The following is a 72,089-nucleotide window of genomic DNA, read 5'->3' as shown; positions in this document are numbered from 1 at the left end:
ATTGCTCTTAAACAGGAAACAAAGCAAGCTTCAGCCCATCAGAAGGTGGGGAGAAGTTGAATTATGAACTGCTACTTCCTTCCAAACTGTTAATTCCCACACCATTAAGTGACCAGAATGCCTAATATACCAACCCTGAATTGCAAGTTTATTGCAGAAAATGGAATATGCCTGCAGACTTCCAGTTGGTTCGTTTTGCTGGCACTAGCATTGTGAAGCTCACCTTTGTATCCTGACGGGGGCTAATATTGCTCAGAATGTATGTGGTGCAATCCCAGACTACTTCTGAAATTTAGGTACCATACAGGTGACTGGCAACTAGTCTAATTAGTGGTAGCAGTAAGCAGAAGGCTGGGAGAAGATATTCTGACTTTAGTGAGCTTATAATACATGGAAAGCACCCTTTATTTGTTGGGATTTTATTTGCAATACATGACTAAAACAGAAACAAGCCTTAATGTATTTATTATGCAAATGCTTATAGAAATTGTATCATTGTGGAGAAAAACTCTGCTTTAATACTGCAGTTTCAGTGCCCCGAAGTGAAAGCAGAATGTGAATAAAATCTTAAGTGTTTAATGCAAGTCATTTTGTCTAAATAATGAAGATATACTACACAGTAATTGTGATCAGGCCAGTCACAGGGGGTGATAGTTATTTCAGGTAGGAGCAGTAGGCAAACGTAAGTATTAATCAAGCTTTATATCTGACTAAAATATTTCTGAGAAATAATATTCAACTCCAGTGCTGACTATCAAAATTAGAACACACAAATCTGAATTTTTAATGAGCTCTTGCAGAAGAAAAATTTAAGTGATGAGACTGGGAGATAGTAATTCAACATGCCTATTGTAGCAAGAACCACTATCTCTATATATGTGTGTATATACATATAAGACCTTTTTATGAGATACAGCAGCATGAAGATATTCACATGAGATAAAATGTGCTGTCTCTCTAGTCTCATATTGCTTTTTAGAAGCAGGCAGAACAAGATATGGATGCCAAAAAGAAAAATAAGTGTGTGTAGTTACATGAAAATCCCTAAGTAAAAAGTTCCATAGCTTTAATGACTTTCATAGGCATGTCCTGAAGAATAAAGATTTTATTAGTTAAAATAAGTACAGACCATGTTGTTCTACATACCCATTTCATAAGTCAAAGCTTGCCTTTTACTTCATGGTTTTAATAATCGTTGTGGCAAACTCCACAGTGTTAGTTTACGCTTTAACCTTTAGTAAGGGAGTTTTGCCTTACTTGTGATGTCTGTATTTGATCTTTATTAAATGACTAAAACTGATCTTAAAAAAACAAATTTGAGCTGTAAAATACACTTAAGAATGAGACCTCAGGCACAGACTCATGACAATGTCACAAAGAATGTGGAACCAAGCTGAGTGAAGTCAGCTCATGAGAACTCTTTCAAACCACAGAAATGTAATGTTTGAAAGGTTGATTGACTCCTGCCCTCACTCAGCCGTTACACACTTCTCATGTCTTCCCAGCACTTTGCGGAATTTGACAAAATGGTCCTGACAGACATCTCCACACATGCACACACTTCTGCTGGAGAGAGAGGGAGATACTGACTTTTTCCCAGAAAAAAAGTCATTTGCTGAAGTTGTCCCTCAAGCTGAGAATTGAATAGAAATCCCTTTGTGTCTCTTCATCCAGCTTCTCTTATCCTGGATGCTATGCATTCAGTAGGACTCAGCTCCTCCTTTTTTGTAAGTCAAGGTATTTTCTCCTCCTTCAACATAGTTATAATTTCACAGAAGTTCTGCTCTGTTGTGACTACTGCTGTTTTTATTTATTCTGAGTCCTGTTCTATACAGCTGCTTCACATTCAGAGTCAAAACTGCCAAGACAGTGCTCTCATATCAGCCTTACACCTTTTCCTGACTCGCACAGCTATACATTGAACTCCTTATTATTCTACTAATCTGCTTACTATTAACAGTATGTCACATTCAAGACAGCTGATAGGAAAGATTTAAAGATGGTACATGGTGGCAATGACATAGACTTGTCTTAATGTCTTGGTAAAATTTTTTTTTTATGCAAGTCAGCCAAAATCAAGTGAAAAGATACATGAAGAATCGTCAGGAGCCCGTAAACAAAAAGGTGATGAGATGGTATTGAATGGGGATTAATGAGTCCAGATTCCTTGGGAAAGACTTGCCTTGCGGAATAATAAAACAGATTTTTTTATTGTTCATTTTTGTTCTAGAGATGAATAATTCACTTGCTGAAGTACTGCACAAAATATAACTGAAGATATGTCAACACAATGCAATTCACTGCTTTGCAGAGATATGCTGATTTAGCTCTCAGTGTGTTATCTAGTTCCTGGCAGCAGGAATTACACAGTTACAATTATAGTAAAGCCCCTGCCCAGTAGCCAAGGTGGAATATCACTCTGCAGTTACATCAACTAAGAAAAAAACTATAGTGTGTTCAAACTGGTTTGAGAGTATTTGCTTGGCACTGCAGATTTTACTTGAAGGAATTTGCAGAACTTTTGTTTGAAGAAAACAAGATAAACAGGTGAGGTATGAAGGGAGCACAAACATATTTATTGAGTAAAAGCAAATGATCAGGTATTTAGACACCTACCCTGTGTAGGCATTTTGACAGAGTGGAAGTGGAAGGAGGTGTTCAAGGAAGATAGATATTAAGACTAGTTTGGGGCGTTATATGGGGGTAAGGAAATGTAATGCATAAGGGAAACATGGAAGAAACCATAAGATCCATCTTGGAGGGGAAAAAAAACAGGAAAGCATTTTCACAGCAAAGATGAGCTGTTTTCATTATAAAAAGGTAGACAATACACTGTGTAAATGAAATAACTGAGGAGTGAAGGCAGCAGGCAGACGTTTGAATCAACAAGCTGAAACTTTTAGAAAAAATTGATCTTTGGAACAGTGATATGAAAGAGTCTCTTGACATATGGGGCAAAAATGGAGTAAAATTCCAACAACATGAGAGATGGTACTTGGAATCTGATAAATCATTATTACTACTGAATATGACTCATAAATTGTGCTAGCCAGCTGCTCTGTTTATTATTTTTAGGTAATGCCATATAGGCGTTCTCGATATGATTAGAATAGCAAAAGGAAATTTATAAAATTAAACTTGAAAAAATATGTTTTGGTTGGTTAGTGGCTTTGACAGAAAGTCAGTGGAGAAGGAATATTTTTTGCTGGCTCAAGACCCACTTTAGATTTAAGCAGAAAAATTCCACAGTGAATGGGGGGGAAGGAAAAACCCTTGATACAAATCAATATTTTGTCTGCATTTAGGAATTTGTAATGTTGAAATTTTTGTGGATTAGATAATGCTTGGTTTTCTATGATAGAACATCATTTTCTGCAATAAAAGGAATAGGCAAGTATAATATGTTGCCATTGTTAAATAATGTTTTGACAAATATTTTTTGTTTGTTCTAACAGCTGAAAGTTTAGTAAGTAAAGCCTTAATTTAGAGTAAGAAGAGTAAATAGATTCTTGTTAACAACCTGCTTGGAGAAAAAATAATTTCTTTTTGCAAACTGGACTGTATATTCATCCAGGCAAGGAGAAGGCTGAAAAATCTTCATATAAATCTTTGGGGAAAAAAAAAAGTTAAAGTTTAAAAAAATTCTGTGTAAGCTACATTGAATTTTTTGCAATAGCTAGAAAGATCATTGGAGTTTTTTTTCAGTAACTTTGGGACATGAATGGCTTTTTTGTTAAAAACAAACAATGATATTTTTATTACAGAGAAGCAGGCAGTTGGTGCAAGTGCAAAACACTGACATTGGATCAGAAATTTTGTCTTTCATCTTTCATTTTTTGCTCCAAAACTGCTTCTGATATTTTCTCAGTATTAGACTGTAGTCTGGGAATCTGCAGGTAGCAGATTCTTCTAAGATCACTAGTGATTCTTATGTTCATGGAATCATAGAATTCTAATGCAGATGTTAACTGATTTTCATGTGGAAAGAGATCCCAAGTGCATTTGTTGCCAGCTGTTAGGTCAGCATATATGGGAAAGCCTGAAGGCTGGATATAACGGACAGTTTCCTTCTGTGATACATAGCACACGTTTTTAGTGTTCTTCCGGAGTGGTATGAAGGTATGTGTGACTTGGCAGAAGTGTCTGTGCTTCAGCGAGGAGGAGTTTTCTTAGCTTCACTGCGGGAGCAAATACAGAAGACACATGCTTATAAGAGTGAGATTCCTTACCTGTACAATTTTTCTTCCATTTATAGTATGTCTGACTGAAGCCTTCCTGAAGTGTCATTATCATCTGTGAAGTGAGCTAGTTTGTTTTTTTTTTGCAAGAGCGAATTGGCTAAGTAGTTGAATAGTAGTTAGAATTGGCTCCTGTATCTACTGGAGATCTGACCTACTGTCCTCTTACAGATATATTTATTGTGACTTTAATTGGTCTTTCTATTCAGATTCAGTTCCTGCTCTCCTTCACATATACACACCTTGAATTCAGTTGAAAGGAAGAAATGTCTTGTTACACTTAATCGCTTTTCTTGTGTCTTCGGTTCACATTAAACAAAAGTGCATGCTGATCAAAGCATTAAAGAGACAATACGTTGTATTAGTTTCATCCTTTGACAATCTTAGTGTAATTACATAAGTAGGTTAAAATTGGTACAACTTATAGCTCTAACGGAAAACTCCAGACTGACAGGCCTTTAGAAATCTGCTTGAGAAAAACAGTTGCCTTCTGTACACACCAACCCTTCCTATCTCCCATAGACTGTTTCTGTCAGCTAGTTCAATTAGTCTTCCTCTTTCCTCTTGGGCTTTTGCTCTTCTCATATGCCTAGCTAGGCTTGATAAGTGACACGCAAACACTCTCAAAATGTGTAAGATTAACAAACTTGAAGTGTATAATGCTCTTTCTCTCTTAAGTATGAAAGGTAGGCAACAAATCTTAACTATGTTTTCCCCACTTCAAATATTTAAGTTCCCACAGGAAGAAGTGGAATTCTTCTTGATGTGGTTTTAATGGAAGTTGTTGTACACATGCCACTTTATACGTAGCTCAGTTACCATGTAAGCTTTCTGTCTGTGGCTTTTTATGATACTCAGGTGTGAGTGTGGGGTAGTCTTCAGTAATGCAGATAGTGGAAGCTTCTTTAAAGAAGTGAGCGTGTGATCACCATCAGTGAGAACCAGATGAGATAATTTCTGGGATCTTCTGAATAGCCTTTGGGCACCAAATGGCTTTCACTAACTAGCTAATAATGAAGAGAAGTTCAGTCTCTCTTTATCAAGTGTCTGGAGAGTGTCACTCTACTGACTAGATGAAAAGCAAGTACTGCTGGCAAAAATGTGAATACATACTGGGAAGATACAGTTCTTACTTTGTGCATCTCTAATAGACATTGAGACAGTATAAAATTTTCTTGGAGGTGGTCAACGATCTTCCATTAAGTAATGCCACATTAGGTCACCAAACTCCTATTAGCATCTGAAAGAAAAAGTAGTAAGGAAATAGAAGCAGTGGCCCAAGTAGTGCTCTTGGTTAAGCCAGTAAAACTGGATGATGATTGTGGCTTGCTGTTTGTCAAAGCCAGATCATAAGGGAAACCCCAGACCAACTATTTCATCCTGTGTTTCCAGCCAAAAGCGTAGACCACTAGACCGTTTTCTCTGGACAAGGAAAGACGTCTCTTCAATTTCACAATGCAAATTATTTTGTCAGAGCTATTTAACCTGAAGGTCAAAACGTTTGTGACATGAGTTCTTCCCTTGGCTACTAGAGTACTATGTTATCACAGGAGCCTCACTATTATGTGCACTGGAAATGTGACATGGGCATTGTTCCCATTTTCTTTTAGAATCTTTATGGTGTACAGCTTTACTTCACGCTCTGCCTGATACAGTAGGACCTCTGCATTGCACAGTGTGGTCCAACAGCTGATTTATTTCAAATTTCTTTATCACAACAGAATGACAATACTGGACACTGATATTTTAGTTACTGCTTTTTACAATAGTAGCTTCTGTCTATGAATTAGTAAGATTAGGGACTCAAGCAAAGATTCCAGTTGCTGCAAGTTATGTTAAACTGATGGTAAGTTAAATATGTAAAAATAGAATCTTTCCTGAGGTTGTACTCATTGAACAGCAGGACTCACTTTGAAGTTCAGTGCCTGATGCTGATTTCTGAAGGATGATATTTTAGCAACCATCAATGACAGCTTGAAAACTATCACGTTAACAATTAAAGACATCTCAGTGAGTAAACCACTGTCAAATATACTGTTTGGTTCACGTGTCACAAAATAATGAGGACAGTTTGATGACATACCTAATCATCTGTGACATGTTTGATTACAAAAAAACCTCATTACTGTGAACACATTTTTATTTCTCCATTTGCAGAGGCATCATTCTTGACTTTTTAGAAAATAACCAATTACATGGGTATGCGTTTTTTGTCGGAATTAAAATTAAACCTAGAGATTTGTTAGAAACAGAAATAAATAATGGGTATAATATGTTTGCAAGACATCCCAACTTATGTTATATTCCGCCAAAGTTCTTAAACATTTAAGGACAAGAGACCGCTTCATTTCCCTCAAAAGAATCTGTAGACCAACAGACTTCCCTATCATGAGACTACATTGACAATGCTGTAAAACTGAATGCACCGCAAATTGTGGACACTAAAGGATGAGGAGGGGGCATCAGTGTTTGGCTTATTGTCTTAGGAATACTACTCTAAGTTGTTGCAATGTTTTTTGTCACCTTTTCCTGTCCATTTTAGAGACTGTGCTATGAGTAGTGCTCTAGCAGAGGGTCATGCCCCAGAAGAGCACTGCATAGAATTCTTCATGCTCCATTACTGTTTTCCTCTCTTTAACTTGCTAGAGACAAGCAAACTTAAACACAGTGATTTACTGTTGGGCAAAGAAACTAGAGAGAGTAAGGACCTTTACAAATATATGAGGAGAAAAGTGAAATTAAACAAGAAGAAAACTGAAAGTTAGTTGTTCATTAATGAAGGAGAAAATAACTCTCTTTAAAATCTGAATTTCTTATTTTAGTAAGACCTGCTGTGGTAAAACCCTGTGAATGTCTATATAAACATGAAGTGTAATGAAATAGACCAACTGCAGAAGCTGAGGAAGATCTGTGCTTTCCTTGGAAGTGTCGTATGATAGAACAAAGAAATAACTGTCTTTTCTTCCTGTGCAAACTTCACCTTGGCTTACAACCACATGTTTAATTCCAGACATCTCCTAAGTGGAGCTAGAAAGCGATGCTAGAAGTAGGCAGGAGAAAACTCAACAGTACTAAGTTTAAGAAGAAATAAAACACAGAAATGTGGTAGAACTTATTTCAGGAGGTAAATACATATTGGAGTAGGGTTAGCCACTGAAAGGTCTTATGTATATGGAACAGAATGGGTTATAACTAAGATTAATTTTATTCAGTTCAAGAAAAGGCAACTTTTTGACTAACAGAAAAGATCTGAGAAGCAGATTCACTGGGCATGGAAGATTTCCAAAGGTAAATGCAGGAAACTGTGTTGATTCTGATTTTTTTAAAGGATGGTATGAAAAATAATATAAAATAAGTTGTAAGAAATAATTTTTTTTTCTGGCAAAGCTATCAGCTGGGAGACTTAGTGGCTCCATGATTAATATATATTAATAAATCAATGACTGTTCATGATAATATTAATTCTGCTTTTTCTTGTTTTGATATGGTGTGTATGAAAAGTCCTCATTACCTTTTGATTTTGTTTATACCTTACACATCAAAAAAAGAAACAAGTAGTGAACCAATCCAACTAGGTTGGATAGAACTGAATCTAATAAGAAATTATTAAGGATTTATTTATTTTTGTGACTCAGACACGTTTCTGTACTAGAAAACCAGCAGTGGTCATATTTAATGCACTGCAGATAAAGCTACAATACCTGTTATTGCTAGGGAGCCTGCCAGTGTGCTCTTTCCCATGGTGTATGACTGTTAATTTGGCAGGGGGACAAGTGGCTGAGAAAAGTGGTATAGGGCACTCCACCTCACCTACAAGCTTTGTATTTCCTATTGCTCTGCAAGTCAGTGTGTGTCAGATGTTTTGTTCTTTCATCTTGTATGCTTAAACTTAGATGTCTGTGAAAGTAAGGCATACTTCAGAAGAACTCTCTGAGCCCTGATGTTTCCTGTACTACTTTAATCAAAGCAAGTAATTTACTTGCTACAACAAAACTTTTAATAAACCTTTTAGTGGGTGCCACTGAAGTTTCTGGTTCAAAGTTTATGAAACTTTAGCATTTGCCCGAGATTGGTAATTTTAATTAAAAACATTAGTTTAAAGATGTAATATGTTGCACGAGCTCCTAAGGAAAAGGGATCAACTTTTATAAATTGTTCTTTTGTCTCCAATTTACTGAGGCCAAAAAATTTTAGTTGCAATGGGAAGAAGGAAGATGTTGTTCTAGTTAGGTATCTAGCTGCTTGGTTGTGTCTCGGAGCACCTAGCTATGTGCCCAAATACCTATGCAGATACATGCGTTTAGCTGGTAGATGAATTGAAGCTTTCTTAAAAACATGGAAAAGTCTCAGTCTCTGATTCCCTGAGGATATTTTGTGCTTCTCTAAGCTGGTTTGTGATTTGATCCTTATGTTTTTTTGTGTTCTTTTAGTTGCATTGTAATTGTAAGATGTTCTGCTACATAATATTCTGTAATGATCACTTTGGCTTTTGTTTAGTTGTGAAATGATGCCCTGGCCTAAATGGTGGACACTAGCAATCGCAAGGGAATAGCTGAAGCTGAATAATTCTCTGATGCTCATTACACAGAGGAGTATGTCCCAGACATACAGATGTTAACTAATAACTCTTGGTACATAAGTGAAGTAAATGATTGCTGTACTACTTGTTCTTGTAATGGTGGTCTGTGTGCATTTTGTAAGATACGTGCCCAAGAATAATTTTTGGTGATCCTTTTGTTAGAGAGCTTTTTTCTTTTGTGCCTGTGATTCATCCATTTCAGTACCAGAGCTACTCAGAGAATGTGCATTATACTGTTAAGCTTCCCTAAGTTTCACATTTAGATTAACAGCTTTCTGCCTTGTCTTGTGTGATATAATAGTTTCCATTACATGTACTTAAAAGTTTCTGATTTTTAAAGGTGGTATTGTTTGGTGAGCTGCTTAAACACCTTTAGGTGCAGACATAGGTATGAGACATCTTGTTTTACTCTTTTCTACCTGTGGTCTTGTGAGGGAAAGGTGGGATGAAATCCCAGCTATATAGTTTGCCTTATAAAAATATTGTGAAATATAGAGGGACATGGCAAATGAAATACATGCATGACATTCATAGAAGTGTGAGTGGATAAAAAAAGAACATTTTTCTGTTAATGAAAAATATAGTAAATGTATCTCAGGTTTTATTTAGTACCTTGTCATGCAAAAAAAAATAATGTGATTTTTTCAGGTTTCCCCACCGTTAAAATTATTGATTTTCTTCAAGGCCCAAAACTGTTGCTTTGAAAATAATAATCCTGTGTTTCAGAAGCTCATCCTTTCCTTCCCAGAAAAGCTCACAATGTTAGTCTTAATGGATAACCTGAGCATTGGGTTTCAATGGGTATTTGATTATTTTCTTCCTCTGAAACGGAATGTTCCAGTTATATGATGGTCATTCAGGCAAGCCATTATTTAGGCTTTAATACTTAAAGAAAACCTCTCAGTCCCCTTTCTATCTAGATACTTTTGCAGAGGGACAATTGTGTGGATAAGAATAAAGAGCAAATGGTTCCCTGAATAGATTTTCTGACACATGCATCTGAAACCTGTTTCACAGAGGTTAAAGCAACAATGTTACAACCTTCCAGTCTATAGCCATGTCATGGAGGCAATAGCTTGCTTTCTGCGCAGTTGCCTCGTATTTCTAAAGCATCTTCACGGGCGAAAAGCAGATTGATCTGAAATGTTTTCCTTTTCATCTCTATTTCATAATTTCACAACTTATACCACTTTAACGTCTAGGATGTTTAGTGTTGAACAAGTTGCTGAACTACTTTACAAGAATCTCCCTTGATTTTGTGAGGAATTGGAGCTTCTCAGCACTTCAGAGAACAAAGCTCTTCTGTAGTATGAAAAGAACTTCCCTGGTGTGAATTAAATGACTCAAATACAGGAGAGAAAGAGCGTGTGATGGTTTAGACCCTTTGTTTCAGCCCTTGGTTTCTCAGTTGAGGAGGGGCTAGTGAGTTCCAACTGTAACGGTGAGGATTTCTGTTGAAGTTCAACTGTAGTAAGTCCGCATCACTCAACCCACTAAACTACCCTTCCATGTCAGCTGTGGTATCAGAGGTACTCTGAGAAGCTTTGTATCTTCTTAATAATATCGATGACCATCCCGAACTGAAAACACTGTAGACCAGTTGCAGAATAATGCTTATTAATAGCTTTCAGAGCATGTAGAAAAGCAGATCTCCTGCTTGTTAATACATTCAACTTTTTGAATTATTTTGTCTTATTTAAGTGATTTTGCCTATTACAAGTTCTTGCTTTTATGCAGCTAGGAAGCAGGGTTTGTGTTTTTGAAATATTAGGACTGTGTCTGTGTTGCCTCACAATCAAGATTACTGTGTGTGATGCTAGCATTAGTATGTACTGAAGGATAAATATCAGATAGTTGTAGACCAAAAGTCACTTGAGAAAGGTCATAAAGCCTCTGTCAATAAAGAAAACAAGTGCATTAAAAGCTAGTAGTTTCAAGGCACTTAGGCAGGATGAAACAAAGACAAAACTGTTCTAGCAGAAGCCAAAGACTGCTGTGCAAACGGCTGCCTCTCTTGGCTGTGCTCTGTGTCCACACCTAAGGATTCGGTTCCACCCTTAATACACATCGTGCTTTCAAAATGTTACTGTTGAGAACAGACCCTGGCTGTTACCTTTCTGATAATTCTAAGATTTCTTTATGAACACCCACTGTTGCACCTCAGGAAAAACCTTTCCTCTAACATTCAGTAAATTAAATAATTTGACTAGCTTAGAGGAAATGCCTAAACTCTCTTTAATGATTAGATGCTAGAGGTGCTTCTTTCTTTCATCTCTCTCAAAAAAACCTTGTTATTTATAACTCTATAGTTGTAACAAATCCTCCATTTCTGTGTAAATCATAGAATTATGAATCATAGAATCTTTGGGTTGGAAAGGATCTTCAAAGGCCATCTAGTCCAACCCCCCTGCAGTGAACAGGGACATCTTCAACTAGACCAGGTTGCTCAGAGCCCTGTCCAACCTGACCTTGAATGATTCCAGGGATTTGGCATCTACCACCTCTCTGGGCAACCTGTGCCAGTGTTTCATGACTCTCATTTTCAAAAATTTCTTATTTCTTTTTAAATCAATGCCTTAGGAGCAAAACTAAGAAAAATAATGCTTTATGTTTTCTTCTTTCTACCTGAATGAATACAAATAAAACTCTATAATGAAAATATCTGAGTGGATTTTGCTCAGTTATATCAGAGTGTACCCTGTGTAATTTAATGAACTTTGTTGCATGCAGTTGAAAGGAATATGGTATTTGGTCCCAGATATTGTTTCACAGATCATCTTGTGAATTCAAAGTTAACCTTGCAAGGGGAAGAGAGGCATTGTACTTTTCCACTGAGAGAACCAGAAGACATTGTGAAAACCTTTTCTAATCAAGGTGACTAGTATTATTAGCAAACGTTTTTTCATCTGCCAGTCATTTCTTGTGTAATGTTTAAATTGTAAGCTTATTGAAGCAGCGGTTTTTGTTTTCTGTTGTGTGAGGTATGCAGCACAGTGGGTCTTGCTCCATGGCAAGTATTATGTTACTAATGTAAGAGAAATAAGTACAATGCTTATATATTATGATTATAAAATAGTAATTATTTATTTTATCATACTACCATCTACGAGATGAAGCACATCAATTCCCTATCACAGTTTTCAGTGTCATGCTTACCCTTCTGCACCATGTGCCTTCTGCAGGTACAGAGTTCGATACATTAAAAAAAGTATCTGTGTTAACCATTTTTGTGGTTCCTATTGCTTTTCTATATTAGAAGGATACAGACACATTTGTACTTTCATAGTATATGGCCATAGATGACCTGGAGGTGGGGTAAAAAAACCAACCAACAAAACCACAGCTTTATTGGCATTTGTGGGAAAACAAGTTAAAAGAAATTACCTTTGGTCCTGATATATGCCTGCCTTTTGTTTTTTATTCTGTCTATATTCAGTAAAAGCTTTTCTGGTGTGTTCATTGAGGAAAATTCTGAGCTTTAACAATGTGCATTTAATGATTTCTATAGCTTAGAGACTGACTGCTTTCTCTGAGTAAGCAAGGTTAATACCCTTTTTTCTACTCTTTTCTATTCCTTTCCCATGTTTTCTTTTTTTTTGAAGGTCTTTGAAATAAAATGAATAATCAGATATTTCATACAGTCATATTTAAAAGCATGTATATTTATCATTTAAGGGCACAATGCACTTTGGGAGAAACATAATACAGGTACATAACTATAATCATCAGCTGCTGTTTGCTGCTTGGAATCTGTGTTAATGTGTTTTTTCTTGTTGAATACCAAAGCATCTTCTGCAATTCTCATCTTTAAGATTATGAACAAACTGAGTTATCCTTTTCCCATCTAGAGTTTGAGAAAAGTCTTTGCATAAAAGAGGAGGAAGAGCTGTAAACCAATGTTTCTCAGCTATAGTACCCTAAATGTAACACACTCTTTGTATGGATGTCACAGTAATTCAGTAGGACCACTTTCAGGCTGCCTTAAAAATACAGTCTACACGTAATAGTCAACTAGAAAAGCAAAGATAAGAGGTGGAATTTACATATATGGGCAGAAACATGAAACTGATGGCTCTAACAATTTATCTATTGGCGAAAGACAAGAAATCAGATATTTGCAAGGGATTGCATTTCATTAGTTGCTTACACTGCAGTAGTATGATTTTGTGAAGCACTCAGCCAAGCTGTGGAGGAAGAAAAGAGCAAAGTACACTTTTGATTATTCATATCATGGTAAAGTCCACCCTGTGCATCAATAACTTGTGATAACATCTTAATTACATAGGCTAATTTAATTTGTGTGCACAGTCCTGAGTTTTTAAAAGCATTCAACTGATGCTCAGCTGCTCTCAGGATAGTTATGGTGCTTGTTTGGGGGTCGGCTGGCTCATAAGAGCTGATCCCAGCATAGACAACAAAATTCTGTGCCGCCTTCTTCAGTCTGATTAAATATCCCCCATGAAGAGATAGCAGATGAAATTTTCTGTTTATTTGGGGATTATCTATATTGCATTAAAAAAAAGAGAAAAGTACAGACTGGAAAATGGCTTGAGAATTGGTAGCACTGAGTGCATCAGCTAGTGTGATTGCTGGGTCTGTGCCAGGGAGATACAAGTAGCTCCAGCTGAGGTTCAGCCATGGTGCAGAATCTGACTCCTCACCTCATGATTTAGCGCTCTGCAGCAAATCAGTGTGCAGGCTCATTGTTCTGTGGCCTGAGCGGTATGTTAGAATTGCTACCTTTGGTGTTCCCCAGCACCAGTGTGCATCTCTCCAGAGGTAACGCTTTTCAAAATTTCAGATTCACAGCTGGCAGGCAAAAGATAGGTTCTTATTTCAATCTGTTCCATTTTTCTCTACCCTCACCTTCAGGCAGGAGCTGTGGGCCTTACATACTTAACAGCCCTGATATGTACTCTGCCTCCTCAGCAAAGTTAATTTAGTGTTTTGACCTTAGCTCCTTATAGCTCTGTCAGTGGTTGGAAAGACAGAAGTAATGTTAAAAGTGCTTTGTCAATTAAAACATCTTGGCCTGTCCTAATATATCCAGAAACACATAGTGGCCCGTGTAGGAGGGTTTTAATATTGTTTCAGTTTTCAATTGACCCTAAAGTCAAGGTCTTCTGGGTATTTCGGTATATGACCTGCAAGTACGTTTGTCACCTCCTCAGAGGTGTCAAAAGAATTAAGGCCCTTCTGCAATTATTAATCCCCAAGCCAAATTTATTCAGTAGAACAGGAACATGCATTTTGGACTGAAGATCATTTGCGTTGATTAGGAAGATGGTGACCTAGATCCCTTCAAAGCTGTACATCAAAATTATATGATTAGCACACTTTATCATATCAGCCTCTGACACATTCCCATGGGTTTCTGTTGAAATACTCACCTGCCAGTGTGTGTGTGATTATTAGCATCCAACTCTGGTTGTCCCAACATCTTATTTCTGAACTCCTTTTGGGTGTTTATTACATCACTTGAAAATTCTTGCAAGGATCTGAGCTCTGTGAAGGGGCCCCAGAGCCACCACTGAGAGGCCAAAGTGCACTGGGAAATTACCTGTTTCTTTTCCGTGGATGAAACTCATAGATTTTATTCAAGGTCTTTCTCCTTCCCTGGAACTCGTGTGTGTATGCGTGCATCAATTGTTCTATTTAAAAGAATTTCTGTGTAACACCTACTTTGGTATGTCACTGTGGCAAGCAACGTAAATGGAATAGCTTGGTAGAAACTGATTAGAATTAGGAACTATTGATCCTGCCTCATTCAGGTCTCTAGGTCTACATCACCATGGGTTGTAGAGCTCTCTGTATCGGAGCTTGCAGAGGTGCAGCCGTGTAAGGTTGCATCGCAGCTCCCTCATGGCCTCAGGGTCAGGCTTCTTTTAAGTTGAAACAAGGAGAGGTTGCCCAAAAATCTTGTTATGGCAGGAAGATGGGAGGTGGGTAGGGTGTGTGAAGAGTTTTGCTATCTCCTTTGGAATAGGCAGAGTCAATGGGTTCTAAAATATGTTAGATGTAAATATAATAGTTTAATACTAACTTATGTTGTCATGGACCTGTTGTGTTAAGAGGCAGAGCAATCTGGCAGAAACTAAACCCCCTTGCGTTCCAGTCGATCCTCAGATATCAGAGGGACTGGAGGCCGCTGAGCTTAGGTTCTGAGTGATGCCCGAAGTCAGCATTAGTAGTCCTGTTGTGCCTAACACCTCCGTTGGACTATTGCGGGTCTGAATGTACTACTAACATCACACTACCTGCTCAGCCGGACACCTCCTGAATTAGCACAGCCACACTCAAAAGTATGGTCACATTCAGGGACAACACACTCGGCTGAGTCAATCAATAGTGTGATTTATTGAAGCAACAGATGCACAAATTCTTTTAGATTGCTGATGATAAATTCACTGTCTGCAAAGCACGTGCAATAAATTAAATATGGCTGGGTTACACACACGTGGGATAATAAAGTAACTCTACAGAGATTCTTAAAGTTCCCAGGGATTCACTCGGGACAGCCGAATGTTCAAATCTTACCCAAAGGTGTCCCAATGCGGGGGAAGAGAGGGTCAGCCCATTGGCGGATCCTAAAGGTCAGGAGCGATGGTATCTTCCCTGATATCCACCCCTTCTCAAACTATTTTATAGTGTTTTACTTTGCAGGTGGAGCTTGAGTGACTCCAGTCATACATACCTTTATCAAGATTGGTCCAAAATTCTCTCGCTTTGCATTTAAAGGCACAGACTAGGAAAAATTCAGTGCGCAAGCTCATTGAGGGGTGGTTGCACCTTGGGAGGTGGGTAACTTTTGAGATGGGTGTGCGTTTTGGTATTATAATGATATTATAATAAGCAAAATTTACTCCAAGTACAGCATTTCATCAAAAGTTGACAGACCGCTGACCCAGGGCATCGAATTATACCATGTACCTTTAGGTTCACTTGTAATCACAGAGCGTGGCCGCGATGTCTCCACTCCGCTCCACCCTCCACGCAATTTCTCCCAGAGTCAGCACACCAAGTTCCCCTGATGGTGCCAACATCTAGGGTTGCCTAGGGAATTGCCATGGTACAGACTCATTGTACATTGGCTGCGTTCTACCCTCTTTCAATGCTGTTCTTAGAGCGTGAATATAAGTTTAATTTCTAAGTTGCCCCCCAGCGATTATTCCACAGGACCGTAACTGCCCTTTCATTTGCTGGCTTCCATTGTGTTGTCATTCACAACTCTGCCTTTCCATTCACTCCTATGGGCATATCCTCAGAACGTGAATATTTTGGTATTTCCACTAGCTCCAATATAGCATCTAATAGTAGGGTAATTGATACTGTAATGCTCATCATTTTTGGAATGTACTTATACCAAGATTTTAAAAGGAAAACAATAAATAACTGAGCATATATAGTCAGGTTACGTAGAAAATTGGTTAAATCCTCCTAAGCTGATGCATTGTAGAGAGCTATAATAAGCAGGCTTCCAGTTGAACCCACTGTTGTACTGGGTGACAGAGTGTCATTTGGGAGTGGGAGCTGGCCAGGTGCAAAGTTAGCCACATCTCTTCCTTGCATGCTGCTGTGTACAGAAACTGGCATAACTTAATCATATTAGCCTAGTAGGACAGACAGCCTTGCTACAGACACTTAATTAAAGATAATTTCCTAATCAGCTGGCCTGATACTTGGGCACTGGTGCTTAGACTGTTTGGAAAGGAGATACATTCAGAGATAAATAACAGAAATATATTAGAAGCTTTTTAGACTGTTGGATATGTTTGGTAATAATTTTCTATTTTTTTCCATTCATGCTATTTTTTTTAAAAAGCATTTATTTTAAAATGTTTCCTGTATGGTAATACACTTGCAGACTGTTGTTTTTGAGCTGATTCAGCAATTCAGTGTTTGATGTTCATCATGGGTGGTTTGTTGCACAGTGTAGGCATGGAAACATTCTTCTGATATGATCTTTCAGACATATAATAGTTTGTGCCAAAATTCAGAGCATTCTGTGGTTTGTGAATTCAGCATTCAAATAGCAAATAATGCAAATCATAGGAGCTGGGATAATTATTTTTCCAGATTTGCAAAAATATTAACGGAACACTGACAAATTCTGTTTATCAGTCTAATTCACTTACAACTGCTAAATCTGGACTCTTAAGCAGGACAATTTTGTTAGATATTTGGCATGTTCAAGAAGGGTTTTTTTTTCAGGAAATTAATTTCTTTTCAGCTGCTTTCTTTCCACAGATATTTTCAAGGGTGAGATATAGTTCAACTAAAAAAATCACTTCACTTGGTACTCTGCGATTAGTTTTTATGCTGTTTACTTAAACACTATTGAAAAAGTGTTACTGTCAACCTTTTCTACTGGAAGGGATAATTATTGATCTCGGGTTATTGCATTTTAACTCATTTTTGGCTACTCTGAGTGACAGAGACATTGTTTTCCAAAGACAAAATGCATTATGGTGGGTTTCTACTCAATCGTTTTTTAGCCTTTCAGGGCCAAAGAGTCAAACTTCACATACATATACCTTCGCTGTTTGATAATGTTTTCAAATTTCTGTACAAGGTATATAAGGTGCTAGTACAATTAGTCTGAAATATTGCAGATTAGATCAGTAAGCTGCAAAACTAAACTTGCAAATGATGTCTGTTAAAAACCATTTACCTGAAGAGCTGTTTCTGAACTTACATTTGCAGTCCCTGTGGGGGATACTACTCTTTCTTCTTTGGGATGTAAAGCAGTTAGATCTCTCTCTTGGACAATGTTATGCAGCTGTAAAGTGCCACTGCAACCTATAGCCAAACTGATCATGGGTATTGCCACCAGTTATACATTTTTAGGTGCAGTTTGATAAGCTGCCATGATGACTGAGAAGTCAAATGCACAACATCCTCTGAATCTGGTCTGTAGTTTCTTTGGTGAAAGCTTAACCTATCTTTCTATGATGTCTCATCAGTGCTTGTGAGGAAGTGCTAAGAGGATGTTTGAACAGTGGCACCAGAGTATTTTGTGGGCTGATCTCTTCTGCAATGAGGGAACATCTCCAGTCTCCTGAAACTATCCAACATTGCCAGAAGGCAGAGCGCTCTGATGACACTGTGAGAGATACTGACATAGAGCAAGCTGGACTATATTTTGTGCTAAACCTCAAACAAGAGTCCCCTCAGTGGCTCCTGTGTTTTGCCTTGGGATCAGACCAGAAGGTAGGGATTAGGAGCCAGGATCTTAGGTTAATATGGGAAAAATATTGAGTCTTTAAATCCTATTAGTTTTAGGGGGATTACATGCCCAACAATCTATGAGAAGTAGTTTTGGACTTGGAGACAAACTGTTTGGCTTGCTCTCTTTCCTCTGCGAGTACTGGTCCTGCTGCCTCATACATATTAGCTAGTTAGGTGACAGCAATGGCATTGGTCAGTAGCCCTGATGGTGCTGGGGTGCAGGGCATAAGGCACTTCCTTTCTGCCTCTGTGAAGTCACCAAGCCACAGGAGAGCTGTTCCAGGAGAGTGGACTCCCCTCACTCATTACTTCTCGGTGGTATGCTTGCCTAAATGTTTTCAAGGTTCCAAGCTTGAATAAAATGAATGAACACTGTGAACATATCAGAACACACTTCTGAATACAAAGCTTCCTTTCTCTAATGTAAGGCCCTACTGAGTAGAGCTTCAGGCCAAGGAAAAGCAGTGCCTTTGATCTTAGGAGGTGTTGCTGGCTGCCTTAATGTACTGGGTTTCCATGGCAAGGTTTTGGTTGCCGTGGAGTTTGCAGGGGTGGCTTCTGCAAGAAGTTGCTAGTTTTCCCTGTGTCCAATAGAGCCAGTGCCAGCCGACTCCAAGACGTATCTGCTGCTGGCCAAGGCCAAGCCCATCAGTGACAGTGGTAGTGCCTCTGTGATAATGTATTTAAGAAGGGGGAAAAAAACCTGGCACGCAGCGTTTGCAGCTGGAGACAGGAGTAAGAATATGTGAAAACAACTCTGCAGGCACCAAGGTCAGTGCAGAAGGAAGGGGAGGAGGTGATTTTCGCAGAGATTCCTGTGAAAACTGTGGTGAGGCAGGCTGTCCCCCTGCAGCCCATGGAGCTCCATGCTGGAGCAGATCTCCACCTGCAGCCCGGGGAGGACCTCATGCCGGAGCAGGTGGATGCCTGAAGGAAGCTGTGACCCTGTGGGAGGCCTGCACTGGAGCAGGCTCCTGACAGGTCCTGTGGGCCCATGGAGAGAGAAGCCCATGCTGGAGCTGGTTTGCTGTTAGGACTTGTGACCCTGTGGGGGACCCACACTGGAGCAGCCTGTTCCTGAAGGACTGCACCCTGTGGAAGGGACCCCAGGCTGAAGCAGTTAGTGAAGAACTAATGTGGGAAGGACTCATATTGGAGAAGTTGGTGGAGGACTGTCTCCTGTGGGAGGGACTCCACAGTGGAGCAGGGGAAGAGTGTGAGTCCTCCCCCTGAGGAGGAAGGAGCAGCAGAAACAACATGTGATGAACTGACCACAGCCCCCCTTCCCCATCGCCTGTGCTGCTTGGGGCGGGGGTGGTAGAGAAATGGGAAGCAAAGTTGAGCCCAGGAAGAAGGGAGGGGTGGGGGGAAGGTGTTTTGAGATTTGGATTTATTTCCCCTTACACTACTCAGATTTTGATTGGCTATAAACTAAATAAATTCCCCAAGTTGAGTCTGCTTGGTCCAGGATGGTAACTGCAGAATGATCTCTCCCTGTCCTTATCTCGACCCACAAGCTTCTTTTATATTTTTCCCTCCCCTTCCAGCTGAGGAGGGGAGTGATCGAGTGGCTTTGGTGGGCACCTGGAGTCCATCCAAGGTCAACCCACCACACAAGTTTCTCAGTTAACATCAAAGAGGTAGGTCTCAGTATTGCAGGCAGGAAAGAGCTGCTGGCTGGGCTGCTCTGTGAAGTCCTTTGATGCTGGAACCCTTCCCTGTCTGGCTTGTCAGACCTCATCTGACAGAACCTCAGCCAATCTGGAGACACTCTGCAGGCATTTTTCCCTCGCATTCAGGGATGAGCTTGCCTGGAATCTTGATGTGTATAGTATCTACAGACTTGATCTGTTGTTACTCTCATTTGCATATGAATTTGTGAGCAATGTTATAGAAGAGCTGCTGAGTATTTCAAGTATTAACAGATTTGCAGCGTTCAGTTGGTGAATACCTATTGATCAAATGATTGGCTTTTTTAATAATGTAAAGCATGCAAATCCAAGCAGGCTGGGCAACATGAATTTTCAAAGTGAGTATGCTTTGGAAATACAATTCACATGACTGATGTTGGTGTCCCTTTTTGTTTGCATCACAAACATTGCAGTGAAAAACTTATTGCAGGGAAACTTGGAAATAGTGATTGCAGGGGCTATGTCACAGAGTACTCATAACAGGCAAGTTTGGTATTTGTCAATGTAACCATTTGCTTTGGGAAATTATTCCAGTTGTAATCCAATATGTGTGTTTCAGTCTTATGGATAGGAGAGAGGCAATCCAATTAGCCAATAACAGTATACCGTGTGATATATGAACCCATCTGAAACAATTTGAATTTAAATACCCACAGCAACTGCTCATGGACTGATAAAGAATTATCTTTGACTGCACTCAACAAATCATTTTGAATTATGAATGTAGAACCACTTGAATCTGCTCATGAACAGGAAGACTTAAATTGAACTGAATGCATTATTTAATACAAGGAACTCACACAACATTTGTAAACAGCAGTATGTCCTAAGCAGTATATTCTGCATCTTTTGTAGCAATATGTGGAGGTATTCATTAACAAACAGCACATAGTAACAGGACTCTAAATTTACAGCTCGTCTTGGCCTAGAGGAAGTAGTACAGCAGATTTAAATTTCTACCTGATCTGGGGCAACTTCAAAAGTCTTGAAATAAATGCAACAGGAACAAGTGTTTCTATAAACTCTACAGTTCCTGGAGAGAACAGCCTGAAAGGTTTTGAAATTTATATCTGTGAAATAGGAGGTTCTTGTTTACTGCTGTGAAAGAAATTCACCAGTATTAAAGGAGAAACAGCCACATCCAAAGCACCTGAATGTTTTTACCTAGGTTAAAAAAAGGCAACTTCTAAAACTTGTGTTTTGTTCTCCTTTTCTATACTAGTTCCTTCTGTATGTTATTTTTGAAAAGGTATTTTAGTCTTAGGCAATGACCTTCCTCAATGGACTCAGTTACCAGGCATAAACATGCTGCAAATAGCTCATGCCTTGCAGTTCTGCAAATGCCTCCTAACCTTGACGATACGATAAGACTTAAGTGGACTTGAAACAGAGGCTGTCAAGGGGTTTCTGCCAAACAGCTACAGGCTGCAATCTACTGAATGCATCTTCTATGAGTACCCTGAGCACATGGGGAGTTCAGTTTTTCCTCTCAACATCATGCTTTTATATGGAAGGCTCGAGACAAAGATATTACAAATCTCTATGCGTTTTGAAGATCTGTGTTTAAATGTAGTCACGTTTAGCTTTTTGTGACTCTGGCTTTTTTTTTTTTTTTTTTTTTCCCCCTACAAGTTTAGCCAACGTCAAAGGAATGACAGAGATAACTGATGCTGAACATACTGTCTCTGGAGATGTGAAAGTTAAACCTGTCCTATAGCAAGGGAACCTCACTGCAAAATGACGGTTCAGGGAGCAATGAAGTCTTTTCATCAGATAAATATTTTAGAGGCAGACTCCAGTAGGAGCCTGTGCTGAAGCAGTATGAACCCTATACATGAGAAGGACTCATGTCTCAGATCATCTTCAAGATCAAAAGATCTTTTGTGATGCTGTTGAACTGTAGCTGTTTTAGAATATTATTATGCCCCTCTCGGTAGGAAGCTAGCTCTGTATCTGTCTTTTTTCCTTAACTCACCTCTCAGCAAAAGTAAAGAATGTGGATTGAAGGTTTGCTGCTATCTTGAATCTTCTCAGCACAGTTGTTAGACACCTGTGAAGATTTTAAATTCTTAAAGCAGAGTATTTCAGGGGAAAAATATAGAAAAATATTTTCATAGGCATTGCATAACACTTGCTGGATTACTATACACTTTTTTTTAGAGGAAAATCGAGGGCACAACTATGGCACAATGTAAAATAGAGCTGTTTTTTCAGAAATGCAGACTGTTGAAAAGCGTGAACTGGCATTTAAAAGGAAAGCCATCAATGAACAGAGCTCTTTGCTTCAATGGTTTTGAGATCAGGCCTTGGATAGGAAAAGTGTGAGTCTGGAATTGTGACACATACTCTGTGACCAGGTTCTTCAGTTATTCCACATGTGGAAGTTTTAATGTTAAATACCAGATTTACTTACTTGAGGATATTTGACCTTACACCGGATTTTGATTTAGCAGAGTGATACAGTAATGCACTGAAATCACAATACAAATACAAATTACATTTAGCAGAATATAGCAGTCGAATATACAGATGAATCACAATACAAACATGATTCTTGTTACTAGTCTCTTACAATATGCTCGCCATCACAATGCTGGGCATCCTCAATCGCTGAGAAGGAATGTGGGCTAAAGCCAGCTCAAGCCTTTCTCTCTTCAAACTTCTCTTTGTTAATTGCAAAGCTTTGGTTTGTTGGGTTGAGCCACATATACACATAGGTTTCAATTTACTGTTTTAGAACAAACATTCACACAACCAGTTGATGCATGCAACTGATGTAGCCATTTATCTAAAACAAATGCTGCCCTCTGGTCCCTTTTGTATTAAGTTCAGCTTTATTTGCAACAGTGATGGTCAGTGGATTTTTTGGCTAAATTGGGTGGGAAAGTGTAATAATGCCTAACATGTTTTCAGACACAGACAGAGGAGTGTTTTTAGATGCATCTAGCTGTGGAAAATTTGGGAAAACGGCCCAAATATTTTTTTCCTGGTGAAGGTGTTTCATAGTGACATATGTTACCGTATCTTCTGCAGAGAAGGGTTCATTGCCATCTTGAGTTTAAAATCTTTTGTCCTTTCTAAAGTCAATCACAAAGCTCCTGTTAGGTTCACTGGAGGAAGATCTTATCTTCAGCACTAAGACACAAAGCTATTGGACATTCAACTAAGCAATACCTCCTCCTGGAAGTACACATTCCACTGGAGTCTAATGTTCACTAATATAGACACTTCGGGAGAATTTAACTTAGTCTATTAGAGATTTTATCCTTTTACAAGAAAAACATTTTTCATATATTTGAAAAATTGTACTGTTGCAGACAGAGCTAAACTTTGTTTTGTCTGTTTGCCTGGGAATAGGTATAAATTGTAAAACAATTGAATAGACATGGGGCTCATTAGGTTTTCATTATAAAGAAATTTTTTTATCAGATTGTATGTAATTTTGTTATTGTAGAATTAATACACTCATAATAGAAAATGTTTTACATTTCAGCTTCAATAACTAAAGGAGCCTGTTACATTTCAGTAAGTGAAACATAAATGCCACAGGTCAAATACAGCTGAAACACTGTTTTTCATGCTATTGGTTTATTTTAGATAATCCCTACAAACATTGCTGTGTATAAGGTGCGACTGTGCTTTCGGACTGATGCATACATATGTCTTCAAATTCCTCTTTCTCTGAAGCAGAAAAGTGATGGCTAAAAGTCTCACAATACTCATAGCTGGGATTTGTCAGTGGAATAATGTTTGCTTTCCTGTGGTATGAATATCTAGTCCCAAAGTTAGGAGAGCGTTGTCCAGTGCTGCCCTTCTAGGAACTGTCACCATGAAATGCTTAGGAGTAATCACCCACTGATGTGTGCAGTGAACTGATGAGACTTGAGGCTGTGGAGATGGTCTTGGAATTCCGCCGTGAACAGACATTGAAACTTGCGTCCCTCAGAGCTGCTCTTTTCTTACGGCTGGCGTGGGTATTGTCTCCATCATTAGTGTCGAACACCACTGTCATGCTGGACTCCATTCTGGACACAGTGTATAGGCTACTTTGCCGGGTAGGATGAAACCTGGCTGCCTTGAGCTCTAGCTCATCATAGCTGGACACCTCAATGAAGGGGCACCAGCGGAAAGCTCGCTTGAAGCCAGCTCGGAACCTGGGAGGAAGGATGCTTGGTGAAAGCCTGTACTTGCAAGAGCCAGCCACAGACCTTCACCTGAAAACATATACCATGCTGACAGGACACTGACTTGGCTAATTATCTTGCCCCTAATCCTGTTTGTGGTGAAGTTAGTGGGAGTTTGCTTGACTAAAGTCTGAGAAGGTTAAAAAAAAAAAACAGTGGTAACAGCTACTTTCTGTTTCTGATTTGCTATATACTTTCCCTGCATTTTGACATTGATATTTTCCTTCCTTTGCTTGTGCCTAAGTAAACAAAAACCAGCTTTCACAGCACTGTCTTCACAGAAATTGTTTTGATTTGACCTATGATGAAATCTGCACCTATATTTTCATCTTCTGTCAGCAAGAAACTTTGTAGCATTCTTTTCTCTAAAATATCATCCCAGATTCCAATATCCCTTCTATATTTCTGTCTTTAACAGAGATGCTTAAATGGGAATGATGTAGTGACTAGTAATTGTTCATATAAAATATTTGGAAAATCTTTTGTAACAGTTAAAGAAGATACTGGAAAGTTAAATGCTGAATGTGAACAATGTATAAACAGGAATTTTGAGGCTTTAACAGGTTAGTGCTTGCAATATTCATACAGGGTTACTTTTTATTTCAATTCAGAGGCAGATGTACTATAAAGACTATTATTACTTTTTGTGTGTATGCATTTTCAGAATAGAAGTTAAATATATTAGAAAAGGAATTCACTGTATATTTATGTGCAACCTGAAAAAGAACACCTTTTCACCTAGACCTAAGACTTATCAGACTTCCTCACTTGTCTTGCTTCTCTTGCTGTCTTGTTTATTGTGTCTGAAAGCTTTTTGGAGCAATGGTTCAGCTGCCACGGTGATGATTACAGATAAAAATTCAGATTAAGTTTTCAGTGAAAGTTGACTGATCTCACAGGAATAACTTTCTTTCCTCCTCAATTTTTAAGTTTGCCACAGAGCTGTCACATAATGACAAATGAGCAGGTAGCTTGCTATTCAGCATTCCTCTGTTTAGATGCAGGCACATTACGAAAAATACAGAAACAACCTCTTATGGAAATGGATTTAGCGAAAGAAACTGTAAAACCTAAATATCTTTAGCCTGTATTATTTTTTGTCTCACCTTCTGTCCTCTTCCTCATCAGGGCATGTTTTTTCTTCATCTTAAAATAATGCTCTTTTTATCTAGATAAGTAAGTAATATCCTAATTAGCCTGGAAGATGAGGCTGGGGATAGGTGGTGTAACTCTGATACGCGATCCAGCAGAGATAAAAATACTGAATGAATTGATCTGACTCCCAGCAACAGGCTGTATTTTCCTACGGCATGAAAAGGAAGCAGACGTTCAGGCTTCTTGATTTCAATATGGAACTTAATGATAAGAAAACTTTCACCAATATTTCATTCTTGCATTAAATTCTGAACAATGTGACCTTTAGTATGTCTCAAAATTATGAAATTTTTGTTGATTTGTATTCTTTAATCCAGATGTTCAATTTTGCAGTGCATGAGTGTCAACATAAGCCGCATCAGAGATACTAATTTTTTATGAATAATGTCCTTTTTCACTCTGCTGTAAAAAGTTTTTGGAGAATGCACTGTTTTAGAGGGTTTATGGTAGTAATTGCAAAAATATGAGGCCTGGTTCTTTTGCAGACATTGGATGCCCAGTGTCTGGATGCCCTGGTTTCTGTTGATATTAATGGGAAATTTGCCATTTGAATTAGTTTTTTTTTCTGGCATACTAAAACTTTACCTCTTCTTTAAACAGTTATAAATGTTCAAAAGGGTCAGAAGGCTGTATGAAATCAGGCATTCCCTTGACATTTTAAAAGACTGTGAATGTTAAGCATCATAAGCTATCGTCAACAAGGAGGCAGACTCCAGTGTTTTTACACCAATAAAAACTTGGTAAGATTTGGTCACTTCATTTTCCTTTAGACTCCTTTTGACAGGTATTGCATGATCTTCACTGGGGTTTTATAAATATTTAACAAAATTGGTATAAAGCTTGTCAGCAATTAAACATGACACTGGCTGCCCATCCAAAAGAGATTTCAAATAATATTTAAGATTACTTATTCAATACTGATTCATACTGACTGAATTTGTGAACTACTGCATTGTTCTTGGTGGTCTTTATGCAGTAATACTAGAAGAAATACTGAAAAATAGGATGGCCAGGATGATGTTTGTTTAAATCCTGGTCCTACATGCTGAAATGAAAAACATGAGTTCATTCTGCAATCCAGTAGTCTCAAACTGCCAAATATCTGTAAACTCTCACCAGACTCAACAAGTGCAGTGCCTTTGAAATTCAGAGCATAGTGTGTTGCTATCAAACGATACTGTAATTTACTATTAAATAATGAGAATATAAATATTTGTTTTATTAGCCTGTTTCAGAGCTCGGTAGAAATCTAATGGTAAGGTGTATAATACACAGTAAACCACATTTTATATTATATCCTTCCAGCACTGCAAAACAAATTTGTGGCTACAATTAGTGAACATACAGATTGCACTGTATATCACTAATGAGTGTGTTTACTCCTTTATTTTAATGTCTTGCAAGCCAAAAAAATACTAAACTGCTCTAGATCTTAAGTGCTGCATATGGAAATGGGAAGGGTTAGTTTCTGAATACTGGATTTTGCTCTGAAATTTCAAGTAGACCAAAATATTTACTAGAAGTGCGCATTTGGTTTTTGGGGATTAATTTCAAGTACAAACCTAAAGGAAGTTTTTTTGTTTTGTTTTATTTTCTTTCCCACTGACTGAAAATTATTTAAGTGGAAATTCTTTGTCTTTTATCCCATTTAAACCATTTATATTCTCATTGAAGTTATGCATACCATTTCATAACCAGCTCTTACCTCTTATTAAGACAGCAGTAGATAATTGGATTGTACATTGTAGAGCTCATGGCAAGCCAAAAGCTGGCCAAATAGATTTGCTGAATGTATTTCCACCGATTTAATTGTTGATAGATCCCAGTAACTATGAAGTAAATGTGGTAGGGCAGCCAGCAGATGGCAAATGTCAGCACAACCACAATCATCATTTTTACGACCTGAAAGAAGGAAGTAATAATGCTATTTTATAATATACATTAGCCTTTTTTATTTGGAATATCATTTCAGCATCCATTAATAATTTTCTTGCATTTGATTATTAAAGTTAGTCAAAGGAAAGATGATTATGCCTTTATTTAAATTTGCTTTTAATCTGACTTTCCTAAATTTCTGATTTTTTTTTTTTTTCTTGGCTGGAGGTTCTTCTTTTCCTAAGGAAAATAACATAAAAATCTTCTCTAACTTTATTTGCATTGATTCTTCCAAGGAATGTGCTTTTTTACTTGTATTTGGCTATCTAAAATATTACTTTTTTCTGTACACCTAATCATGGAATAAGGTTCCAGAGTGTTTTATTTGGACACCTCATTTTGACCTTTATTGACCCTGGTGTCTTTTTCTGTTGTGGTCTGCAAGTATATTCCTTGTCTCCAATTATTAGATGTGATTTGAGTAAACACTAGCTTGTAGGAAATGAGCAACTGCAGTATCCTGTTTAATTTCAGAGGCTAACAATTTCCTTGGCTGGTGATCATTATTTGTTGTTTTCTGCAGGCATTGTAACATCTGTTAGCTTCCATAGTTTCCATTAAGCACAAAGAAGAGGAGCTCTGTTTTGTGCTTGAAATGCAAGAAGTTGCAAGTCATGTAAAATTTTAACTCCTGTCTCCCTCTTCAGCTATGTTAATACTAGCCCCGCTACCATTTTCAGCACAATATGTCATGCATTTACACAACAGATTTTTACCTTTTCTAGGTAAAATGAAACCAGAGATGATAGGTCTGTACTGGGAGGTCTTTTGTTAATTTGTACTGTGAATACCAGGGAATAATAGGGATTGCTATCAACAATTCCTTTCATTTCTCTGTATAAGATGCCATTTCCTACTGTTTGTAGTTTTGCCAGGAAAAAAAAAAAGAGCTGAAATTTCCCATAGCTACATGTATTAGGTTGATATTTTTATAAAATTTTGGTTAATGTAATTAAATCATTTTACATATAAATGTCACTCTCATATAAATGTCACTCTCCTTGACTGGTATTACATCTTCCCATGGGAAACATAAAGCCATTTTTCACTTAGTGTCTGACACCAGTTTACAAGCTTTCCTGCTGGCGTGGACTGTACTGTACAACATTTTGCATATGAGAATGCTTATTATTACTGATACATATACCAATCATTACTTAAAAATACAAAAGGGGCATCTGTCCACACATACCACAACATAATGAATATTTGCTTTTTCTAAAGCACTTTTCATCAGTTAACTGTAAATCATCGCAGAAGAAAGATCAGTATTATGGAAGGTAACACACCAAAACACATCACTTTCACCTTGGGTGAGTGTACATCTGTATGTCTATATATAGGCCTGTATATATATATCTCGGACTGTTTATGAGATATTTTTGGGGGCAGGGAAGAGGTTGTGACTATATGAATAGACATTTCTGGACTTAATTATATATCTGAAATGATGCCATAAAAATACGTTGTCAAATCACTGTCTATCATTAAATGGCGTGTCTTTTCTACTGCTTTGAACATAACTTCCACTATTCTGCTGGGGATTTACACCTGTGCCTTGCACACGTTGTGCAGGTAGAGGACTTAACTCCATAGTTTCACCACAGTACTTAAGCTCTCTGTCTGGTTTACAGGTGCACTTTGCTTGTTGATATGCTTTTATACCTGCCAGGAATAATGAGTATTACTTCAACACTGTTCAGGATTTCTGTAATTTCAGAACACTTCAGAGTCTAATTACTTGCCTCAATATTTAATTAGCAAGTCTTGCAGTACAAGCTGTGCATGTGAAATTATTCCTCGAATTATTTATCATTGGAATATCATAGGTACTAAATAGAAGGATTTGAGGCCTGAGTTTTGTGTCTGAATTTTCAAAGTGTAAGCAGGCAAGTCCATATTTATACTGAACGTTGCACCTTAACAGTGCTTAAGAACTGAAACAGTGGAGCTTTCCAGCAATAAATGTAGTTCAATTCGGTTGAACACTGTGTCACTCATGCGCCAGAGCTGCTAGAAATCACAGTAAGTGTGCAAGTTGCCACATTGGCATACTAAATTGTGTTAACATTTTCAAAAAAAAGTTGTCTTTTTTCTGACATCCAAATTCTTATTGGCCAATTTTCTGTATTGTATCGAAGGGCAAGGCAAGAAGTGCTTCAAGAATTTACCTAAAGATCTCCCAAAGCTATTAAACTTTCACAGGCTGTACAAATAATAGCTCTTTGATTTCAACTGCTACATTAAAAAATTAACAGAGAATGAATTAAGTTTTAGTTTAACTCAAATGTAGTATTTCAGGTTTTCTTCAGGGAAACAGAAATCCCAAAATAATTATTTACAGTATGACCCAAAGAAAATCCTCAACTAAACATCTTTTGTCACAATTTCAAGACATTTGATTCTTATTTTAAACACTTTAACTTTTTTTTTTTACAAGTTTTTAAATGAAAAATGCCAAATCACCCCCCAAAAATCGCATATTTTCCTGCAAGGTTACTGTTTTGTTTAAAACAAAACAACATCTTTAAAAGCAGTGAAATCAGCATAAAATTTTCTTCTTGCTGTTTCTGTCTAGGAAACCATTATTAAATATTAAGGCATCGACATTGTGAAAGCATAAATTTCTGAAGCAAGTAGTTAAACTAGACAAGCAAAAGATGATTTTAGATGGCCATTAGTTTTTGATTTAATTTGTGAAGTAACAAGGCACTGGAATGAGAGACGTTCTTGATCATTCAGGTTTGCAGCTGTTTTTCATAAATAGCAAAAATTACCTAAAAATTTTCCTGTCAGATAGGGCTGTATCAGTCTGAGTTTCACTGAAGTGAATGGTAACATACTGATATATGCATGTTTAGGGGGAGACATGGAATGGGTTTTTCATACTAATGTGTAAAGTATGTTTTCCCGGAACAAAAAAGTGCCAATTTTTTCAGGGGGAAAAAAAAAAAGGGACGTTTAAGAAAAGTCAAGGTTGAGTTGTCATTCTTTTGAGTACTTATACAGGACAATGCACTCATTGACATATTACCTAAGGAGAAGATAAGTGAGATGTTGCAAGTCCGTGTGGCATAAAATTGTTTGAAACACAGGGCAGTTACAGTTGCATTTGAAGTCAATCACAGAAGTTATGAGAGGAATCAAAAATCATTATTCTGCCCTTTCATCAGCTAAGAATGAGTATGTGTTGGCAGAAATGGAGAAAAAGAAGAGTAAGAGGAAGCTGAAAAGGAGGGAAATTATTCCCAATTTCCTATCCTCTTTCAGAGACAGGCAGGCACAGTGTGCAAGGCCATACCTTATAGTTTATGGCTGCGGTTCTTGCCCATCCCCTTGGTCTTTCCAATGCTAAGTTCCATTTCTCGATGATATCAATAACTATGAACAGAAACTGCCTTTAAGGTCTATAAACCCAGGGCACCTTGATTTTACTTGGTATAAATCCTGACGAATGATTGCCAGTAAACTGTTAAGCTTAATTAGGGCACAGGGAAAATAAGTGAAGCAGGACAAGTATGAATTTGCTGCAAAAGCCTGATTGTCTTTCCCCAGTATACTGCGATGCTTCACTAAAAAATCTCCAATGACACTTTGCAGGTTCAACTGCAGAATACAAAAGAGAGCCTCGATGTGTTGGTTTGTTGGGGTTTTTTTTGAGTACTTAGACTGCGGCTCTGACAATACAAAGTTAGTTATTTTGTTTCTTTTTCATATCCCTTTTCTGTTTTTTTTTTTGTGGGGGTTTTTTTTCCACATATTACCATTTTTCAATTGCATTCTCCTCTGTTCTGTGTTGCATAGAATTCATTAATAAGGGTTTGCTCTTGTGCATTAGGAAACTTTTCTAAAGCAAGCAAACCAGAAAGTTACTGAATTTAATTGCGCTCAATGTCTAGCTCTGTTCCTGCCACCATTTCACCGAAATGTGTGATTGCATGAACATCACCAACCTGTGCCCAGGTGGCACCATTTTCCCCTGGTGTTCTGCCCAGTCTTCCTTTGTGTATTGTGGGCAGCATGGCCAGAGGAAAGGGATGTATTTCTGTTCCAGGACTTTTGTTAAAATTAGTTGTAGTGAGTTGTGCAACCTTTAGGCAAGTCTTGAGGCTACAGTTGGAATGTGATGGAAAATCAAAGTATTTTATATTTTGATTTTCATCAACAAGTTCTGCTGATATTGATGTATTTCTGCCTATGCCTAAGAAAACTATGTCTATAAAAACAGTTAATTTATGTGCTTTGTAGTCTTGCCCATTCCTTTAAATCCTAAGAAACATTCTTTCATTAATGAATGGTAAATAATGAGAAAAAAATGTATTTAAAAGAACAAAACAGACATAAGTTCATTGGAATTGGTGTTAGCAGGTTTGGTTTTGTTGTGAAACATTTGAAGCAGTAAAAATGAAAAGGAGCTAACAGATTCTGCTACACTTGCATAGAGCAGCAAATACTTTTTTTTTCCTTCTGTTTTTATTTTGCATGAAAAATAGCTAGGAAAATTAGTCTGATTTAGATGTAGGATTGAGAACATCTCTTGAAAGATTAGGAATAAAATACACTTTTCTGAGAGACTCAGTTGATGCTGGGGGCTATACCAATTCACATTGCAAGGCATTGACTTGCCATCAATACCTAAGACTTAGGCTGGGGAATCATTTCCTTTTCAACCTGCTCTGTAGCTCCTTATTGCCCCTCTAACTCATCTTTGATATTGCTACTTCTACAAGGTCAGGAATTTGGCTTCTGATTTCATTTGCACCAATATCACACTCTGTAACTTCATTAGTTTCAGAACTTTTACTCCTAGGCATTATGCAGATGTAAATGAGAAGCAGTGTAAGAATGTCTTACTTTAGCCACTCATGGATATAATTTGTCTATGTGGAGACAACTTAAACACAGTTCACAGATAATCTCTGGGAGTCATGTGTTTCTCTTTCTACTGTGTGCTCTTTTGGAAGAAGTAAAAAACCAAACTAACATTGAACAAAGTATTTCTCCCATGTTAGGATGCAATCAATAAATCCACTTCCCAATTCTGGGAACATACACACTAAGTATCAGAGAGAAGGGAACACCATTATGTCTTTTGCTTCTCTACAATGCTTAGTTGGAGTAATTTATCTATCTGTTGCAAGAAAATTAAGATTCAAAGGTAACTCTACTAGTATTAGTACAAAGAGAGGACTGTTTTCTGAGATAGCAAGTGCTGCGGGTTTTCATATAACTTTGACAAGCTCAGGGATTTTCTGTGCTCTTTTAGCCCATAGAAAGGATAGACTCTTAACAGCTGAAGGAGATGCATATTTAGAAGGGGAGAGAATCAAAGAGCTTGGAAGTCTTTCAGCCAGGTGAGGTACTTGTCAATTCCAGTGCTCAACAAATCATCTTACTCTTCTGACATATTTTCTATCCATTTTTTCTCAGATGCTTGAAATAAAGAAACTAATTTTAATTTCAGTTTGCATAATCCCTTGCTGCAGACAGGATTCACAATCACTTTGTTATTTAAGCTGTAAAGTTGAAGAAGATACTCTGTTCTAGTATGAAGTAGCTTTGAATCAGATTGCTGTCTTACAAATGCTAAAATGTGGGGTCTCCCCACCAAATCAAAGCAATTCTGACATTTTTCATGAATGGCCTTAGCTACTGCCATTTTTAAATGATGCTTTTCTAATGTTGCATGGAACACAACTTTGACAGTGATTTTAAGATTCTCTCAACATGTCAAGTAATATCTCTTCCATTGAAGAAAAGAGGTAAATCTTTTGCTCAGGCTTTTTCGTTGAGGAGACATGATTTGACAAGCATCTGGTTGGGGATTGTGAGGAAATGTTGTCACAAGTCTTATGTTACTTTATCTAAAAGAGTTGTCTCAGTTTCTCACAAGAGATTGTTAGGTACTAGGCAATATGCTGATGTCGGCCGCTTGAACTAGAAGAGTTTGTTTCAGTAACCTAGATGACAAGTAAAGTGACCTTGTGGCACTGCCTTGGTCTTCAGCATGGAGTAGCATATGAAGTTTATGTTCTTTAGAAAATTACTCTGAGTGGCTATTGTGGCATTACTGGATACAGTTATCCACCTGAGAGCTAGTACTGAAAAAGTGAAAAAGCTGATCTAGTGCTTTTGTACTTAAAATTCACACCATCACTTATTTTACAATAGATCCTATCTATAGATATGACCTGGAATGAGTGATGGGGCACACTTAACTTCCCTGCTTCCAAGCAGAGATGAGATTTGGTGTGGGGGAAACCATATAATCATATATTCTTTTGTTTTCCCAATAGGAGTAGTTGGTTCTTAAGTCCACTTTCTGCCACAATTCTGAAAATGTTCTGGGACCTTTAATGCTCATTGAAGGTTCTCCCAGACCCTTGCCAATATTTTAAGACTCACTTGAATTTGCCATGTAAGACTTCAGAAGGACTGACATGTGAATTTTTCTCTCGGAAACTAGGCCTTATATTGAACAGTGCAATAAACAAATAAGGCTATGCTGAATTATGCCAATGAATTATGCAAAAGTATCCCTACATGTGCTCTGCTTTATAGAATCATAGAACAGTTTGGGTTGGAAGGGACCTTCAAAGGCCATCTAGTCCAAACCCCCTGCAGTGAGCAGGGACATTTTCCACTGGACCAGATTGCTCAGAGCCCCGTCCAACCTGACCTTGAATGTTTCCAGGGATGGGGCATCTACCACCTCTCTGGGCAACCTGTGCCAGTGTTTCACCACCCTCACTGTGAAAAATTTCTTCCTTATATCTAGTCTAAATCTACCCTCTTTTAGTTTAAAACCATTACCCCTTGTCCTATTGCAACAAGCTCTGCTAAAATATCTATCCCCATTTATGCGGGCTCCTATCAATGGAAATTGCCCTCTTGAACCTAAAATGAGATGGGTACCCTTGGTTATCTTCAAAATAGGAGCACAGGCTCTTGTTTTGTACAGAAAGCCTACAGTCTTTTGGATTGTTTTATTTTCAGTTTATTCACTTGGGGGAATTAAGTAAGTGATTTATATAATTAGAAACCGTTTTAATGTTTACCATATTTCTCTATAATTTTGGCACAGGAACATCATGGGGAAGAATGCAGGTTATTTAATGTATAGTTCGAAAAACCTCTTTCTTCTTTTTTCTGTTGATAGGAATAAAATTGTGTTGCTTGAAGATGAAATGAATTATTCCTGGACTGTACTTGTTTAAAATGCATGTCAAAATTTTGTTCAGAAAAAAATCCACAGTTAAAGCTATGCTTTTATTGCCATCATAATTATGCATTTGCAATGGTATTAGTATCTTTCCTTTCAGAGGTCGAAGCAAAAGTGTTTGTTACCACCTAAGAAAAAACAAAAAAATTAATGATGTCCCCCAGTCCCGTTTTAATATAAAACGGTTGAAAGGAAAGTGTTAATGTCAGTGATGCCTGAGGTTTATATTTTGCATTTGATGCACTTAGTTTATTTTTGTTATTCCACAAATGACTCTACACGGTTATGAATCTATTAGGAGAAGTAGACTTGTAACTCTCAGAATATTTTGGAAATGTTTGGTGAGTAAAAAGGCGGTATATTCTCTGGTCAGTTATCTTGATGAAAAGTATCAGGAGTGTCATTGTCCTGACAGCATCTGTTATTTCTGCTTTTGTACAGACATTTTAGCATTCCTTCAAGTATTAAAGTATCCACACTACTTGGCCATAATGGTCAACACACTGTTACTGCACTGGTTTGATACTCCTGTGGAATAAGGTATAAACTGACCCATGCCACAATGGTTGAAACTGTTTCCTAGGAAACCTGCTCCAAAGCCTGTAGAAATCAAAGAAACTCTTTCTATCTGCTCCAGAAAATGAGTAATGTCATAAAGGTGCTTTGAATAGGTTGTTTACAATGTTGCAGTACAGAAACTTTTAAAGGATGAAGTACTTGAGTTAAAGGATTAAATTTGTTAGGTGAAGGTATCAATAGATGTAACACACACACCCCTCTGTGTGTAGGTGATAATTTTCACCTGCTTCTAAAAAGCACATTTGGAATATTGTAGGTTCTCTGCAGTTCAGCTCGTGCCACCATTTGCGATGTCTCTGGGCTGTTTCATCTGGTTTCCTCTTAGCAGGAGTTTAGTGAGTTCTCTCATGCTAAGTCCTAAGGAAGTAGTAAAATAGCCTTCTGCTTTAACTCAGAAAAATACATGCTGAAATTATGTTTTGTTTTTACATGAATAGCAACATCTAATGAATGTAAAAATGTAGAAGTGCAATACTGGAACTGCAGTTCTGCTCTTCTGGATATACAACTTTTGGCGGCACTGTTGTCCTCCAGAACAACTGATCTGTATCAGGTTTCCTGGACTTTTCACCACACAAGTGCGGGGCACTATTCCAGAAAGCTCAAGAGACTCAAAACTCATGCTAAAATTAATTTGTTCATGACTTTCCTACAGGGACTCAATGAGGAAGGGGTTTCCTATGAGGTCTCTCTTATCTATGTATATATATAGAGAGCTATATTCACAGCTGCATTTTAGTATATGTAATGGGATAACTTTGCAGATTAGATGAGACACATTCAGAGATCATAAAAGACCTTTTGAGGTTTTCAAGGTTTTTTTTATATGGTAATGAAAGAATTTGCTTAGAACTTAAAGAACATCCTTTGTCCTGAAGGTGGGATGTTAGCGTTATCTGTCTGGAGAGTCAGATCCCAAACTTGAACTTGGGAGGAACTAGACAGAGGAAAGGAGGGTTGTCTTCAAACAAACAAACAATAAACCTCCGTGGTTTTAACCATGGGAATCACCATCTCCATGCCTAAATTTTAAACTGTGAAAGAGAGGCAGGTTTGGTTTTAACTTCTTTCCAGTAGCTGTCTTGATTTTATTACTAAGGACTGTGTATGCTTCACTTCAGCAATGCATTTAAAAGCACACTGAGTTCACTAACATTGAAGTGGTTTGTTGAAATATTTGGTCTGTTTAATCTAGTGTAATTCCATTCTTAAAAACATGAGGCATTACTAAACAGAAATTTTTGCCCTAGGACTGTGACTAGACTTAACATTTCAGGTGAATTTTCTGCAACAAGCAATCTGATATATAGAAATACAGAGGAGAAGGATCACAAAAATGTTATGTGCACAATCCTAAGCCTACTCACTGACCATTCAGAATCACTCTGCTAACTCTGCCCCTGTCCTGGAGTTACTGCCAGCTGTTGTATGAGAAAGTTTTAACCAGAAAACTTGCCTCAGTCTGTCAGTAAATACTTATGCTATGCAAGGTTTATGCACAGTAGAAAGACATTTTTAGAGTTTACTGTTCTTTTACTCTGCCTTGGTTGCTGCTTCAAGCATGGAGGATGAGTGTGGAGTGATGCATTCACAGTTCATAGCTGAGTTTTAGGAAACCTTGAGACAATGAGTAGAAGCTAGTACTGCTGCTGGGTGTGGTGTAGCTGTTTGGTAGACAGACAGCAGACCAGGGCAGCTTCCAGAATCATCAATCAATAATTTCATTATATTTCACTGTTTTAATGCTGTTCAGAAAATGATCAGGAGGTCTGATTTTTTTTTACCACAATAGGAAAACTTGTTCAAAATGTGAGCAAATTATTAAAAGAAGAATCCTGGAAAAAAAATTCCTGAAAAGGAGAAAGGATAAGAAAGTTCTAAGTGCATAAAATAGCTCTGTAAAAAACATTTTGGTTATGGGTAGTTAATTTTGGTCTCTTTTAACATGGAATGAAAACAGTTCCCCAGTAGCTCATGTCTCAGTCTTTCCCTAGGCAACAGCTAAGCATGTGAAGAGTGAGACTATAAAACAAAAATTATGATACACAACATTAAGAATTACTTTGCTAATTTCTTGCATTTTCAGTAGATGTTTAGTCCATAGACTCATAATGTAAAGGGTTTAACATTTTAAAACTTAAAAAAAAAAGTTTTCTTAAAGTATTGGCAATGCTGCCTGGTAGTGCTAGGAAAAAAGTCTCTCTCTGTGAATGTATTTAGGCATATATTGTCATCATATGTGTTGATTGTGCAAGAATTTAAGAATTTAATTAAAGGTAAATGAAATGCCCAATCAAGTTTTTCTGTCAATACTCTGTTTGTATTCTTGTTGAGATTTTTAATATGGGGATGTATTACTGATCAAGATAGGAGAAGATATCTTCTGCTAGTATTTTCACCAGACAGATATTCATATGATATTCTAGCCCTTATTACCCTTTAGAAGCTTTTGTTAAGTTTATGAGAAAATAAGGTAAAAAATCCATATTCTGCAAGCTTTTAACTATAATAGCAATCGCCTGCAAATAGTGACTTTTACTATTGTGTTAATAGCAACCTGGTGAGTCTGGCAGGGTATCTCTCTTTACGGGTATGGGACAACTCCTCAAGACGTTAGTGGAACACTAACATTTGCAGTCTGGTCCAATAACCTACTTCATGGCCAGTGAAGGCTCACCCATGCAGAGCCATAGAGAACAACAGACAGAATTACCATCAGTGCTTCGTAGGAAACACGCTGAGCAGCAGGCTATCCATCCCCTTGTGCAACTTCTTCTGTGGTGTTACAAAACCGGTTTTTAGGCATGTTTGTGAAGTCAGGCTCTAGCTTTATTAGGATTGGCTTGCATTTACCATGTTAACACGTGTGTTTCATACTTCCCTTAAATTGACAGAGTTAAAGATACCATAGTAAGAGGTGCTCTAAAGAGAAAACCTCTCTTTAGTTACTAATTTCTACAAGTAAATTTTACGTGTTGCATTTCACTACTGAACATAATTTGGGAAACACTTTCCACTGGGAAGGTAGTGGAGAGAAACATCTTGTGTTGGAAAGTATTTAATACTAACCTCCCTCCAAACCAGGATATATTCTGTAAATGTCAGTCTTGAGATCGGCCTCATTTAATGTATTTACTAAGGTGTTTGGTACAGATGAATAAGAGCATGCCAAATGTTTGGTAAAAACACATTTTTGTGCAGCTTTGCTGCTACAGAGGCATAGCAGAGGAAGAACTTGGATGTTGAAGAACTGCAGGAGCAGAAATGCAACTTCAAAGTGCTAATCATGTACTTAGGGTGGTGCCTGTAGTGATTGTGTCTCTAAGTGGGGTAGTGGCGGTGACAGATATCACAGAGCAGATAGAAACTTCTGGATCAGTACTGTGCTAGTTTTGGAGATTGTTTTACACTGTTCTTCCATAGGTAGGATCATACTCAGAAAAATTCTGGGATTTGCTGAATTAAGGACTAATACAATTTTCTGCTCTGAGTTGTGGAATGAACTGTTGTGAATAAACAAGGAGGAGACATGTATTGATTCACTACAGCACGACCGGATCATCAGTATAATGAAAGGAAGAATTTCATCCTAGTACCATTAGGATGTACTAGGTATGCTGAGACTATAAAACAAAAATTATGGTACTAGGTACTAGGATGCTGCAGATGAGGCATTTTCAGTGGAGACAAGAAAGTGTTATTACCACTATGCAAGACCATGGTGAGACTTCATCTCTGACATTTCTTGTCTGGTTTTGGTCACTTGTGGCATATAGATGATGTTTTTATAAAAGAAGACCAGAAGTGCTTGTGTCATCTATGTAATGAACGTAAATAAATGCTGGGAGACAATATGGCTATAAAACACTTCTGTAGAGGTGGCACCAGTGAGGGATAATAAGTAATTAATTAAGTTAACAAAAAATAATGGCATAAATAGAACTGTCCATAAATAAATTTAGCCTGGAAACTGGAAATCTGGGAGTAGTGAGATTTTAAGAACACTTTCCATCAGGTGTAGCAGTCCAGAAGGCAGAATGCTTTTAAGATGCAGATTTAAGATGGTATCAGAGGAATTCTGTTAGAGATGCCTGTGATGACAGGTCTTGGGCCCTGAGGCTGGTTCCTGTCCTGTTTTCATTTAAGATTTTAATATTGAAAGAGACAAACTGACGTTCAAGGAATAAGTGGTGAAAGCTCTGGACACAGTTCAACATCTTCCGGTGTCTGGCAAACAAATTTACTTTTGGAGGAGCCTTAAAAGCAAGTGCTTGTCTAGTCCCCTTTCTCTTCAGATCTGAGGCAACATTTCCAAAGGAGTTTTGAAAACCTTTTAATTATCTAATGACTCTACAGGATGCATTTTGCTTTACTGAATTGTTTCACTTTTCTGAAGCTTATGTGGTTCTTCCTTTCTCTTTCTCAGTCAAAATTTAGGAATGTTTACACATACATTTTTATATTAATAAGGCTGACATTTGTCAAGACTTCTGTAGTGTTTTAATTGCTCTGAGTAACACATAAGTTTATTGTATTTTTTAAATGAACTATCCATGTAGAATATTTTGTCTTTTCCTTTCCTAAATAAATAGAGCAATAGCCTTCTCACCAGAGGCAGGCTGAGTGATAGCTTTATTTGGATTCCAGTCTATTAGTTCATCTCTATGAATGACCAATTATGATTCATCTTTCCAAATACCAGTTATTTCATAAATCCTGCCAGAGAGCACAGCAGTGGAACTGAAGAGCTGTCATGGAGCTCCGCCAATAAAGTCACTCGTGCAGTTACAATATATCTGCACCTAATTTAATTGCCTTGTTACATGTGTTGAAGGCATGCATTCCAGTATTCTCACATTTAAAATTCTTTAGTTAAGGATGCTACTCCTTGTCTCTTGCATATATTTACAATTCTAAAGAAGTGCTGTTTTTAAAGTATTCAAGGGATTTAACTGAGCCCTTCATAGTGTATAGTAAATGCTTTTCTCTTCAGAGACCTTTAGTTTTTATGACGTTAAGATGTTTATTTTTACTTAGTCATTATGATAACAGGTGCTGAAGTTCTGGGATCTCCTGGTTCTCCAAGTTAGCTTTTAATCATTTTCTTCCTACGCTTGCTTTTGCAAACTGTAACAGAAAGTGATTCCTCAGTTTATCTTTATAATCGGATGCTGGGCACCCTCCGCTGCATATTTGCTTCCTTTTCTTCACTGGCTGAAAGGGCAGCATTGGTAATAGCACAGTTAATTGACCAGTGAAATCTTTTTCTGCTTATGCTCTGTAGGAAAGGTAATTTTGTGACTTTGAAAATACACTTTTGGGTAAGTGACAACATGCATGGCAAAGACTGTAATGGTAATGTTGGACTTTTATTGGTAATGTTAAAGGGTGAAATGCTAATCTTTTGAAATGCTTTCAGCATTTCTGGAAATTAGTCCAATAATTTCACTTCGGGGCAAATATGCAAAGCATTATGGTTAGTTTTCCATTATGATTTTTCATTATTTTCTCTCTGTTCACATTGCAAATAATCTTTGAACTGTTACAAGGCAACAGTAGTGATAATACTAGTCAAATTGCATTGTGATTCCTTAAGAGAGGCTAGCATTTTGCCCCCTTAAAAAGCTGTGTAAAAATGAAAACAAATAATGCCTCTGGTTTCATAGGAGGCATTGCACATCATAGCATAAAGCTGTCTAGGCTTTGGATCCATGTCTGGGTACCATTTTTTCAAATATGAAACGTTAAATGCATTTTAGTAAAAAAAAAATTCAGAAATAAAAAGCAGAAGGTCTGCCTTATTAAAAAAGAAAAGTTAGGTTAAGAAAAAGAATGTTATAAGAAACCTTCATGGCACTGCAACATCATGAAAACTGAACTGGAAATAGTCAAATAATCAGTTCATAAGCAATCCACAGTCTTGTTAGATTAGCAATACTTACAGTGAAAAAGACTGAAAGAAAATAACGGAAAAAATAGTTTGTATTTCTCACCAAAACTTATTGAGTTAAAACCTAAATTTTTGAGTATGAACAGGCAGATCAACATTCATCTCAAAGATGTGTGGGTCTTAATCTACTGAAAATTACAGCAAGACTCGTTTTTCTTTCAGTAGGATGAAAATCTGACCTAAGAGGAGCTCATGGTTTGGTAGCCCATTGTTCAAAACGCAATATTGTAGCTCTGTAAAGACTAAACATTTGGATTTAGTTTCTACATATCAGACACAGTGTATGCCGCTACATGTGGAGTAAGAAGTTAAAATCCAAATGTTACCTTTATTTAATGACAAACAGTAAAGTTACAAAAAGAACAGCTAGTGAACGTAGAAGACAACTTGTCAGACTCAATCAAGTTTTTATTGAAGTAGATCTCTCATTACTGTTATTTCAAGTGACTTGGTGTTTCTGAAGGAATATACTGCAATACTTTGCAACACAATTGCATATGTTATCAGGATTCACTTAGTGAGATTTAATGGAACAGTACCTTTCTCTTAGCTTTGAGCTGCTCGTGATATTTGTTGGATGTGTCGCCTGGTATTTCTCCTCCCCACAGGGTAATTCCCACTATGGAATAAGTGATGCCCATGACAAGCAGTGGAAAGCAGTAGACCAGCACAATCACAATGACATGATACCTGCAATGAAAAAGCGTTAAGCTGATAAGTGCTTTCAGAGGAGCTATACCAATGGAACAGGCTGCTAGAGGTCATGAGTGCTACTGTAAGCATATTTTATATTGACTGGCTAGCCCTTGGTGTTTTCACTGTCTTTTTGAAAGTCTTGAAATTGCAGTGCAAATGTATTTACATTTTAATGCATGTGTTTTATGGGGTTTCTAGTTCTGATTCTGAGCTTGCACTAGCATAAATTTAGAATGACTCTATAGTTGTCATGATTAGTGACTGCACAATAAAGTGTGTTTGTCCATAACTAGCTGAATTGATTTAATTATTGCACAGCCAAATATCCTAAGGGTAAGCTGGATGTTTTGAGCTGTAGTCTGGACCATAAAATGAAAGAGGAAAATAAGTATTTAAATGGTATTTTTATACAAAGGCCCTGATAAGTGTCCTCTGTTACCCAGTGTACTTCATATGGCAAATCTGTTGTATATAGGCAACACAATCATCACTGCTGATGTAAGCACTGGGAAAAAAAAGATAACTTCTTTTGACTCCTGTTAGTTCTGGTTAAATGCCATTCTCATATAAAATCCCAGTGAATGATCAGTGAAGAATCCCCAGCTGTCACTGAGAGTGACCTTACTGTCCTAAAGAGAAATATCTGTGCATGGCTCCTAAAGTGATAAAAATTATATATGACGAGGGCCTCTTTCACCTGCCTGAAAGAGAGCAAAAGGTCAAATTTGATGCTTGGATGATTACACAGGCTTTCAGCCTTGAACAGAGGGTTCATCTTAAATGCCAATAAGGACATGAAAGGGCAGATAATGTTTCTATGGCTAGGTAACCACTTATTCCTAATTCTGCCAGAGGGACAAATAGGATATATTGAATTTAACTGACAGTTATTCTACACTTTCAGAAACTGGAAGCAATTATAGGTTTTAGAGTTTTCTTATTTGGACTGATATCTGAGATAAGTAATTGTGATAGTCTAACAGAATGAAATGTGAAAATCCAACCCTCTCATGAAGAGATCCAGAGGAAAAAAATCTGATTAAGATGAAAGGCTGGAAATACTTGTTTTCCTGGTTAGGATGAAAAGGAAGCTTGCTTTGAATTGCGTGTTCTCTCCCTATTTCTGACCATCTCTGTCTGTATAGAAGTCACCATCTTAAGTGAAGCAATGATAGTAAACATGCAGTATGGGATGGAGAACACTTGTAGAAGTGGAAGAGAATAAGTGTGTTCCACTTATCACTTAAAATGTTCTATCTTCCTAGATTAGAAAACTTCCATTACATTCTTCAATGATCAATGCTGTTAGTTATTCTGCATGTAGAGTATCTGCACAGTATTCTACAGCTTGTGCCCAGTCTGTTGCAAGCATAGACACCACCATGCACAAGTTTAAGAGAACAAAGGCTTACGTAAAATGCTGCTTTGGACCACCTGGCCATGCTACATAGCAAAGAGTTCTCCCAGGCATCACCTTGGTTATGGAGTATAGGCACTGGGGAAAGGCCAACAGAAAAGCCAAAATCCATATGCTCCCAATGACCACCTTGGTAGCAGTTGCAGAGAGCCTAGGTTTCAAGGGATCAATAATGGCCATGTATCTGTAAAAGAAAGCAAAAACCTGTGCATAAGTAACCTCCAGAGGTTATGATGTATCTAGAACCAACCAAAGCTTAGGGTTGGGAGAAGGATAAAAGCAGAGAGATTTGTCTTCCCGGAGTTCTGATGGCATTGTGCTCTTTAGGTGGTTCAGCCCCCATGAAGGCAGTGCTGGAAGAAAAAGAAGGTTCACTGAATGTTTTTTTAAAGCTGTGGGACACCCAGTTAACCATACGTATTATCAGTAGAGCAACTATTTCTCAAAGAGTTAGTTAATCCTGCTACCACACAACCTGATTGAAAAGCAACAATACAGCTGGATCCTCTGTTACTCTGCTACATAATAAAATGTTTCTCTCTAATTAAAAAATTAACAGCCAAGCTGTCAGCATTATTAGTCATCTATCCAAAAGCTACAGGAACCTGGTAAGTCTGCACGTCTTTATTTCCATAGACATAGATTGACTTTGGATTGTCTGCCAAAGAGCCCCAGACTGCAACTGATTCATGCCAAGGTTGAGAGAGTATCCATGTAAGTGTTTCCTTGGGCAGCGTAGAAGTGATAAAAGCACCAAGAGAAATAGATGCATAAAGCATGAAAACATCTCATTTGCTTTCTCAGTTCTTGTGTTCTCATGTAGGATAGCATTCTTCTTGCTGCCCTATAATTGCATTGGCAATCCATGTATACTGATAACTGCAGAAGAACATGCAAAAATCATTAAAACATTTACTGTAAGTAATTACAATTTAAAAGTTTAGGAAAAAAGAGCAACAGGAAGGCATCAGGACAGTAAAAGAAAAACAAGTCTTGTTTTCTGTCTTTTGTTCTCTGTTATAGATGCAAGGAACAAGGGAGACAGAAATTTTATATTTTATATACTCCATATCATGTATTTCATGTGTTTTTCATGTTTTTCTTAGCATGACTACTGCTTTGATTTCTGGGCTTAATCCTGAATTAAGGTATTTTCCACCAACTTCCCTGATCACACTATTTTGTTTCATTTAACAATGACCAAATAATCACTTGCAAAATGATTAATCATATTAATTTAATAGAAATACTATTCAACATTTCTTCCGCTATAAGGGGGATGCTGATAAGTATCAGCCAGAATCACATTTAAAGAAATTTTTGTACTTATATAAATATACTGTCCATATTGTGTTACTGATACAGCATACTGAATAACTAACTACATGTTCTTTAATCCGACATCCTAATGTTTTCCAATATTTCCAACAAAAACATTTCCTTCCTTCCAACAGAAGGAAATGGTTTTTACATTAATATTTTGCTTCAGATCCAGAGGGTTCCCAAAGTGCATTCAAAAATCCTTTTATTCATGATTGAAAGACAATGCTGTTTGTGAGTTAATGTAGGAGTTGACAGATCAGCAATTTAAATCAAGAAATTTCCATGGAAGTATTCAGTCTATCTGTACCTGTTCAGGAAACTGAAGGTCTGCCCTTTTGCAGTCATCGGTAGCATTGACATTTTACACTGTGTTTCCCAAACCACTGCTTTTCTGAAATCAGAATTAGGATAGCAATGATTTAGAAGCTCCTCAGGAATAACCAGGGCAAGTCAAAAGGAAACTAACAAAATTAAAATATTCTTTTATGTGTTTCCTTGTGGTTGTTTTTTTTTTTAATTTTCATATTATATGAAAACACCTGAAGCAGATAGAAAACTGAGATAAATGTGAAAACCAGCTTGAATGTTTTACTAATGAGTTTTCCAAATTTCTAGCAGAATGTCTGGATCAGTTTCAACAGTTTGTCATCAGTCACAGGGATGAGTACTAATTCTGGAAGAAGCAATCTCATTGCCAAAGAATAATTATAGCCCATGTACTTTCACTCTCTTTCACAGTACACATGTCCAGTTATCTGATGGTCTTTGACAAGATTGTTGGAGTAAGTGGTATCCTAAAGGTCCTCTCTCTTTCCATCGTAGGTGTCCAGTCTTCATGCCTGGTAAATGCCCTTGTTCCTGTCTGTTTCAGGTTTTAAATAGAGTTAGAAAGTCAAACCACACCTATTCCAGCCTACATGTGTAGAGAAAATATTTTTAGAACTTTACAGTGTTGCTTCCCTCGTGTGTAATTTATACCTTCTAAAAGAATTGCAATAAGTATAAGACGTACTATGGTTCTTCATCTACTCTTTCTCTACATTTCTGCCTCATATAAAGATGGATTGGAACAGATTCAGTGACTATTTTCTGTATGGAAAACTGCATAGGCAATAATAGACATTGTATGGTAGGACCATAGAAAAAATAATCACTTTGTCTCATTAGCATTTGTAGATTTTGTGCTATTGTTGAGACTTTAGGTGTTGCTGTGGGGCTTAGAAGTTATAAAATTAGTTTATACTCACTGAGAATGAATTATTTTGTAGGTAAGGAAGCATAACTTAGTAGATCCTATTCCAAAGTGACGCTAATATGCGATTATTTTTCTTGTCTATGTTGGTCCTTTCAACATTCATTGATAAAAAAATTTCAAAGCCATTTATGATGTTTAATTTTGTGTTCTCATCTTCTGCCTTGGCTTTAGAACATATCTTTTCTTATACTGTTAGGTGACTGTTTGGGTCTGTGCTTGCAAATCGAGGCAGGACTTGAATTGAAATCCATTGGAATCAATGGATAAGCTGCCATTGATTTTAATCAACCCTTTTTTGATGAATAAGTTCTGTTCTGCTGCAATTATAAGAGTAGCAATCATTTAAAATGAAGGAAGGTGCTACATGTCCTAATTGCTACAGTACACACCTAGGTTGTAGGCAGAGTTGCCCAAGATTATTAGGTGCAGACATTAGCTACAAGACAATAATAATAATATTCATAAGATAATGTTCCTGATAAGAATTTGTGCAAGGATTTTCTGCATCTATATTTACCTACTATGGCAAACAAATTTCATTCAAGTTATTCCTACTTTTTGGAAATGTCATACTTGAGAGGTGGGTAATTATAGAATAGAATATTGTTTTAGCAAAAGTAACTCTGTTTATAGTTAACCATCAAATATGTGATAAATCCAACATTTGCCATCATAGTGGTACTCAGCTTCTAGTAGACATGATAACTGTACTAACACCTTAATGCTTCTAAATGCTGACAGAGAGTGATCTAAAACAACTTCAGTTCTGAATCATCAATTTCTGTATCTAGAATTACAAGCCTATTCATTTTGCATTGTTTTTACGGCACTTACATATTTTTTTCCCACACGGTATTTATTTCCCCTCTCCTTTACCTGCTTTTTGGCTTTTTTCAGCTAAACTGGTGCTTTTGGTATCACATACTAACTATGAAATAGCTTTATTCTAGTGGTGGGTGTCTTGTCCTGAGTGAGCAGCAGATCTCATGAAAATATACAACAGTTGCCCTCTACCTCCTAGTTCGCTTCTCCTCCAAAGTGTAAGCACAACTTGATAATGAAAATAAGTTTGTAGTCATGAGTCCTGTCTTTCAAATTGAGCTAACTTGAGCGTGGGCTGCCAGATACTGTCCAAAATGCTTGATGATCTTTACCTGCAGTAGGTGATAACCCATAAACAAGTAATCATTTTCACATGCTTGTGGGACTCTTAAGGCATCTCCTCCTAGGCTTGAATAATTCCTTTCAATTGCTAGTTTTCTTCAGATTGCACATTGACATTATTTTATGTGCTATTGTCAGATTTCTATTACATTCACATTATTCTTATTCCCAGTTATATTATTCTTATTCCCAATAGGTACCAGCAGTAATTCTCCTTGGCTAAGATAAAATTCTGTTGTTATATCTCCCTGTCTGGTGACTGCCCTTTAAAGATGTGGATTGTTTGTGTGAAATGACTCATACAGCTGTACTGATGGAAATTTTAACTATTGGCTGTCTGAGTGAGGTAAGTCAAAGGACAAAGATCAGATGAAAAGCCGGCTACTTGTCTTTCTTGTTGAACTTTGAGTGATAAGCCAACAGCCTAGCTTTTGCAAAAGATACATTACAAAAATGTAGCCTGCAGTCATTCTAACAAACAAGGTGGGGAGGAGGTGGAGGAGCCTTGACCATTCCCTCAATAATGCCTTTGTGCAGGAAGGACTTAGCTGACCAGAGAGTATTGACAGCTCTGTACTACTGAGCCTTTGATAGCAAATCTCATTTATTCTAATTTGCCAGTACGTTAACAATTACAAAGAAGTATCTAACGTGTTCCCTGAGTGGCTTTTCTTAGAAACAAAATTGCTTAATTAACATAATGAGATATTGCTTTATAGCTGCAATTGTTACACTCACTCAATTTGTCATGTAAGTTTGGTAGCATTTTCCTAGAGGAGCCATCATTGCCATAATTGAGGATAGTGGAAAATGTGGAATGACTCTCAGTTGTCGGTTAAAAAACACCTCCGTAGGTGAGCTGTCACTTGATGTTAATATCTGTAGCCAAAAGAAGCCCGGAAGAGAATTGAGTCCTTCCTTTGCAAATGACAGCTAACAGTACAGGAGGCTTAGCTACTCCTGCCTAGAATTTTGTTTGCAAAAGACAACATTTTGCAAGAGTGTTGTCTTGCCACTACTGGTACCTAAGGGTGGTAAGTTGTTTGTCTATCTCTTTAGCCTCAAGCTGAAGGAGCAGTAGCTAATTTTTCAGTTGGCCCTTGCCTTTGATCTCTGTCCATTTTGGCCAGGGTGTTTCCACCAGGAATGAAAGCTCCTGCTAGAACAGGCTAGAGGTTCCAAGCTTAGGTGTTGCTCAGAAAATTAGGGAGGTGAGGAGGCTAAGTATGGGATAATGTGTATCTATGTTGCAGGATATTGCCCCTGTATATTCCAACTACCCACAGCTGACAACTGTCTGTCATTTTTCATGGTGTAGCTCTGTCATCAGGGCTCATTTCCTTACTTTGTTTGACATCCTTACATATATTTTGCATGGCAAAATGCCAGTTACAAGGGGGAGCAGCAGACATGCTGTCTGAATTGTGCACTGAATGGTGCTGAACATGGTGTAGAAAAAAAGAGGATTGTGTAAATGAGGACAGGAATGAAAGAGAGAATGATGAGATACAGGTTCTGGAGCAAAAGCAAAAGAACTGAGCCTGGGGAACAGTTTGCTGAACACAAAAATAGGAGTAGAAATGAAACAAGAATAATGAGAAACTAGTAGGAGGAGAAGCAAAGAAAGGAGAATTGTAGAATAATAACAGATAGATTGCATTGAGAGAGGAGAGAATAAGAAAGGGAACTGGGGTGATGTTAAAGCAAAAGGCACATGAGAAAAATCAGCCCTAGTGGACCAGAGATTCCAAGGTAAGTAGAACTGGCAGAAAAGCACAATGTTTTGACAGTAGGGCTCTGTAGTGGCAAGCCCTTTTGCCTTTGCAGGTGTATGGGAGAGAACTCCCAAAGAGTTGTTCTCTCTGTGATCAACCAACCATAAACTGTGTGCAAGGGGAACAGATGGACTTCTATGATGCTCCAGTGTCATCTGTCTTAATGACTGTTCTGCTTTTCGTGTTCTTTAAAGTGGTCTGAACTTACACAGTCCTTCTGAAGTCAGTGAAAGTGGCGAGTGCTGGGGCCCTCGTAGGTCCACTGTGTTCTGTGATATTTATACAGAGACCTTGGATCTCCCCACACCTGTGTCTCTAAGGTCACTAAAAGATGGTAGGCATTTGAGGTGAAGGAGGATTTATAATGGCTACAAGCAACTGAAGACTTGCTACAATGCTGAAAAGCCTTCTGTAGCCACACGAACATTATTGAAGTGGGGTGCTGTGCCAATTTTCTTTGCAGTCTTTGGACTTTGCAGTTCAGTCAGTCACCAGGCTGGAGCAATGGGACCCCCTGCCAAGCAAAGGGCTCTGAACTCTTGCTGAGGTCGTTCAATTTCAGGATCGGACTTCTAATGGTTTCTAACTCCAATGGGAGCTGCTGATAATGCCACAGGTAGCTTGCTCCACACAATAAAGCGGGGATGGCGAATCTAAAGTGCAGATCAACTGAAAAGAATTACGTCATCATACCCATTTATCACAACAAGCAGAAACCATTATTGCCCCATCCAACATGAACACTAACACTTGGAAGATAATTATAAGATGGAATATGCACATTTAGAAATTTAGAGATATAAACATGTGCAGGTAGAGACTCAAGACAACACTTGCAAGAATGTGAATTATTCAACGTCTGCACCATGTTCTATGTATTACTCTAAAGCATTTTTAGGTAGCACTTTAGTTCCATCACTAGATTCATTAGCACATGATTTTGTTTTCTGTGATCATGCTGTCATCGCTTTTCTTCCAGCTTTGGCTTGTGTTAGTCTTTGTCCCTAGCTAATTGATACCAAAAGTCAGCAAGAGTCTTTCCATTGAACTGAATGAGAAATCAGTCAGACTGCAATATATAATGGCTGGTGCATCATGGTGTGCTTGCTGCAGCACTGTTTTCCTTCAAGACTGTTTTCTTGTCTGCTGGGGTCAGAATACATTTAATTTCCTTCAGAACTGCTCAGTTTGGCTGGAGTTTACAATTTACGGTTTGGTACTTGTTTCTTGGGTTCATCACATCAAGAAAATTTGTTTTCTCTGAAATGGTAATAGAGACAGTCCTCGTTTGAATAACATTGATAAACTCTTTAAACCAGTGGCTATAATGACAGCATAATCATGTAGCTCTGTTACAGTTTGCAAATAACATAAGACACAAATAGCAGGTAAGTGCTATAAAAAGCTTCTGAAGTTTGTGTATTATGGTCCTGACAGTAGAAAAATATTAAAAAAAAATCCTCATTTATCTTTTTGTAAAACAGCATACACTGACTAATACAAGCAGGAAAATCTTCCCCTCTTTAACACATTATTTAGAAAATTGTAGCAAAAATACATAAGACTTTTTAAAACAAAATGATGTTCAAAATTGGATTCTACAAGTGCCCATCTGGACACACATTTGGAACCCTTTAATCATCCTAAGTGATTTGTTTCACCTGTTTACAATGTGTTTGTAAACTCAAATGGGGAAAAAAAATAATCAATTCAGTCCCAGATTGTAACAGGAAATTGGGACTTGACGAAGGAAGAGACTGAGAGGAAATCATCATGCTTTCATGCAAGTGGCTCTTTAACAGCAGACAGCAGAGTGCACTTCCTTCGTGAATGCACAGATGCTGTTATTCCCTCAAAACAGAAGCCAGTTTTGAAACTTTCTATTTTGAATCAACTAGTAATTAAGAAACTTAGCTAGGGAAGTTGCTATGATTCCCTGCCCTTATTTAAAACATTGTTGTGGAAAATCCTACAAAAGGTCTCTGTAAGGTATATACAGGAGATATAACCTTAGTAGATTAACCTTAAAACAGCAATATCAAAATTCTTCAGTATAGCTGAGTTCTCAGAAACAGTGCAATGCTTTCTATTTGAGGAACATTTTGGTAACTGGCAATGGGACAGATTTTTATAAGTATGTAATTGACTTTACATGATATATGCTATAACTATGCATATTGATAGAAAAGGGATAACAGTGTTCTTTGGTCTGTCTCATAAAACGACGGACTAACTGACTTCCCCTGACAGGCGGGTTTCTGTTTCTCCTGTTCTTTGAATATGATCTACTTGTGCTATCAAGGACCAGTGTCAATGCAAAGTCTGTAAAACCAGCTCCATCTGCACAGACTACAACCCACTCTGATATTGCTTACATTTCTGGCACTGTCATCTGAATGGCTTCCTTCTTGTTTCTGCAGTTGTTTTGAAATAATTTTATTTTAGATAAACACCAATATGTGAATGATACAAATTTCTCTCCTGCTTGGTAAATCAGTCAGAAACACATGCGTATAGGCAATAATATTCAAGGAAAACAAACAAACAAACAAACAAACCCCTTGCCTGTCTTTGAAAAAGTACTGCAGTCTACATTACCTAGTAAACCACAGATATATGTTTTAAGAGTTTTAATTAAGCTATAAATAAGGGCACTGAGAAAATATTTAAGGCTACGGATCTGTCTAAAATGAATTTCTCTTTTGAACATATGGTTTGAACTTCTCAGATGATGTTTCCTGCCTGGAACCAGAAGACTTGGGGCTATCACTGTTGTAAATGTTGCTTATACTCTTCAAGATACTGGTTTATCAACTTTATCTTTTTAATCGCATATTTTGAAAGCAGCTTTTTAAATAGAATGTTTACTTAATCCAAAACAAAGAGGAAAAAAAATAGCTGTTATGCCTATATTTATTCCCAAACTGTCTTAGCATAACTCTGACATGAATTTTGACCAAAACCCCAAAAGATTCTTTTTGCCTGATCATTATGAGTTTGTACCATAGCAAGAAATCGGTTATTTTTCCTATGTCTCTGACAGTCTGAATCTTGTAGCCATTGCATCAGGATGTTCTGCAGAAACTATTTCACCTCTTTTCTCAGAAAGAAAAAAAAAAAGATAATTGTCAAATGCAGAAATTCACTTTAGGCTCCCAAGTCATAAAAAGTCCTTTATGTTTCACCTCTTGATTTTTGAACCCTTAATGCTCTCCTGTTCAACCTTTTCTCTCCGGTTCTGAGGACTCGTATTTTTCAGAGGGCAGCCTAGATACTGGAATCCAGAAATATGATGTACTTCATCTTAAAATACAAATTTGGGGAACACAGAGAAGCGGGGAAGGGATTTCCTATTTGAAGTCTATCATTTGACTGGCAAAGTAATAATAGTAATAATAGTGATAATTTTAAAAGCGTATCTTTGCATTTTTCTCTTCAAGACATTTGGTGAGCAAGGCTGATTCATGAGGTCATAATTATGAAGTCATCCATTAGTTTGGAAAAAAAAGCTCTATTGAACTGTAGTTTGAGGGTAGGGTAGGTAGTGTTTTGTGTAGTTATGTGACACCAGAGGCAGGTAAAGCTATCAATAAAATGGCATCTTGTGGAAAAAACAGCATAGTGAGTTTACAGAAACTCCCTTCATCCATTTCTTTGCATGAAAATATTCACAGATAAGGGAGGGGGGGAGAGGGCGGGATTTCTCTGGGGAAAATAGCCTGTAAAGCACAAGAAACCTAAAAAGAAATCCATCTAGCTTTTTGTTTTTCTTGTTCCTATGTTCCTGTCTCTCTCCCCAGTCTTCAGTGCAAATTCTCTCTCCTTTTGCATGGAAACCACTTACTTTTGAGGCAACAGAGTTTGAAGGAGGGGGAGTGAGAGAGGGGCCAAAGGCTGCAGTTCTGTTTGGGCTGAGCTCTGTGCAGGGGATGGCACAGGGCTGGGCGATGCAGGTTTCCTGCCTGCCATTGCTTCAACCTCCTCTATTCACTGGTGAGCCAAGCACAAAACACTTGGTACCAAGCACGTGTACAAGAAGGCAAGTACCAGTATACATCTTCTTGGTGTGCATCTTTTGCTGATGCCACTACCATATGCCCTGTGCACTCCATATCCTAACCTGGTAGTCATATTTGAGACCATTTTTTCACATACCCATTTCTCTATTCTTCAGTGTTTCTGAGCACACAGGACAGGTAACAGATACTTAACTCCCAATTCAGATGATGTTATTCTACATCAAAGATGGTCATGTATAGTTTGGCAGGAGTATCACTTTAAAGTGTTTATGGCACATGAAGACCTTGAGCAATTTATCCCAGGAATAGGAATTCATGCAGAGACAGATACCAAATGTATTCTACCGGAAAGATAATAAATTTTTCAATGTGCCAACTGCCTACTTTAGAATTTCAGTAACAGATTCATTTATAGGGCTTGTGGTACTACTTTGTGACAATAATAACTGCTCTTGCAGCATACACTTGAAGAGAATGAAAAGCCTAAGTGATATTTTGAGGATCTGATGAATTTAGGTTTTATTTGATAAATTGAATCATATATTTATGCCTCGTAACTGTCTTCTGTTAAAAGCTTGTATCATATTACTTATGCTGGAGTCTAATGAGTGTATAGAGGGATTATTAACAGCCATCAGTAACTGAACAATGTCACAGAAAAATAGAAAATTGACCCAGTATATATATGCCTCTGTATATATATCAGAAGTCTAAGAATTAAGGTGGAAAACTAGAACAACAAATTTTGAATATTGGTGTAATAAACATACTAGAAACTAGGTAGGAGAAATGTAATTCTGTAATACGAAGGTTCATAAAAAAGAGAGGAGATTGTGAAAGAGGTGGAATAAAGCTGAATTTTAAATACGGTTTAAAATCAAGTCAGGTAAAACAAATGTATTAATGAATAATATAGAATTTTATGGTTTGAAACTCCTAGCATGACTCTGAAAAAATAAGTTTCAGGATTATACACTCAGCTGATTCACAGTAATAATGGTGACATGCCAAAAGAAATTAGAAAGGCTGTGATAGCAGGTAATGCAATAATAATAGAGGATATCAATGATTTCTATGCAGACATAAAATATATTCTTGGTCAACATTAATGACTGCTCTGTGGACCATCTATGAGGAGAAGCCCAAAGTAAACAAGGAGCTCTTGAGCTGGTCCTGAACAGCATCTATGGTCAGGCTTAAATGTTATTTTTGTTCAATTAGTGTCTAGAGGATGTCTGGTTTTGACATCTCTGCAGAAACAATAAAGTCCCAAAAAGCTGCTGTGGTAGTGTTTAATTTAAAAAGGGTGAACTATGAAAACTTGAGGAAACTTATTAAAAAGAAATGAGAAGGGTAACCAAAAGGAAACAGGGACTGTTAGTAACAAGAATCGATCATATTCTGAAACATGGAGATTCTCTAATTCTCTAATATTTTATTAGTGAAGGTTAATTTGATTTTGAGTCTGGTGTTCAGCAAAGTGAGTGTAGGGGTTTCGGGAAAGAGAAGACTGGGCCCATGGCTCTTGGATTCTGATTGTCATTCTGCTGCAAATTGTGTGATGATTTGGGCCTTGATTTTTCAGTCAGATTTTTAAAAACATCCATCCTGATGTCAATATGTTATCCATGTCTACAACATGATGCTACATAGTCAAACTTAAGTGAGCTGTCTCGGGTACCAGAGGTAGGAGTGTGAGCATACCTGCCTTTTAGCTCTAATTTTAGTAGTCTTTTTCCTTCTAAAAATAGACTTGCAGACACAGTTCTGTGGAATAAATACAAATAGGAAGTTTCATAACAGCTTTGTTGGATTAGACAAATATAGACTAAAGTTCTGCATCCACCTGTAGGTCAAAAAAAGGGGCATTTCATTCTATCAGAAGGACCAAAAAAGGGGGAAAAGATGAAGTTATTACTGAAAACATAATGGGACTCTGGGGCATGATCAGGTTTTAAGTTTTACAAGTGGTGATTTATTTTGATCATCTCCTGATTTCAAGTTAATTATTGGACTTTCATTATTAATGTCTCACTGAGGCAGCAAATTGTAACAGCTCCAGAGTTTATATAAACACAACATGTGAGGAAAGTTTTGTGATTAAAAAAAGTGCATGAAAGTGGAATTCTCTTTAACATTGGACTTCATTTCATCATTTTTCTATTGCAATACCTTTGACTCTGCAATAAGCTGAACTGAATAATGGGCTGGGATTTTTCCAGAGTATAGGGCTAGGATAGATGTGTAACATTGGGCAGAATCTGATCTTTAGGAAGTATTAGGTCAAATCCATAATTTTCCTCTTTCTTAATGATTTGTTAAAATTATATAGGTCTTTTTGATGCTATTAGGCTGACCCATGTTGAGCAGCAGTAAGCCTTGCAGGCTGCTTTGCAGTAGTGCAGAACATTGGTGTATCATAAATGTAATTTTATTTACATTTGTATGAAATATTGTCATACATATGTCATTCTTTTCAATTCTGTTTGCATATAAAGAAATCTAATATTTATGTAATAGCTCTTCAAAAACCAAAAGTTTGCTTGCGTACAAGGAAGAAAAGAAATGGTAAGATGTGACCAGGATCAGCAACTACTCACCATCACTGTTAGAATACCTTGTTTAATTCCATAGCAATTGCTTTTATTATAGTATCATAGAATCATGGAATACTTTGGGTTGGAAGGGACCTTAAAGATCATCTAGTTCCAACTCCCCTGCCATGGTCAGGAACACCTTCCACTAGACCAAGTTGCTCAAAGCCCCATCCAACCTAGCCTTGAACTCTTCCAGGTTTGGGGCATCCACAACTTCTCTGGGCAACATGTTCCACTGTCTCACCACCCTCATAGTGAAGAATTTCTTCTTTATGTCTAACCTAAATCTACCCTCTTCCAGTTTAAAACCATTACCCCTTGTCCTATCACAGCAGGCCCTGCTAAAAAGTCCCTCTCCAACTTGCTTGTAGGCCCCTGCCAGGTACTGGAAAGGTTGCTATAAGGTCTCCCCAGAGCCTTGTCTTCTCCAGGCTGACCAACCCCAACTCTCTCAGCCTGTCCTCATAGGAGAGGTGTTCCATCCCTCTGATCATTTTGGTGTCCCTCCTCTGGACCCGCTCCAACAGGTCCATGTCCTTCTTATATTGGTGAGCCCAGAGCTCAATGCAGTATTGCATGTGGGGTCTCACGAGTGTTAAGTAGAGGGGGAGAATCACCTCCCTCAACCTGCTGGTCATGCTTCTTTTGATGCAGCCCAGAATACAGTTGGCTTTCTGGGCTGCAAGTGAACATTGCTGGGTAATGTTGAGCTTCTTATCAACCAACAGCCCCAAGTCCTTCTCCTCAGGGTTGCTCTCAATCCATTCTCAGCCCAGACTGTATTTGTGCTTGAGATTGCTCCAACCCCTGTGCAGGACCTTGGCACTTGGCCTTGTTAAAGTTCATGAAGTTCACATGAGCTTATCTCTCAAGCCTGTCAAGGTCCCTCTGGATGGCAACCCTTCCCTCCAGCGTGTCAACCACATCACGCACTTTGGTGTCATCAGTAAATGTGCTGAGGGTGCGCTCAATCCCACTATCCATGTCGCCAACAAAGATGTTAAACAGCACCGGTCCCAATACTGCCTCCTGAGGAACACCACTCATCACTGGTCTCCACCTGAACATTGAGCCGTTGACTGCAACTCTGAGTGCAACCATCCAGCCAATTCTGTATCCACTGGGTGGTCCATCCCTCAAATCCATGTCTCTCGAATTTAGAGACAAGAATGTCATGCAGGACAGTGCCAAATGCTTTGCACAAGTGCAGGTAGATGATATCAGTCGCTCTTCCCTTGTCCACCAGCACTGTAACCCTGTTGTAGAAGGCCACCAAATCTGTTAGGCACGATTTGCCCTTAGTAAAACCATGTTGACTGTAACCAATCACATCCTTATTTTCCATGTGTCTTAGCATATTTTCAGGAGGATCTGCTCAGTGATCTTGCTGGGCACAGAGAGGACACTGACTAGCCTGTAGTTCCCTGGGTCTTCCTTTTTTCCTTTTTTAAAAAGGGGCATTATGTTTCCTCTTTTCCAGTCAGTGGGAACTTCACCAGATTGCCACAACTTCTTAAATGTAATGGGTAGTGGCTTAGCCACTTCACCCACCAGTTCCCTCAGGACCCGTGGGTGCATCTCATCAGGTCCCATGGACTTCTGCACCTTCAGGTTCCGTAGATGGTCTCGAACCTGATCTCCTACAGTGGGCAGTTCTTCATTCTCCCAGTTCCTGCCTTTGCTTTCTGTGACTCGGGCAGCGTGGCTTGAGCACTTCCCAGTGAAGACTGAGGAAAAAAAGTCATTAAGTACCTTAGCCTTCTGCATATCCCAGGTAACCAGCTCTCCCATTTCCTTCCAGAGAGGGCCCATGTTTTCCCTAGTCTTCCTTTTATCACCAACATACCTATAGAAGCTTTTCTTGATGCCCTTGATAGATAGATTTAATTCTATCAGGGTTTTAGCTTTCCTAACCTGATCCCTGGCTGGCCAGACAATTTCTCTGTATTCCTCCGGGGCTATCTAGCCTTGCTTCCACCCTCTGTAGGCTTTGTTTTTGTGTTTGAGTTTAAGCATCAGATATCTGTAGGGGATTTCTAGGCCTATACACAGAACTGGTTGCCTACTTAGGCAATCTTGGGATTGGAAATTAATTGCCAGTGTACATGAACCACCTCTTTTGCATGGTGAGAACTAGTAGGCAGGGAGGCAGGGACAGTGGGTCTTCAATGGCCAGGACCAGATGGCCTAAATTCTGCCTAAGTTACTGTCTTTAATAAGTCCAAGAACTGTACCACAGTCAGTAGTCACAGATGGAGTTAAGACACATGACCCTTTAGGATCATGCACTGGCCAGTGGCAAGGGCATATAGGCTCCAGAGCTACCCCCTATTCAATTTATCTTAGGGTATTTTAAAAGTTTATCCCCATAAGGCAGCTAAAGGAACTATTACAGTGGAAGCAATGTAACTGTGGTACTCTGCAGCACGAGCTACAGGAGAACTAATGAATGAATGCCTATGAAGCAGTATGGTGTAAAATCTGTGCTGCTTCTGATACTTGATAACCAAGCTGGCTTGGTTATCTGGCATCTCTGCAGTAGACTGCAAACAGCCCGTTAAAAAAGAAACAGAAGGAGGAGAAAAAGATGACCAGGAAGCAGTGATCAGAAGCGTGAATAAACCCACATAAATTTGTGTTGTGGTTTAACCCCAGCCAGCAACTAAGCACCACACAACCTTGACTCTGTGTAAGCACTGCTCAGCGATAAATAAAACATCTCTGAATTATCAACACTGTTTCCAGCAAAAATCCAAAACACAGCCCCATACTAGCTAATATGAAGAAAATTACCTCTACCTCAGCCAAAACCAGCACAATTTGAGCCTATGTTCAATGACCAGGTGGTCATACAGCAGTCTTGGTTACTTTCATCCTCAGCTCCAGATGCAGCACATCCCACTGCAGGAACTGCTTACTCCACAGAAGTCTGTGTCAGTCCAGTAATTTAACAATGCACACAACTTAGACAACATGGCCTACAGAATCAGATGTGAAAGGAAACATGTACTGCCCATGACCTCTGCTCAGTGATGTCTAGAATCATAGTGACTCATTCATACTTTGTGAATATTTGGATGTTCTCACACGATCAATGGAGCATATTGTGACACACTTTTTAGTGAGTTGCACCCTTTGACCTTTCGGTCTTCGAGGATGTTAACAATTTCTACTGGAAAATCATCTGATATTTCCTTTCCCTCAGTAGCTTTATCCTAATTTGTAGCTTTTCTTTTTAAAATTTTTTTAAATGAACATGAATGTGTAAGGATGAGTTTACTGGGTCAAAACTAAAGCAGAGAGTTTGAAGCACTGGCTGAACTCTTACAGAAGGCAAATGGGAACCAATGTTTCAAAAAATGTCCACACAGCAGATCTGTGCCCTGGAATAGGGCAGTCTGTACATCCATGACATTCCTGGGGATTCTCTTTGACCCTCAGTGACCTTCTTGACTCTGCAAGTGTTCTGCAGAGGTAGCCAGGAAATGGTTAAAGGTACTGAACATGTCAGGTGTGATTTGGTATAAAAGGAAAAGGAATAGCAGTGCAAATAGGGAAGGAGGGATAGACAGCTCTTCTGTTTGTTTTACATGATGCTCCTTGGTACTACAGAGAGCTCACCTAAACACAGCTGTGGCGTTGTTCACTGTGCTTCCCCCCAAGGGAAGATTTTGACTTGTATTTGGGGGCAGGTGAGATTGGAAGATATGGTGGGGTGGAAATTGTGATTTCTTCAGGAGATTTTCAGACAAGAAATAGATCAGAGTGAGTAACTGTAGTAATTGGCTCACTTCTGAGCACCAGTGTCTCACATTGGTAAACCAAGGAAAATGTTTCCAATATATTTGTATCTGACCATTGCACTTCAGTCAGTGTGGAGCAGAGCTATTCTCTACTTACTCCAGAAATGCACCCTTTGGATTCCCAAGGAACTGTATTCACCTTCATTTCCAGTTTCCTAGCATAAATTTAGGAACTTTCAAGGTAGTAAGTGCTACATCTCTGTGGATGTTTTGGTCAGAAAAATGAAAAAACCTTGTTCAAAGCATCCTAGTAACTGCTCAGCTAATGACATGGACAGCTGCAGCAATAACAGTTAAATCCTCAGCTTCAACTAAAAACCTTTCATCTTTCTGAAAACCTCAGGCTAGATGAGAATCTTAAGGTAAACCCAAATTGACAATGGAAGAAATCTTTGCCTGGTTAAAGATAGCATCACTGGCTTTACACTCTCTCTCCTCCATTATTAATGGGAAGTAACAGTTGGGAACAAGATACAACCCTGGCAGGAGGAGAGTGTACTTGTTTCCTCCTGCTTTCACCCATCCCTGGAGCAGAGAGGTAGAAGAGTTGCTAAGAATCTCATTTTCTCTTTCATTTTTAGCTTTATGGAACAGAAATGCGTCTGGCTAAGAATGCCACCTAAAATTTGCAATTAGTAGGACAAACAGAAAAGCACTATTAGGAACTTGTCCACAGCACATACAAAAGGTACAGCAACATGTTTCCCAATCTTTTCACCTGGAAATGAGAAATAACATTTCAGAAGATGGATTGAACCTTGTAAAATCTTAACTATCATCACCTGAAAGTGCTGCAGTTCTGCCAAGTCAATTCAGACAAGATGCATAACATGATTTGAATATGTAGAAAGGAGTTTTGTGAGTAATTTCAGTACATCGCTAAAAGAAATAAAAGATCTGAAGGACAAAGTGATCTGTTTTTCTGAATGAAAATTCAGGATTGTTGGATTTCTAAAGCATGTGGTAAATTATCTCTCCAGTACAGCAAATGTGAAAGTGATCATAAAGAAGAGGAACATTTTCCAGGGGAGAGTCACAGCACCTTCTGAGAAAGATGGTCCATCAAAGCATCTCTGTTGGAAATCTGGCAACTACATCTCCTCTTTGCTCTATGGAGACTACAGCTGTCCTATTCCATTATTGTCAAGAGCACAAAGGTAAAGTTTCTCCCTGTCCTGTTTTCCTTCACAGTCACAAAGGCTTGCTTTTCTGTAAGTAATCAGAAAAAAATCAAGCACTTTGAAACCATGTTCTTACCAGACCTCTGGGTACACACAGATGGCAATGTAAATAGTCTCATTAGTTAAAATCAGGAGGAACCAAACAGCTCAGAGCTGTCTGTGAGAAGAGCTATTAAAAACAGAGCCTGAGGAGGAGGAAAATGCCTCTGCCAGCTGCAGAAGTACGAAGAGGAGGGAAATTTGAAATCCTCTCCCTTCACGCACAATCTCTACAACTCCTTATCAGTATGAATTAGATGACATTCACTGAGGGACAGATACTGTTTTCACAGGCGGGGAAGCAAAACCCTGGGCAATGGCTGCTGTTACAGAATTAGTATTAAAAGATGGAGCACAGAGAACAGCTGAAGTCAAACAGAGAGAGGAAGTGTTTGTTGTAAAAAAAAGTGAGAGAGTAAAACCAATGAAAGGCTGAAGGAGAAAGACCAAAGACAGGGAGAAAAACAGTGTGTTAGGGAAAAATCTTGAAGAAGTACAGAGGAGCACAACTGATGAACTATTGATGGCTCTGCCTCTCATCACTTAATGATTGTTATCTCTGTATTTTTATTTCAGCAGAGAATCTGATCTCTATCAGATCAATCTAAACTTTTCCTCTCTTTTCTCACCTGTCCACAGCTATCGCTGTCATGGAGTAGATGCTGGCGAAGACAGCTGTGATTGGGAAGAAGTTATGGAAGCGGCAGTAAGCCTCTCCAAAGTACCACTCACTGTGCAGTGCGTAGATGAAGTTGATGAGAGTATTGAAAGCAGCCATGGAAGCATCGGAGAAGGCCAGGTTCACCAGGAAGTAATTAGTCACTGTCCTCATGCGCTTGTGAGCCAGGATAATCCAGATCACAATGAGATTTCCAAAAATGGCCACTGCCACCACACCACCATAAGCCAGAGACCACATGGCAATGCGCCAAGAGGGTTGCACAAACTGATTGGAGAAGTTGGCTGCTGAGGATGCTACAGAGGGAGAAGCATTTCCAGCTGTCACTCCCAGCACCTGTCCCCAGGGATTGCCTACTGCAGCAAGGCTCATGTTCCACCTGCTGCTCATGCTCACGTTCCAGTTGACTGTGGGGGCAGAAGTCATCCTGGGTGTTCTTCTTGTCTCTTCCAGGAATTATGTGCCTTTCCCACCTCCCTCTCCCAACCCTCCAAAATCCCCACCAACAAATAAGCAGAGGAAAGAAAGAAAAAAGGAAGTAAGGCAACACAGCAGGTACTGGGAAGGAGAGAGATCTCAGAAAAAAGCTTTGGCTATGCTGTTCAAACTGTTAGAAATGTTGTACCAGCTGAGTCAGGAGAGCTACCTCTGCGTAGAAGAGCATCCTATTCCTCCTCTGTACAGCCAGCTCTTGCTTTTGATTTTGCTGAAGGAGAAGCAGACTGGGAGCCAAGGCACATTTTATAGGCTTGTGAGTTCCCAGCGTCATGAAGGGAGTGAAGCATTAAGCTCCGTCAGCTGGTAAGATAACACCTCTTTCTCTCTGTTCTCCCTCCTCCCCTTTTATTTCATTCATTGCCAGCAGCAGGCACTTTCAGGAACTGTGGAGAGCACCACGGGGAAAATGAATTCTTGTCTCGTTTATGTTGAGAGATTTGTTTTATACTGCCATTCTTTAAGTTTCATTATTGCGCTTCCTTTTTAAATAGTCTTTTTGCCCTGCATTTGCAGGGCTAATTAGCTGGCTTAGTTGAACATCCCAGGACTGACACTGCTTTTTATTAAAGCTGTTTCCAAATGAATTTATGAATTTATTCCACATGAATTCAGATCTGCTTTTTTGCTGCTGTCTTTTCATTCAGTACGTGTTTTCCTTTTAGCCATCCTGTTAACTACAGATTTGGAATAGTGACCTCTTTCAGATAAATAAACACATCCTGCTGCTCTCTAATTTAACTTTTCAATCTGTAATATGTAACTGACATCAAGAAACAGTTACAAAATTAAAATGTGACTATATTTTTCTTACAGCACTAACTTTGGTGCCTGTAAAGACATTTGCATGTTCAGCAGACACTGATTTTTGTTGAAATATTATGCAGCCCTAAACATAGATGTCTCTAAATATGGGTAAAATGATAGAGGGTTGTTTTCTTTTGTGTCTTTGAAAAAATTTTTTTTAGTTCTTTTTACTTATTTGCCTTTATTCCACACTTAGTACTATTATTATTATTATATGCAGTGATTTCTATACTGGTAGAAAAAAGTAAATGAGGAAATTTAACACCTGATGTTTTCGCATCCAAGAAATCAGTTTTCTTGTTGATATGTTAACAACCGCTGGCACTGGGAATGCATGCTTTATGCAAGGGTTGATTGCAAGGGACTTCAACTAACAAACCTTTGTTATTCAATAGGCTGCAGTCTTCAGGGAGAAAATGTGTCTTAGTGGTGATCTGCTCCATGCTTCAACAATTTAGAACTACTACTTGTCATCAGCAGAGATTTCAACTGTATCACAGCAGTGGGAGCTATTCAATACCCCTATCAGCAATGACACATTCTACCTTGTTTTAAGCAAAAGCTTCATATAAAAATCAAATATTCCTGTGTGCCACTTCTTCCCTGCTGTATTTGCCCAGTGGAGGTAGTGTCTGCACTTTGATTGTCAGGTCTTCACTGCAGGTTTAATTTGAATGACTGCAAACTGTGGCCATTTCTATATGCCTCAGTTCTTACCAGCTGACACAATCACAAGCAACAACCCACCCCTGGCTTAGAAGCTCTGCTGAAAACCACCCTTTGCTACAACATGTCTAGAACCTACCCATGCACTGCAGGTCCTCGTCACAGGAAAACCACTGGAGTTAATACCACAGTTCCATTTCAAGTCCCAAATCTTCCATCAGCATCATCTTTCATCTTTTCCCTGGAGGTGAGTGTGAAGAAGGAAATAATAGTTCACATGATGTTTCCCCAACAGGCTTTGTGCCACATTCTCAGGAGATCCCATAGTAAGAAGCAGAGTCAGCAGAGGCTGTATTAGTGCTGAGTGAGTTGAACCACTCTTTAAGTGGGATCTATTTCCCTGACTTTTGGGCATGTACAAAGGGGACTTTAGGAAGGCAGGAAATAATAAGCAGTTGAGTAATTCAGGTGCACTGTCCTGGTAAAATCACTGAGGTGATGGCTAGAGGGTTAGTAGCTAGGGCTCCTTCTTGTATCATATTGTCCAAAGTAGACCAGTGGGATAGACTGAGAGAATCCCATACCTGGGCAAAGAAGTCTGACTTGTTACAAATGATCGAAATCACAGGCAAAATCCAAGTAAGAAGTTGAATTAACTGTGGTAAAAAAAATCTCTGTGAGTTTGAGTGTTGAAAGAATTCAAACGGTGGTTCCAATGAGAGAGGAATACTGGACTGACTAGTTATATCAGGGGCTTGGACACTCAGCTCAACTCTAGAAGCTTCACTCAAGATTTTCATATGGCTATGAGCCAGAAAGCACAAACCCAGCCCTGTGCCCTATACCTTTCCACCTTTACGCCCAAACTAAGAACTCCGGACTGTATCCTTTTACTAAGCTGATGTGTTTCTCACATTCCCACACCAGCTGCCCAAGTACTTGTGTCCCATGTGCTTCTGTTGCTTCCATCCAGCTCTCCCAAAACCACCTTTATTATTCCTTTTCCTCAGTTTCAGCAGAGACACAGGAACCTCATTTCTTGCACACAGTACTGCCAAGCATGCAGCAGAGAGCAAACATATAGGAACAGTGTACTGTATAGCACCTGCAGTAACTTCCCTTGTATAGAAACATAAAGGGTCTGTGTTTGAACTACTTGCTCTGTATGGTTCATGGAGTCACATTCTGGTCACGTGTGTAAATTTTGTCTCAGCAGTGAGTTCCCCTGAAAAATGTGCAATATGCAATAGTTCTGCACCAGTGCTGCAAACTAGGGGCTGTATTTTGGCTTTGAGGGCAGGAGTCTAATTTCTTGTTCCTCTTTCCTCACAGGAATGAAACTTGTTCTAGCTCTTGGAAAATGGCTTGCCATTGCATACTGGGTGTTCTGGAGAGACCATTCCCATGTATCTTTCCCTAATCTTCTACCATGCCCCCAAGGGAAATTGTTCTCCTTAATGTATTCCTAGACACAGTGTGAGAAGTTAGTACAACATGTCATTATGCAAGCAAAGCTATAGGTAAATTCAGTCCTTGAGACTTACTTTAAACAAAAATTGGGGAGCTTTTTGTAGTCTGTGTTTGTGAAATGTCAGCCAGACTGCCAACACTGTGAACAAAAGTGACAGCTTTGCAGTGTAGAAATTAAAGTATCATTGATTCCTGTCTTCCTCTTCAGGAGTACCCTGAGGAAACTGAGGAAATATTCCATTCCCATAGGGAACTTTTTATACACTGTGCTCTTCCCCATCCTTTCTCCTCCACACATGAGGAGAAGAAAAACTCTGGGGTACCATTAGGATAGTTCCATATGGACAATGCAGATTTTTCATTAGTCCCTTGCTCAATAAGCTGGATGTTTGCTGTGTTGCAGCAGGTATCCAAATCTGGAAGAAGAGGTGGCTGAATATCTGGAGCTGTTTTATTTTGAAAAGTGGGACACTGAACAGCACAGGGCAAGTTGGGCAACTGGATCAACCTCCGATAGGGAACATTTATGATTCCTTTTGGAGGTGACTGTAAAAATTTTCTAAAATAAATTCTCTGTGCTCTGGCATTCATTCTTATTGGAATCCTAGAGGAGCAGTGTGGTACAATCAACTGGAGCAAAAACAGGTCCTCCTACATCTAAAAAACTACAGCAAAGTAGGTTGACCTACCCTTTAGCATCTGTCTTACTAACATTTTATTCAACTAATTAAGGGAGGAGGTTAGGCAGCCAGTAATTGGCTCTTGCTTAAAGACAAAGTTCATTTGAGCAGTGCAGTCAGCTGTGCTTCTCCATAAAAATTTGTATTGATTATAGATGCTGATTGAAGTTTGGTCAGCTGAAAGTCATCAGCATTCAGTTTCTCAAAGAAGTTCCACAGCAATTTATTGAAAACAACTTCTGAGTAGCAAATCCTGCCTGACTGTGGTGAAACCTATGCAAAGGAGCAGTAACAAAAGACAAAAATCCATGGTTTTTCCTCAGTCTCTTGTAGAAAAATAAGGTAGTTGTAGAGGGTAATGATTCTGATATTTTCTTCTAAAGCTGTTACAGGTACATCATTTCATATGTTAACTTTTGGCCATTCCAGCTTGTGCATGTTTGCAGTGGGAATGTTTCATTTTCCTCTGGGTAAGACTGTACTCAATTTTAGAGTGACTGCTTTCTGGTAATCTGCTATTTGCTGTTCTCTCTGCCCTTCCACTGATAGCTACTTTGTGCTTGTATAGTCAACTGTGGTTAAACTTGTGCCTATTAGCAGTTCCCCATTCCCAGCTTCACAGAAACACTTAGAAATGTGAAAGAAATATCCAAAGCATGATCAGGAAAGGAGCTGTGATTGTCTGTAGTTCTTCCTTTGTGTTGGGGAGCTTGAAGCTATTTTTTCACAGTTCTAGCAAAACCTATCCTACTGAGCCCAGAGTGGAAGCTAAGCTCTTGAATACAAGGTAGATCTAAAAATTATTCTAATCTTTGCTATTTATGAGACCATGATTTAATCTTCTATAGGTCTTCTGGTGTGCTTGAAGTTTTCATCTGAAGTCACTCTTCCACTAAATTCATCTGTGCGCTACGGGAAAGAGAGCCAGAGAATATCAGCAGTAGTGTGCAAGTAGGGGTTTGTAGTAAAATATCAGTCTGCACAGCATATCTATTTAGCATGAGTCCTAACTGCATCATTGTTAATCGCAAAAGTTCTGTTTCACAAGACTTGTCCTCTGTGGTTCAATTCAAAAGAAATTGTATATAGCACTGGGAATGTTGCTAAGTTTGCTTTTGGTTTTGGATTTGCTTGCTTGATTAGGCTTAGCTAATGACCTCATTCCCTGCCTCCTTCCTCCAGCCCCCAGCTGGAAAAGAGGATCCTTCAGCAGCAGCTTTTTTTTTTTCTTCAGCTTTGATATCTCCCATTCGTCAGTCATTCATGCAAAGCTTTAACTATAGCAGGAGAATTTTTGCAATTTAAGGACGCTCAACACTGTCCTATTTATGGCTGCTTTTTAGCATTGTGCTGCTGTCATGACAATGTCACGACCTGGATTTTGAACAGTTTGCTTTTATTTGTGTAGCTTAAAACACATCTGGAAAACTCAGTTTGAACTTGGTTTCTAATTATTGCTTATGAATGCGAAAGTCTTCTTCCTGGCACCAACCGAAAATGACTCAGTAGGATATCAGGCAACTTCACAGGCATGTTGAGTAAGGATATTGCACCAAAGGGGCAGGCCAAAACCAGAAATATTATATGTGGCCCTTCATCATAGCTGGAGGGGGCCAGAAGGGCCACAAATAATACCCAGAAGGGTAGGGACAATCAGAGCCAAAGAACTGATTAGAGGCAAATTTTCTTCTGGAATATGATGTTGAGGTACTACTTCACTGAAACTGCTTTTAAAATAAAGTAAAACTCAGCAGATCTAGGGATGAGTTATGGGAGTTAACTAACCTTAAATAGAAACAAAGACTATTCTGAATTACAGATAACATTCACAAATAATTTTGTATAAGAAAACCTTTACTCTTCTTTGATGAAGAAAGAACCAGCAGAATTTCTTCAGCCATTGAGAGTTTGATTTTCTGATCCTGCTGAAAGGCTAAATACACTTGGTTTCCACCATCAGCAGCGTAGCTTAGCCCTCTTTTTTAGCTGCTGCACACAGGACATAGCTGAAGGGGCTGAATAGCTGGTACAGTGAGGTGCCTGTGTCAAAATGTAATTTGTAGGGCACAGTTGTTCTCTGAAAAATAATTCTTATTCATTTGCTTTCCTGGTCAGCTAGGGCTTTGAGAGGAAAATACATTATACAAAGTGCAATACTAGCAAGTTTTTGGAAAAAATTAAGTGGATTGATTCAAGTGGTTCTTCTACCTGGCAGCAGTATATCTGGATAGGAGGTAAAGGCAGCATGAAATGGCATGCGATATAATAAACATTATCTTGGGCTATTGTGATTAGTTGTCTTTCCTGCTATTGCTCTTTTCCTTTTTTCATTCTTTGTTGCAGTCCCTGACACAAATTAGTGTGAAGTCTTCACTGAATTATTTTTTTTTTTCTAACCGCTTTACATTCTTTATTTTCTCCAGTGGGAAGCAAATTGCTTGCAATTGGAATTCTAGGCACCTCTGCCTTTTCATCTTTCTCCAATTGCTCAAGTGCCTGTCTAACGTCATAGGTGAGATGAACTAGCAACTTACGCATATGTGTGCACTTATACATGTTTCCCCATATTCTCTTTTCTTTTAAATTGCTTTAATAATTCTTATTTTTAAAGTTACATTTCACAGTGGAATTATAAGGTCACATAAATCAGAGATGAAAATAATGTGCTGTATTAGATCTTGCAGGTTCTGAACCTGCAGCCGTGAAAATGGGTAGCTGCTGTTGCCACCTGAAATTCCGGTGGGCATGTTTGTAAGTCCACTAAAGTCAATAGAAATAGACAATAGTCTATTGGCAATAAGTCAATAGACACTCACTGGCAAAACAATTTCCTCTGTCTCCTACAGGGCTCTTGCCAGCAATTTGTTTCCTTCCAAACATCCCAATTAAGGGGGGTTTTACTGGTGACTTTTCTGTCTCCTGGAGTTATTGAATATATGTTATAGATAATAAAATGTACATACATATTCATAAATAACAAAATGCATATTTTAAGGTCTTGAGCAAGATGAAGAGGTATGAATGGAATCATAGTAACTCAGTGCTAAGTGAAATCAGGAAATGAGATTTTCAGGTAGCTTTATCCACGTTATTCGTAGAGCATCAGCGACGCATCTGTGTTTCACTGTTACCTGAAAGGTAAAACAAGGAGGCTTCTTGACTTTGCTTTTTAATAACAGGAGATATTATCTTACTATCATTGTCATATCAAGAGAATATTCAATGATACTTGCTTCCTTCATTAAAAAAGAATTTTTATGGATTGTTCTTCATAAAGCATTACAGGCAATTGGCAGTTTTAGAATACTATCTACAGAATATTTCTAAAAAAAAATACAATATCATCCATTTTAGAAGACTGTCTAATTGGAGAGACCATCTTATATAAGACTGTATTTTGGCAGCATAGAAATAGGTTGTTACTCTTGTCTTTGTTGTGTAAGAAAAAAAACACAAAAAGGAGGTATAAATTTACACATAATATTATTACATCCTTATGACTTTTGTCCAAAAATTATTTTACATTTTAAGTGCTAGAGCAGGATCGAAGTCAAGTGTATTTTGTAATTGCTTATGTGGTAGGCATATAATAACTTAGTGGAAAAGCTGTATCTGCAAATTGTGTAGCAAATATAAGAGGGAGACTTTTGGCAACATAGCAAATTTTGTGTCTTGAAGTGTATTGTTTTGCACTGGAAGTAAGGGATAAAAAGAAAACATTCTCAGCTACTCTCTCAAATGTGGGAAAACATTTGCTTTCTCCTGTTCTGCATTTTGGAATCTAAAATTCATGCCCTGCCTGCTTCATAATCCAGTTTTTCATCTGAGATGCAGGTAAAGAGGGGATCTGAACTTGGCTTTTCCACAACCTAAACCACTGTCATGGCCTACATGCTGACAATGTCTTGTCATGTTTTGTGCGTTTGCCTATGTGACTGTCAATGGGAAAGAAATGGCCATCAAAGGACTGTCAAAAGGTGCGTAAGGACCATGGTATTCTTATGACATTTTATCACAAACATTCTATTTCTAAACTGTAGACTTTCGTAAGACAAAAATTCTGCAAGTTAAGTGGTTCTCAGCAGAAATAATAATTTTATTTATTTTTCCAAAATACAATATGATCTGCTTGTGTAGAGTTTTATGGAACCCATTATTGAAATAATCATGTCTTAAGAAATATTATTTTTCAATGAAAGTTAATCACTGTGCCAAATGTAATTTTTTTTTTTTTTCCTGTTTCTTCTCCCTAATGCTCAGTTTCTGTTTTTCTGTTGTGTGATCTCTCTTTTTCCTTTGGAATTGGAATGAGAAGAAAAACTACTATGACCCTATCAGTGCAATTCAATTTCTGGCTTTAAGGAGTCAGTCAATCTCTTGCACCTTTTCTGCAAACCATTGGACCATCTTATTTCTTCTATGATATATATTTACAAACAAGCTCTTGTTAATTTGATTTCCTATATTCATGTTGAAAGAATATTATTTATGTAAGGGCAAGAGTACTTGGCATTTGCCTTTCATCATTCAGAATTAGAATTTTTCAGCATGAAAGGACTCATTCCTGCAGCCCAAAGAATGACACTCTGAAGTAGACGAGCCAATTGTTTATTGAATGCTGAAAAACACATACTTGGTTGATGTTCAGTGAGCTGCATTACAGTCCACAAAATGTGACAAAATATGACTGATTACTAATTGACTTGAAGATTTTTAGGTCATTATGACCCCCAAAAACCTGTGATAGTAAAAGCAAAAAAAGAGGATGAGTGATTAAGAGGGTGGTTTTTCTAATGGAAGATTTTCTAGAAATATGATAACAGTAATTTCCCTCCTCCAAGCCTTCTGGACAACAAATATTTTTTCCCACAACTTTGCTGCAAATGCTTCTGTAAATTGCTACTCTGTTTCTGCCTGCTCAGTGAACTTTTTTTTTTTTAAACATTCTAGCTTTAGTCACAAGGCCAAAGAAGCTTTCCTGCTACACTTGTTTTTCTATATTGCTTAGAGTTTAAGGAAAAGCAGAATAGTTGCATTTTGAGGGTTTTCTAAAAAGTAAATCATCACATCCAATATCCATAACCTCTGTGAAACAAGCAGATTAACCAGAGCAGATTAAGGAATCAGGAAGAATTGAACATTACAAGTAGTAGTAATAATAAAACTGAAAAGTACTACAGGCGTATTTTTACAGAAAATATATTTACTTGAAAAAGGGATACAGCCTAAACTCTTCATGGAAGTCCCTGTGAGGAAGAATGAAAGGACATGCTGATGCTAGGTTAGGTATTCATGACAGTTTCCGATCTAGCTTACACTGATGTTGATCCAGAATTACTCTGATCTCTGGTGAGTTGCTCTAAATTTCTGCCTTTCTAACTACAGAGCAAAGTCAGCTTTTAACAATGCATCCAAAAGTAAGAGTCTAGTTTCTCTTTTTATCTTAGCCATCATTTAAAATACTTAAAAGCTCCCCACCAAAAATGAGTTATAGTGGAGATAATCCAGGAAGAGTAGATATAATTTAGATATAAATCAAGCCATGATTTCTGTGTTCAACATAATTCTAGGAATAATTTGTAGTGCTGAATATGTTTTCCTTGCTTCGATCATCTTATGTAATAGGGAGTGCTAGCTCCTGTATAGGGGTCTATTCCACCAAACTCTTATTCTCAGTGCTTTCTCTTCCTATATGCTGGAGGAAAATATTTTCACTGTTACATTATTCTCTCATTTAGAAAGTATTACTAGTGAATTAGCAGAGTTGAAGAAAGTGTTTTCTTATTAGCTTCTGTGCTTCTAACATGGCAACTAATGAGTAGAAGTTTGACTAAAATTAACTCCTAATTAGAAATTATTTTCAAACTATTTCCTGAGGTTTTTGTTTTGGGCTTTTGGTGAAAATATTTGATTTTTCAGCTTTGTACAAACCTTAGTTGTGCTGTGGAGAGGAGGATAGTGAAGAGTAGGGGTATTTCTCACATTTTCCTTCTTTTAGCACACAGTATTTTAAGTATGCTGGTACTCGTGACTGATCTGCAGTGCTGTGGATTCTTCAAGTGATATAATCTGTAAATTGTAGAAGAGAGAGTCAAGATGTGCTGGTTTTGTCTTAGTGTGGGATAGTATTCCTATTGCCTTTTCTTTTAATTGAGCTGACCTATTAGATCACCTGGCTGCTACACGTTTTGTTCTACTCACCCCTGTTCAGTACTCTTAACGCTGCTTAAAACCAGCAGTTTTTGATTTTGAACATGTGGAATGAGCTATATGTACTTGAAAAAATAAGTAAGGAAAAGTATATTCTTAGTTAATCTTATGCTTTTTCCTAGAGCAGTGGCAGGCAAAAGACGATAGGTCGCTGAGTGTTAAGAACCTTGAACTGGGTTTGTGGAGACCCACGTTCTAGTTTGGCTGTGCCACAACTCCGCTTGGAGAAATCAGTTCCTCTCTCAACTTCAAAATTCCCATCCTCCTAATCTGCTTTGTAAAATGCTCTGAGATTACCAGTTATAACCACAAAGTGTTTCTGTTAAGGTTGGAAACCAAATGTCAGTAATTTTGTCACAAGCTTTTCTGTGCATGCCACTCCTTGCAAAAAATCAGATTGCTTTTTTATGTACTAAATCACAAAACCTTTCTCCTATTTCTAGTGTCAGACAGGCTCATTTGGCAGAAAAAGAATCTTGTTGCAAATGAGCTGACCTTTCTCAATAATTCAGCATGTTCCAGGGGCATTGTGAAGACAACAGAGAGGAAAGCAATTAATTTTCTGAGGTGAAATGATTTAGACTAATTTATTTTTTGTGAATACAACATATATCACCAGACAAGTTTTGAACAAGCAGTAGCAAAGGGGGAGGAAGAGGCACAAAAGCAAAAGGTAGTAACTAAATAGAATTTGTAAAGACTGTATCTTATTTATTGGGACAAGCCCCAAACATTAGCATTCACCTTTGGTGACTAATTATTTTGGAACTTAGTGGAAGTTACTTAGATTTTTATCATTGTGTCTTTTTTTAAAAATTTAATTCTCAGGTAACAATGTGGCATATATTATTTTCTGATTTTAGACTCAATCTCTCTATTTTATGTGAAGACAAATCTTGCATGCTCTTCAGCTGTGCTCTGCTCTGCTGTACTGTACTACACTATGCTGTACTACACAGTACTATACTGTAGCTAATGCTGACAAGAGTTGATGGCAAAGTTATTTTCCTTGTATACTCTTTCTAAAGGGACAATCACCTTTCATGTTTGAG

General features: G+C 38.1%; 1 protein-coding gene across 1 annotated transcript; it reads right to left on the bottom strand.

The window, feature by feature from the left end:
• Nucleotides 1-23,574: 23,574 nt before the first annotated feature.
• On the bottom strand, nt 23,575-61,135 carry TACR3 (tachykinin receptor 3; the record flags this gene model as incomplete). Its single annotated transcript, XM_081999550.1, has 5 exons — nt 23,575-23,890; nt 26,781-26,977; nt 41,301-41,451; nt 42,870-43,058; nt 60,660-61,135. The coding sequence occupies 5 exons, from the start codon at nt 61,133-61,135 to the stop codon at nt 23,575-23,577; spliced, it is 1,329 nt and encodes a 442-aa protein (XP_081855676.1).
• Between the last annotated feature and the right edge of the window lie 10,954 nt (nt 61,136-72,089).

Source organism: Phaethon aethereus (genome assembly GCF_964289735.1).
Source record: "Phaethon aethereus genome assembly, chromosome: 4".
Lineage (NCBI taxonomy): Eukaryota > Metazoa > Chordata > Aves > Phaethontiformes > Phaethontidae > Phaethon > Phaethon aethereus.
Note: the sequence above shows the minus strand (reverse complement) of the source record. Positions and strands in the feature narration are given on the sequence as shown.